This window comes from Lactuca sativa, chromosome 2 (genome assembly GCF_002870075.4).
Source record: "Lactuca sativa cultivar Salinas chromosome 2, Lsat_Salinas_v11, whole genome shotgun sequence".
NCBI lineage: Eukaryota > Viridiplantae > Streptophyta > Magnoliopsida > Asterales > Asteraceae > Lactuca > Lactuca sativa.
In genome coordinates, this window is record NC_056624.2 from 62,611,337 (window position 1) to 62,683,425 (window position 72,089).

The window sequence follows — 72,089 nt, forward strand, 5'->3', positions numbered from 1 at the left end:
ATGCCTATAATCACCTTGTTCCCATGCAGCGGAATGGGAACCAGGTCTACTAAGTAGCGCTCCTCAAACAGACGCAATACGCAATCCCGAAACACCATCGATGCTCGCACCGATCGATCATCAGCAATCTCTACCTCCAAAGGGCAATCCAACATGCCCGAAGACTCAGGAAACTTCTTGCTAAGCGCAAGGGACACAAATGATCGGGATGCACCCGAGTCGAATAACACCTGAATTGGGATACCGTTCACATGGAACGATCCTAAAACATAAATATATACCGAGCACATATCAATATCATAACATCATAAAATAAAAATAGAGGGAATGAATCATACCCGTCACCACATCGGGTGCGGCGCGTGCCTCCTCGGTAGTCAACTGAAATGCTCGGCTCCTCACCACCGGAGCCTCGGCCTTGCCCTGCCGGCCATCCGTGATCCGCAGGGTCGCTGGAGCTGGCGCCTTCACCGGCGCTGAAACTGTCAACTGGGGGCAATTGGCCTTCTTGTGGCCCCTCTGGTTGCAGTGGAAACACAGCAACTCTGATGTCTGAATAACTGCTGTCAGAGCAGTGCAATCCCTGCTAAAGTGCCCAGACTTGCCGCACTTGTAGCAGCCTAATTATCCCAACCTGCACGCCCCCTTGTGCGGCATGACGCATTTCCTACAGCGGCTCGGTCCTAACTGGCCTTTCGGCCTACCATCTGATCCCTTGGGCTTCTTCCCCGAAGCCCCTCTTGTCCGTCCCTCCTCTGACTTCCGTTTCCGGATGTGCTCCAAATCTATCTCCCTCTCCCTCGCCCTGGCAATCATAGAGTCCAAGGTAGGGCAAGCTGAAAAGCTAACATGCTCCCAGATGTTAGCTCGTAGCATATCATGATAACGGGTCCTCCTCATATCCTCATCACCAGCATACTGGGGCACCAACAAAGCCCTCTCCCGGAACTTGGCGGTTGTGATATCCCCAAAATCACGACCAGAAAAGACCGATTTTGTTTATGCTTTATAAAAAACAGAGTACTTCATTTTATAAAAAGGTTGCGGAATTTGTTCACAGAAAAACATGGTAAATACGTTATTAAAACATTTTCGAAGAAACGTATTTATTTCATTTTAAAATGTTTGGGATGTCATCGTGAATACTGAAACATAAGCATAAACAGAACTTACAATGATTTACACTAGTGATCTACATCTCTTTTAAATCTCTCAGTGTAATGTCACTTCACTTCGTCACCTGTGATATACATAAACTGAGTGGGTCAGGTTGGGAAACCTGGTGAGTACATAGGGTTTTCAACCCACAATAATATAATTATTATGTTCAATCAAACAATCAACCCAATTACCCATCCCCATTATCTTCTTTACTCTTTAAGGATTTAACCTAAGAGTCATCTATCCTGCATTCGTTTATTCCGAAGTCCCTTAATTCCAGGGTTATAGGACTGGCACTAAATCCACAGCTGCCAATGTTTGTACATAAAGCACTAATTCCATAGCTGCTATAGTCTATTCATCGGGTACTAAATCCATAGCTACCAGTCTTTATCTAATAAGTACTAAGTCCATAGCTACCAATGTTCAACAGGTACTAAGTCCATAGCTACCAATTCCTACAGGTACTAAATCCTTAGCTACCAGCGTCTAACTAATAGGTACTAAGTCCATAGATACCAATTCCCAACAGGTACTAAATCCATAGCTACCAACGTCTAAAAGGTACTAAGTCCATAGCTACCGATGTTTGTCCTATAGGCACTAAGTCTATAGCTGCCAATGTATACTCACGTCATCTTCTATCTCTCATCATTCATCTACCCATCTCATACCTAACATTTTTGTATATATAAAATACGTATACAGTTTAAGTCCTTTAAAACATGTATTAAACGTTCAACCAGCATAGACAGCAAGTATTCAGATAATGTGCTCACAGCACGTAGTTTATATAAAATACTTCATATCTATGTGTAAGATGAAATGGACTATGCACTCACCTGAAAGGTGGTGAGTCGGCACTTGGACAACACTTCGTTACTCTTAAAACAATTATCCCTTGACGAAACCTAGTATCATTACCACTAGAGTTTAGTCTAACGCTTGACGAGACTAATTTAATAGTCTAGCTATTATTACTATTATATAAGCGTTAAATAACACTCAATATAACACATAATAATAGCCCAAATAATTATTTTAAGGTCCTAACAATGTTACTATAATTAAATAAAATCTATATTAAATATACTATAGGCGTAGCTCACTTACAGTGGGTTTTTATTAAAAACCGGGCTTCGCTGGAGCAGCGTTTCCGAGCCGAAAGCTTTTCTTCTCGGAGCCGTCGGGCGCTCCGAGGCTTTCTTCTCGTGATAGGGAGGTTCCCTAGACTTGGGAGGGGTTTAGGGAGGTTAGAGAGAAGTTAGAGAGAGAAAGAAAGGCTTATGGTGTGAAGAAAATATGAGGAGTTCACCCTTGTATTTATAGGAAGTGTATAGTAAAGTAGTCTCCAAGCTTCGTCCGTAACTTTTGCATATGAGCTCCGTTTTTGTCTGTCTTTTTAATGTTGAGTTCCTATTAATGAGATCTTCAACTTTCATTTAGACCTCGTTAGCTAATTCTCATTCTATCTCGGATTTACAAAACTGTATCGAATTCGCCGCGCTCGAAAAGTAGAGACTAAGCTTCGTCCATAACTTTCGCATACGAGTTCCGTTTTTGTCTATCTTTTTACCGTTGAGTTCCTATTAATGAGATCTTCAACTCTCATTTAGACCTCGTTGGCTAATTCTCATTCTATCTCGGATTTACAAAACTGTATCGAATTTGCCGCGCTCGAAAAGTAGGGACTAAGCTTCGTCCATATCTTTCGCATACGATCTCTATTATCGACGTTCTTTATATCCACGCGTTGGTATTTACGAGTACTACAACTTTCATTTAGATCCCGTCGGCTAAAAATCGACCAATCTAAAATTCAGATTTCGGGATGTGCACTGCTATGCTAAATCTTAGAAAAATCATAACTTCCTCATACGAAGTCAGATTTGGGCGTTCTTTTTATCGATGTTCTTAGTTTAACATATTCTAAGACTTTCGTTTAGATCGCTAAGGCTAAATCTCGCTCTATCGTAAATTCACTATTTACGCTTCCCGGTATCGTGCCGGTTCCGTCGCGAAACTTCAACGGGTCATAACTTCTTCGTTATAACTCGGATTTCGGCGTTCTTTATATGTACGAAAACCTTGTAACATACTCTACAACTTGGTTAAGATTATTTATTCTAAATAATATTTTGTCGAAAAGTCGTTTTTGACCCCTATTGCCTCTAATTTGACTAGCCCGGATTTGCGGGCGTTACAGCGGTGATCTCCGCCACAGTCTCAGTCGTCTGCCTCATGTCTAAAAACTCCCTGGCCAGCTGCTGAAGCTCGACAGCCGGCGCAAACTCTGCCCTGAATCTAGTCACAAAATCTGACCAAGTCATGGCCTCGATAGCTGAGGCTCCCAACGAGTCTCCTACTGACTCCCACCAATCTCGAGCTCGGTCCCGCAAACACCCTGCTGCATACCTCACCTTCGACCCCTCGGGGCAGAAGCTAGTCAACTGTGCAGACTCGATTTCTGCAATCCATCGTCTGGCGGCAATGGGGTCTTTCACCCCGTGGAAATCCGGCGCACCACTGCCCCTGAAGTCCTTAAAGGATAGTGTGCGAGATCCCAACTGGCCAGATGCCATGTCGCTCCTGAACGCCCTGAGGTGATCCTCCATCAAATCGATGATCCCTTCCTTGATCGACCCGAAGATAATGGGAGTCGACTCAAGGATACCCCTGGTGATCTCTGACGCGATGAACTCACGTAGTCCCTCATCTACCTGCTCGGAACCTGATCCCGAACCTGACCCCTCTCCTGAACTGCCATCTATCGGCCTTGATCGAAGTACCACCATTCTGCAATACATCACAACAATCATTAGTGATACTGATACTTCCTGAGGGATCACAACTACTTACAAGTTCCCTGGTCTTATCTTGGCCTTCCTTGGTTTGGGTACGGATCCTCTGCTTTCGGTAGTACGGGCCCATACTACCTTCCACATCTATCCGTACCTTCTTCAAGGACTGCCTCGACTCCACCAGATCCCTTTCACTATGGTTGATCACTTCTATACTCATCCTAGGCTTGCCCTAGGGAAATCTCCGACTCTACTCTATCCAGTCCTCAGCTGCTGCAGGCCTCCTTGTAATGCCAGTTAGCCACTCCCCGAATACCATCACATGTGATGAGGCTCAGATAATCCTTCGAGTACCTGACTCGTCCCTACAACGGTTGGACTCAAACAAGAGCTACGCAGTAGGATCAAATCCGGCACTCTAAGATTATTCAACCCTGATCACATGTGACGTAACGTATTCGCCTAATGCCTATCACCTTATATGTTGATAACAAGTCAGCAATCACATTGATGAAAAATCATGTGTTTCATGGTTGAAGCAAACACATTGACATTCGTTATCACTTCATACGAGAATGTGTTGAACGTGGGCAAATTATAGTGGAATATGTCAACTCGAAGGATCAACGGGCGTACATCTTTACAAAGGCTTTAGCATACGTGAAACATGGTGAAATGAGAAACATGCTCGGAGTGACGAATCTCGATCCAAGTTCGGTTTAAGGGGGAGAATGTGAGTGTAAACCTGACTTGGTGTGAACCTGACATTAGTAGCTATACCTCCATCTATGTTATGTTGACAATAAGAACTCAAATGGCAACTTCGTATGTTCACATAATGAACACAATAAATGGTAGCAGTTGTAATTGTAGGCTTGTATAAGTATAAATAGAGGCTTTAACCTCAGTTGTAAGACAACAAAAAATAACAGAGTTTAGTGTGTAATACTTAGAGTGAGTATTATTACCTAGAGGGTTGTTTATCTTTCTTGTAATAGAGAGTGTTATTTCGTTTCTTTTGTTCCAGTTCAAAATAAAAGAGTTTTTCAACCCAAAAGGGAGAACATGATATTTTGTGTCGAGTATTATGATATGGTGCCTGAATGGTTTAACTACTTAGTTTTGATTCACAAGTGAAATTGTGGCAGTCCACACTGCTACTACTCCAGTCCAGAAATCTCCTACTGATTTGACCGTTGGAGCGTTTTCCCGGGACCTCCTCCTGGGAAACGGTTGACGGCCTTCTTTGTTGTGACTTTGTAGAGCCTTCCGACGACAGAAAGCAATCTGAGAGCCGGTGGTCGAAGCTAAGGTCTCATCATTTGCCATCGTTCGTTTGTGTGACAAATGTTACACTAAATCACATTCCGGTTCACCATTAGGACGACGGACGAAACCGTCGGTGAACCCTCAGGCCTCAGGGCAACAAAACAACATGATACGGCTAATGACGTTACTAGAGCCGGTTGTCACTCTTGTGACATTGGATGACTGTGTCATAACTACTAATAATGTACTACCATCTGGCCGTCAAACACCATCGTTAGCAACACACCAACCCCATAACCAATACCTGACATCCATCCTTAGCAGCACAACACCACCGATCTTCCACCCCATCGGCGGACAAAATAACCTCAGCCAAACCCCATTGTAACTGTTTTTCCAGGCAATTAACAACCCACAGCAAGCCGCACAAATGTTGTTGCCGATAACATCTCAAACCACCAGCGGAGCACCATCTTTGTTGCAAACACCAATGTTCCAACAAAGTAGCACACCCAGCAGGCCACAAACCATGCTCCAGATGCCACCCTATACAACATTTGTGGCAGGCACCATGCCGTTACCAATGATGCAACAATACCAACCACCTCCTATAACCCAACAACTCTCCATCCCATTCCACCCACAAAACTTCTACGGTCCAACTTCGTCAAACCTAGTGGCGTACAACAACATACTGGTCCAACCATATTTGGCGATGCAGCAACCCACTTGCTACTATACACAACAAACCCCGAACCAACATTTCCTCTCAAGAATCGTAACCTCGTTGTTCGTGAAAGAACTATTGGACTATGAGATACCCAAGACCGCAAAGCTACCCAATTTAAAAACCTACAACGACACCATAGACCTGGACAGCTACATTGACACATAAGAATGAACCATGACGTCCCTCAAACTCGATGAACGTTTTTGGTGTACATATTTCCCTAAAATACTCAATGAAAACATTGGAACATGGTTCAAGACATTCCGACTAGGAAGCATTTACAACTTCATCCAACTAAAATACCTCTTCTTAACCAACTTCATGTAGCTGCGCAAATACAAAGGAGATACACACTCCATAATCGGGTGTAAACAAAGGGAAAAGGAGACAGTTAAGGAGTACTTTACATGGAGTACTTTGAATCTCATATCTTATTTTACTCTCTTCTTACTCTCTCATCTTCAAGTATCTTCAGAACTTATCTGGTCGTAATCTCTCTTTGGAGCAAGTCATCTTTGACTTCGTCACTAAGTTTGATCACACTCACTAACTTGGATTGATTGCAATCCTCGTTAAGAATCAACTTAAGTGTATACTTGATATAATACTTGTTGTCATTAATATTTCCTTATATTTCCGCATCTAACTATCTAACCTTAACTTATTATTGTTGAGCTTTATGATCCTTTGAGTTAAATTTTTTTCCGCAATATTACTTGTATTAACGTTTGTTTAAGTGTTTATCAAGTTTTCCTCTCAACAAATGGTATCAGAGCCAAAGTGGTTGCTTTTTAAACAAAAATTCTGATTTTAAAAGGTCTACTATACCACTGAAGCTCATTTCTTAAAAAAAACAAAAAAACTTTTCAAAATAAGGAAATATGGCACAGTCATTATCTCTCAATGTTTCCAACAGTGTTGGTGGCTCGAATAGATCCCCAATACTAGTGGCAAACGAGTATCATCACTGGTCTCAAAGAATGGAAACAAGGCATCAACATAACGTTTTTTGTTAGTTCATAAACAAACAGCCCTAAAGCTTATAAATAAATAAAAAACATAAAATTCTTGTTTTTCATTTGTATGTCGAAATATACATAAAGTTCTTACAATTTTCATGTCAAACACAATTTTAATTCCATGAGGCATATTACAGAAAAAGAAAACAGATCTGATTTATAAATTCCTTTTTTCCTTTGTTCTTTGTAGATTTCCTCTCTTGATCAACCAAGCTAAAATCTAATAAACTGAAATGTAAAAGTAAGAAATATAAAAATAAGAGATCGGTGAAATTTAAAACATAATCTGAATTGTAAAAACCACAAATATAAAAATCTGAAAGTTCGAAAAGATTTATTGATTTACCACTAAAAAAATCACTTGAATAAAAACAAAGAATAAGGAGAATCCAATAGTAAACAAAAATGAATCTTTTGAGCAACACGATTATGTAACAAAAACTGTGAAACACAAACTCAAAGATATAAAATCTCTCATAACGTGCAACAAAATCTAGAAAAAAAAAGAGCAGTAAAGTTAAGGACTTGAAAAAAAACTGATATGCAATTCTAGAAATCAGAACATTACCCTCTGATTTTTCAGCACTTCAAAAAAATCAATATATCTGAAATTTCTAAACCTCAATGCTGAATTGATGGTCACACACCGAGTCATAAAGAATTAAAGAAAAAACATTGATTTACTTATTTCATATCAGAAACGAAATAAAAAACATAACTTTATTTATTTGTACCTACAAAATTCATAAAATGATTTCCTCACTTCCTTGTTCTTCTGTATTTCAAAATTGGTTTCCTTATTCCTCTGATTTTTGAAACTGATTAAAGTGTCTACCTTCTAAAATTAAAAAAAAAACAGAAATTAGAAATAAAAAAACTAATTTTCAAAAAGAAGGACGAAGGGAAGAACGAAGCTTCTATGAAATTTGATTAGAGTGTCTACCTTCACTGGTGTTTTCCTAATTCCTCAAACCTGCCTGAAATTTGAAGCTTCTAAAACATGAATCTGATTTTCGAGAAGAAAGAAGAAGTGAAGAAAGATTGTAATACTTCTAAAAACTCAAATCGAATGATATTTCTTATTGCCTCAATGCATCTAATAGATTGTAAAATAATATCTAAAATTGTTGCTTCAACCTTCAAAATTTCGAGAAAAAGAAGAAACAAGTTGCTAGTAAGATTGTTGATTGCCCCTTAATTCCACTGATATAAGGCAACAATAATATTGTTGTTGTGCCTGTCAATGATTGGGGAGTGATTTAATTTGTGCCCCGTGTGTTATCAATGAAAAAGAAGGAATCGAAGGGTTTTTTCTTTTCCCGAAAATTTTGATTTTCCCGCTCCTTCTTTGTGTTGCCTGTTGCGTCGTTGTTATTTACCAAGAAAGAATAACCTAATTTGTTTTTGGGCCCTTAATTGAACATATTATACTTTAATACTTTAATTGCTAAAAAAATTGGGCCCTACGATTTTGTGGGCCCTGTTCATGGGAACCTTTTGAATTTCCGTTTGATGTGACACAACATGAACAAGATAAAAGAACGTTGTTATTGGTTCTAAATATGATCTTGTGAACCAAACAAATTACATAATAAAAACATTTTGCATGCCTTTAGCTTTGATGTTAATTATGAATGCATAATTACACTTGAGATACATTATTCATTGAATGAAATATCTCACCAACACTACACCACACAATATAGTGATAAATAATGAATTCTATGGGGAGATTAAAGTTGCCCTGAATTCATTCCAAAGATTACTCATTTTGCTTGACATCAACCAACATGATCTTTGTCTGCCTCATCGAGTTCTCTCTCTCTCTCTCTCTCTCTCTCTCTTGTTAGTGATGAAGGAGGTTTTTGATTGACAGAGACCCGATAGCAAGAAGAGGAGATAAAAGTTTATGAGTTTTTTTTTTTTTTTTTTTTTTTTTAAAGGTGGGGTGGTTTTTTCTATTTTTTATAAAAAAATTAAATAACTTCCTAATATTCATATAAAATAATAACACATGAAATCTTCCCTAATAAATAAATATCTTTTCACCACATGTCACATTCTCATTTATTTTGTCACATGTAATTTTGTGGTTATTTTAAATTAATTTTTATTCCACATGTCATTTTATATATATATTTTAATTATTTTATTAAATTCTAGATAATATTTAAATGCAATGATAAATGCATATCAATTTCATTGATTAACTTTCATTCTAATTTCAAAATTACTAAATTAAAGATTCATTAATTTTCTTTATTTATTTATCTAAATTATTTGTTTAAATTAAAAAAAAAACACTTTAATTTTTATAACTCAATATTTTCTCACTTTTTTTTATAAATTCAAACTTATCAAATGTTTAGAATTTTGTGTTTAGTTTTCTTTCAAATAAAGTCATGTAATACATACGTCTTAAACTTACTTTGTAATGTAATAAATGTCATGGTTAATGACAGCTTTAAAATTGATTTCTTTCTATGTAATTTCGTAAATATATAATTTCTCGTATACTATTATTTATCATATTTCTCATAACAGTGTTCATTATCACGACATATATAACCTATCAACCTCGTCGGCTGCAACATCTAAAGAATGTCAGCAAAGACATTTGCCTTTGTTATTCTTCTTCATCGCATTCTGTTAGTGTGTAATAATAAGCATAACGTATAGTAATAAGCATGCAACATAACTATTGAAAAGCAAAAAATCAAGAACATGTTATGAGTGCATACGATAAAGAATGTTACCAATTTGTATTTCCGTTCAACATTATTGAGGAAACAAACGAAACTAAAATTCCAAAACCAAAAAATCAGGAACATTGGAATTATTTTTAAAGATATCGGAAAAAGTAGTTTGTAATTTGATTTGATGGTTGGAACTATTTTAAAACATTCCATAGTCCCTTTTAAAACTATTTCAACTTTGGTTTTTTCTTTGTGTCAGTTTGATTTGCTTTGATGGTTGAAACCATTTGACATTATTTTATTGGGCTTGAATTACCTTTATGGAGTTATTAGGATTATTTTGGTGAAAATTGCATTTCATTTTTTTATTCGGTTTGTAAGTTTTTTCATATATTTATCACTTATATAACTACGTTTATTTATTAAAATGTCAACACCATGATAAGTACTACATTATTCAGAAATCCAAAAATTTTACCATTATAATAATTACTTTTCTTATGCTTTTGTAGAATGCTCCTATCAATGAATCCAACAAATTTTACCCTTGAATTTATACATCTTTTACATAAAAATGCAAAAAAAAAATCAAAAAAAATCAAATAAGAAATCAACTTTATAACACATGATTTCTTTATAGCTCATATTAGCTTTCTATTTATTCCAATATAATAAATTTTATGATTTTGCTGTATTTTATATGTGTGTTTTAATATAATACACAAATTGCAACAAATTTGTTTATTTTGCTCATCTCACAAAAACTATTTTATAGTCTTTATACTAAGTCATAATTCTGCATTCTATCTTTTTCTCTTTTATTTTGCATTTCATAGATAACATAATTATTTAAGATTTATGTAAATCTCAAATTACTCCAATTGTATAATCGACTTACCACATTTCCCCATCCATTTCTAAAAACACCCACAAATATTTTTACATGTTCGACATTTCATTACTATTGTAAAGTTTTTATTATGTTGCATTGCAAATTCAATTGTTCAATGGAATTACCCTATTTACCCATGCCGATGTTGTTTTTATTTGTGACTTTGTGTTATGTTGCATCATAATTCATATTTCGTTTTTATACCATAATAGCATCATATTTCTGTTTTTATCTCTTAATAGCATCACAGTTTCATTTGTGTCAAATAATGTATTATGTGATACAAATGAAAGTATGATGCTCTTAAGGGATAAAAATGAAAATATTCATTTATTGTAATAACCCCGTGTAGTACACGTGTCTCACACCTAGTCTACTAATAATTATGCTTAATCTTTTAACTTGATTTTGATAATTGTCTTGATGTCGTGAATAGAAGGATAAGTAAAAAAAAGTAAGATAATATTTGATTTCTCCTTTTTTATTATTAGAATATGTAAATGGGTAAAAAGAAAAAGAAACAAAATATTAAAAAGGGTAAGATGATATTTTCCAATGGACTAGGGACCATAAATGCAACAAATACAAACCACAAGGTTATAAATTAGGGAAAACGATCGGGACTAAATGTTTAATTTACTCCTTAGTTTAGTATACTGAAGACAAGATTCGCATACAAAAGCATCCCTGGCACAAAGTCACAAACCCCAAACCATTCGCTCGGTTCATTCGTTGTTTGCCTTTGTTTTCGAAAGAGACTCTGTTTCCTTTATCACGCATCTAACCCTAGTTCTGTTGATTTTTTTGGCAAATCGGAGTTCATTTGATTGGGAAACGTCACTTAGTTTGGTTTAGTTAATTTGATTAACTTTTTATGTTTCATGAAATACATTCTGTATCGTTAATCAATTTGAATTTCGTTTGTTGTGTTGAGCGTCCATGTTACTTGAATTGTTTTGATTCTGTGATCATTTGGTTTTTAAGCTTTTTTGATCAATATGGGTCATGATTGTTGGATAGTTGATGTTTTAGCTTCATGTGGTTCTAATTACAGAAGGCATCGACATAACATTTATTGTTGGTTCATAAACGAACATTTTTACAATGAGGCTGATATACCTTTTCTTTGTTATGAGCATTCATATCTTGTAGAACAGCTAATCAGATTGTATATATTGTTCATTCCTCTGCTTGTTTTTATTCTTATTTGACAAAATTGCAAAAATGGTCCCTGTGGTATATAATTTTTCAGGGTTTTTAGTCCAAATCACGACTTTTTTAGATTGGTGTTCGTTTTGAGGTATTTTGGTTGTGGTTTTAGTCCCTTGCTAAACTAAAATGACTTATGCCCTCCTGATATTTTTTTAATCTTTTTTCTATTTATTTAATGTTTTATTAAATTACAATATAGGGACTTCTCTCTCTCTCTCTCTCTCTCTCTCTCTCTCTCTCTCTCTCTCTCTCTCTCTCTCTCTCTCTCTCTCTCTCTCTCTCTCTCTCTCTCTCTCTCTCTCTCTCTCTCTCTCTCTCTCTCTCTCTCTCTCTCTCTCTCTCTCTCTCTCTCTCTCTCTCTCTCTCTCTCTCTCTCTCTCTCTCTCTCTCTCTCTCTCTCTCTCTCTCTCTCTCTCTCTCTCTCTCTCTCTCTCTCTCTCTCTCTCTCCATGGATTACAACCAAAAACACATACAACTTTGTTCTTTATCTTCTTCCCCCTTTCACCATATTTTCTCCTTCCAAACACCTAAATTCTCCCGTCAAAATGCTCAATTCCTACATGTAGAAAACACAATCAAGATTCGCCTCCAATAGTCTCCATTCCCTTATATCTTCATCATCACCGTTCACCACCACCATCCTTTTTTACTCTGTTTATCATTTTGGGAACATCATCATCACCATCACTAATAATCCTCCCCAATTTGCAAATCCATAACTGCTTAGCTTTCTTCGACATCGGCTTAGCTCACCTGAAAGAATCCTCTCTATTTAACCTCCCAGATCTTGAAACATCCTCGTTTTGGAGAATCGATCATTGTTTTCAACAGATTAGGAAGGGAAAGAAAATAACACAAATAGGAAGCACCTCCAGTGGTGGCTGGGAAATTGTGAGGAGAGGAAGAGCCGGCAGGAAGTCATTGCCGACGACTGTGGCATCGAAGGGAAAGGGTCTCCGGTCTTTGACTGATTATGAAGAAAAACGCAGGTAGAAATTGGGGGAGGATCATCTGATCGTGAAAGGAGAAGCATGAATTTAATAAAAAAAAAAGAGTTGGCCTGGTGGTGGCTTATCAGCTCACTAGGAGGCGAGCCGACATCGAATGGATACTCTGGAAACTTCTTTCTTTTTTGACCTGATCAAGAACAACTCACATAGGAGGAGGAAAGACTTCAGTCCTCTGTAGATCGGAGAAGGATGTTGAATGGAAGCAACACCAAATTGGGGGTCTTTGGATCGTTATTCTGATCGACAAGAAAAATAGAGGAAGGAGAAAGGTTGTTTTACTCTTTGATGGCAGCAGCAAAATTCAAGAGAGAGAGAGAAAGAGGGCCCCTTATTTTTATTATATATATATAAATACTTATAGGAAAAAAAGAAAAATGGAAAATAAATATAATAAGAGCAATTTAGTCTTTTCAATTTACCGAATGACCAAAATCACAAGCAAACTACCTCAATAGGACCACCACTCCAAAAAAGTCGTGGTTTTGACTAAAACCCCAAAAAATTGCATAACACAGGGACCATTTTTGCAATTTTGTCTTCTTTTTTCTGTTTACCAGTGTTCTATAATTACGTGGAAATTTTCATTTACCAACAATGTCTGTTTTGTCTATTGCAAGTGTAGGAGTGGATACAACAAGGAGACTTAGTAGAAACCATAATCATGATTTATGATGAGTCATCTAGCAGTATGACTGTCAAAGCTGATGATGTGGGACGTTGGTCATATCTCAACCATGATCTGCTTTCGTTAGTTATGATGAAACTGGGAGTTGTTGATTTTGTTGCATTCAGTGGAGTTTGCAAGTCATGGAGATCAGTAGCACTCGGTAATTGGAAAAGATTTATGGTTTCCAAACCACCAATGCTGATTAATATCTCTAATAGTTTTGAAAATAAGGATTGGCAATGTTGCCTAGAGGACTATGAAGGAAGAAAGTTCAAAACCACACTAACGCATCCTGCTGGAATGTGTTTTCTTGGATTAAGTTGTGGTTACTTGATATTGTTCAAAATAAAAACCAAGGACTTTTGGCTTGTGAATCTTATCACCAGACATGAGCTTCATTTCCCTTCTGCCCCTTGGGTGTGTTCTGGTGAACCAGTCAGCCCGTTTATCCTTATATTTTCACATTCAATGTCTAAATTTGTGTTTGTTATGTTAGTCAAGAAGCAAATATGATTTTCTATAGCGGATGAGGGAGCATGGAATCGTGTCTCAACTTTCAAATTTAAGTTTTATAAGGATTTACTTGTTTTTAAGGGGAAGATATATACTTTAAACTCTAATAATTATCATTTATGTGAACTCACACTCAATCCTATTGAGCCCAAAGTGACGTTACTCAAAACCAAGCATCTTGTGTTAGATAAGTATCTATTTTTACCGCGGCTTGGAAGTTGTCGTGAAAACCTTTATATGACGGATTGCTCAATATGTAATGATGTGATCAATGTTTATAAACTAGACTTTGGTGAAATGGAATGGGTGCCTTTTCAAGATACGAGACAGGAACATGGCTTCTTTTATAGCTTCTTCTATGAACAGGTTGCTGCTGTAAAACCAGAGTTCTAGGCTGACCCTTGGTCACACTAAGCGAGATATGGTGTTGATAATGAAGGTGAACATGGCATATATTTTCCTGCAAACGAGGGGTGGTATTTCCCACATGAATGTTTGAATGTCAATCTCTTAGATGACTCATCTTGACTTTTTACCACTCTTATGATCTTTTTGCATATGTTGGTGAATTTGGTTTTTCCAATTCATATCTTTTATGTGATATGGTGTCTTTTTCTTTGAAATGTGTGACTAATGCATCTTGTTTAACTCATATCGTGTTTTGGTTTTATCTTTTAGCCTTTTTATGATTAAGATGATGGTGCCTTTTTATGGATGAGGTCTTATAGTCCTGTTTTCTGCTACCTGCTGAAAATCCTAGAGATTATTAACTTACCATGGTGAATGCCATCAATACCATGTCCCTTCTCTAGAATTCCATTTTTGTCATTGTGGTTCAGTTATAAGCTTATTAGAGTCCGAAGTAGGCTGAATAACTATATTTTGCAACAAGAAAGTTTCCTTGTATGACAAGCTTCCTGACAATAATTTTAGTTTCATCTGATCATTTTGGTGTTTCTTTGTGTTCTTAGTTGGGGGCTTTAAGTGCTTTTAGACTTCTGGCCTAATTTTGCTTTGTATATATGTTCTTTTTTATGCATGGGAGTTAGTTTGTGTGTTAAAATGTCATATTTATTTTTTTAGTTTTCCAAGAAGCATCTATGCTTTGGTATCTCATCTTAAATGTATGTGGTCCTTCAACTCAAATCTTTCTTCCAGTGTTTGTTCATTTTTTGAATTTTGGTCACAAACATATAACTGTGTCTTGATATCAAAGAGTGTCTGCTTACGTGTGTAACTATCGTTAATAGTGTTTAAAGGTGCTGACTTGTTACACCCCAAAACTGGAATTGCGGAAACGTTCGGAGGTGGAGGACGTCATGTTTAGTATCACAAGACATGCATCATAGTAAGTAAAGTAATGAACAACCATTATATTAGAAAGAAAGTGTTTACAAAGTATGTGTTCACAAAACATAGAGTACATAAACAAATAATAAAATAAGACTTGAAGCTATACTGCTCCATCTTCTGAATTCCCAGTGCGAGTACTTGTCTACCAGTTCCCTGATAATACAAGTTATTTTGAAAGATTTGATCAGCAATTAAGCTGGTGAGTTCATAAGATTTTAGTGATGTATATAAGTTGTATAACGCTTAGTAAGTTGTAGTAAATTGTTTTGTTTAGAAAAGTTCGCCTGTTCCTCCAGAAAATCATATATTTCCTGCTTTGATGAAAGATAAGTAAAAATGACTCTACAATCCTTTCTATGAGTACTAAATGGATACAAGTTATATTAAACTCAGAGTAAACAAACAATTGATTATGTATATCTGCCCTAAGTCCACAACCAAACAAGGAACAGGAAATGAGGCCACTACAAGAAAAAAGGCCTTTTACGACGCTCATTGCGCGTCGTAAAAGGCTCAGACGACGCGCAAATGCGTGTCAAGGAAGGCCCTGTCATAAAGAGAGACGACGCGCATTTACGACGCTCATTTACGACGCGCGTTTACGACACGCAATGCGTATCAAGGAAGGCCCTGTCATAAAGGAAGATGACACGCATTAGCGTGTCGTAACCTTACGACGCGCGTGTTAATGACATGCAATGCGTATCAAGAAAGCCCCTGTCAAGAAAGGCCATGTCATAAATGAAGATGACACACATTTTTGCGTATCGTAAATTTAAATGTTTAAAAAAAATAAATTTATATATTTATTAATTTTTAAATTAAATTTGCATTTAATTTCTCATAATAGAAATAAAATACCATATACAAAAAATACAATCCATTGCATAATATAAAATAAAATTTCATACTCAAAAAATAAAATAAATTACACAAATTGTAATGTCATACAAAGAATCATTCAAATGTTAAACAAAAATAAAACATTGCTAACATGGGTTATACATTCCTATAAAACTAACAAATAATCATACAACTCTTTTTCTTACTGGAAAGGAATGTCAAACATGATTACAAGTCTCCCTTAATCTTGATTACTCACCTGCTTAAGTAAAATGTTGTTGTTGAGAAGGTTACCTAGCAACAGAGAAAAACACAACACCTCTCCCACAATCACAACATCATTTACAGAGAAAGGTTGTCAATTACTTTCATTAAGACTTTCATTCAATCACAAAAATATTAAATAAAAGGGTGAAACAGTAACTTACTTGTGATAAGTTGATCTCCCTTAGAGCAAACACAGCTAAAGCATTGAACACAGAGAAAGGTTGTCAATTGCTGATCTTTTCAATTTTAGTCCCAACTCATTTTACTTGGAACGAAGAGTAAAAACGTTACAAAAACCTCAAATAACGATCAAATTTGCAAGAGAATTTTGTAGGACCCAAATTGAACAAAATCAGCCATACTCGAGGACCAAAAATGTAATTTTTGCAAAAATAAGTGAGAGAAAGCACCTCAATTTCCTTCACTTCAAATTCTTGGGTGTGTGACAAACAAGAGTTACCATAAGTTTCTGAGGCCAAACTTGACCCATTCAATCTGGGGAAAAAAAATATGCAAATTGCCAAATTACCATATTATCCCTCGAAAAGAAAAATAGGAATGATGCAAGTGCAACACTCTTACAAGTCACTATCGAGATACAATGCAAAATGATTTCCCCCACCAAGCGCTAAATACTCAGTTGAACAAAGAGTAAAATACCGATTCACCCCTAATAAATGCACAATTAACATAATAAATCCCAAATAAATATTAAAATTATAAAAGATTTTTTTTATATATTATCAAGAAAATGCAGTACCTGTGGGGCGATATATAACAGGACGCCCTGGTGTATTTGTAAACACAAATGTATCATTCGATCCCTGTATAGTATTTACTCATCATAGTGAAAAAGGGTAGAAAAGTCTTTTGTCAACATATAGAGAAACGAAGACAAGACATTACCAGTAGACTTAACCCAGGGCAAAGATTGCTTCTTCTATATAAGGTTGAAAGAGATATGCCATGCCTCCATGTACTAACATATAAAAAAGATAATGATATATCAAGATTCAAGAATAATGTGAAACTGAAAATATGATGAAGATGAAATTTTACCTGTATAGTAAGACCCATTTCTTTCCTTGACTGAGAACAGGGAGTGCAACATAAAGATCAGAACGTGTATTTTCTGTCATAAGTTGTGAAGGTTCTGACATTTTTGGAAGTTTATCAGAAGGAAAATCTGAGAACAAGAGCCTCAACAAGTGCTCCAGTTCCACCAACAGGGTATTCTAAACTACAACATGGTTTATACCATTCTGCAAACATATAAATCTGCAAATATGTGGATATATATACAGGCAAAAGATTAGACATTTAGAGAACTATAAAATATGAAGGAATAGAATGGATTCTGTTTGGTTGGAATGGAATGGATGAGGACATGTGGTAATGGAATAGCCCATTCCATTCCTTCCTCAATTCCATCATACCAAAAAGTAAAACTACCTTAAAAGAAACTTTTTAATGTATGATATGATTATGTACCATTTCTGCTGAAAGAACACCATCAGATTTCACTCCAGCAAGTAAGAAAGACAAAAGATCCACCCAATTTCTAATGAAAGGATCTTTGAGTCCCAATGAATCAACTATTTCTGAAAAAGGGCGTAAAAGCTTTGTGGCACCAAGAACACCTTGAGGTCCCATTTTTGCAAATGATTTTAGGAGTGGATATGCATATCTAACTCCAGCAGTAGAAACAACTCCCAAATCACCTCGAATAGATAAAGGTGGCAAAGCCATGGCAGCTGCGTATTGTACTGTGGGGTATTCCTTCTTGATTTTAGATTTCACTTGGATCCATGATCTTCCTGCATATATATACATGACCATAAATTATTATATGACTTTAAAGTTGAAAAATGATATCAACTTTAAAAAGGTTAAATGCAAGAAAACTTATTTACAGATTATATAGAAAAACTTATTTCTATCATTACTCATGATTTTGTTATTTTTCAAAACAAAATAATAACTTTCAAATCATACATCCAAACACCCCTATTAGCATTAAACCAATTCATAATCGTTTATCTACTAAAATAATTATAGTCAACATATTTATTCAAACAAGGAACCAAAAAGACCTTACCCTCGATAACAAGCCCATAGTAAAGCATAAAAATCAAGTTGTTCCATGGAGAAGATGTCACTTGTTCAAGCAACACCTACAAATATATAGATCAAATCGCGAATTAGGTGTCATATAATTCAGTTGTAAGATTGTAAATTTCCATTGTTATCCTTATTATCAAAGGTTCTTAGGATACCTTTTTGGCAACTGTTGTCATGTCTTTTTTGCCCTTGAACAACTTATCCAACAATAAGTGGTAGAAATGCCCAAATGGTCCAAGATATGCACACCCAAAAAGCTACAAACACTCCCGCATTAATATTCTATACTGATTCTTATATATATATATATATATATATATATATATATATATATATATATATATATATATATTTGACTGGTGCTTTTTCATTTGTTGCAGAGAGAATAAGTTATGTGACTTTCATATCCTGATATTTTATATGTGACACCCCGACCTTACGGATACTGTCATTTATTCTTAGTATTCTTTAATTCATTAGGAATGGTGAAAAGTTTAACAGCAGAACATGGTAACCTGCTATCTGGTAACACCAATGGTTCCTAAGTGCAAATCAAGAAAATAAGAGCAACAAATATCGCAGGTTTCTCTCCCTCCTTGAAATTGAGCACAAGTCTAAAACAAAAGAAATATGATGAAATTGAACACAGGGCCTAAATTCTTTGAGAAATTTTCAGAATTCAATGAAGAACCATACATGTTCAACAGAAAAATCATAAATCAAAACCTATATATTATCAAAAAATCGGACCTGATGAGAAGAGGAAAAAGGAAGAAGCGTACCTGATGAGAAGGGGAAGGAGACTTCAAAAAATTGGAACAGATGAGAAGAGGATCGTCGATGATTGGTTGTTGCGGGAGAAGAAAATTGGCGTTGAAGTAGGAGAAGAAACGATGGAGTCGCTGATTTCTTCCTTTGGTAGGGCAAGGGTATAAATGGAAACCCTTCTCCCTTTCTTCCTCCTTTCTCAGTCAGTCGATTTTTTCCATCTTACCCGATTAGATTAAGCTTTCCGAGTCAGATACACAAATTTAGTTCATCAAACGTCTTTATCTGACTGGGTCATCAAAAAAAGTCGTTGATGTCTGAGATTTGATATCTTGAACCAAGAAATCCCTAAATCTTTATGAGATAGGAGCGCCGACACCTCGATCGATTTTGTTGAGAAGCATCGAGCATAACACTAAATCTTTTGGGAGTCGCAGTCGCATGCCAGGAGAAGTGAATGTGATGTTGCAGTGGTCTGTTAGAGATAGACAGAAAGGAGGGACATGGATGGAGGAAAAGGGTGGCCTGGTGGTTCTAGGGTTTTTATACAAATGGTGGTGTTAGTAACCAACAATGGTGATTGACCATGGAGTTTCGAGACCTTGACTTTAATGGAGCTATTGTTCTACTTGATATGGAAATCACTCTAAATTTGTAGTTGTAATACAGCTCTTCTATTGATTGAGAGGCTAAGAAAGTACTTGAGGAACTGAAGATAGAGGGAAGTAGATGAAGGGTTTTTGAACTGAAACTGTAGTTCCAACAATAGTCATGGTTCCAAAAACTGTACCCCTTTGATCAATTTCATGGCCTGGTGACCAAAAAACCTTCGATTTCACTAAGAACCGGAACCCTAGTTCCAACAATAGTCGATTTTTGGTATTTGATTGAGAGAGAGAGAGAGAGAAGAACGATTGAAAGAAGGTAGAGGAGAGCTTGGCGGGGTTTTTAATTTTTTCAGAATTTCATTTCCCCCTTTCCCCCACTATTAAAGGATGGAACGCGCGTTCCATTAAAAAATATAAAGCGACATCCTTAGACGACGCGCATTTTATTATAGGTGCCCTCCGTGTTTTTTTTAGACACTAATTTAAGGGCGCGCAATAATGCGTGTCTTCTATCCTAATTTTTTTTGAAGAGATGACATTTTTCTAATGTCACTCTCCTTTGCGTAACATAGATCAATGAGCGTCGTATTTTGCGCGTCGTAAAAGGCCTTTTTTCTTGTAGTGGGCGGATGACACACATCCCATTGGTTGTTAGATCCTTGTTGTATATAACCCTGGTGTATTCCCTTGGTACTCACGGAGTTAACTGTAATAGTTCTTTTATAATTTATGAAAAGATTCTTTAGGAAAACCCTTATTTCTTATAATAAAATAGTATCCACAGTGGTTCCTTCTATAATCACTTACTTTATACTAGCTATATATAATCTAATATCGAACAGATAGTTAATTGTGTGAATCTGCCCTAAGCCCACAACCAAACTAAGGTATTATAGAGTTAACTATCTAAGGTCCTTTAAAATGGATTAAGCACTTTACTGGTAAGTTTCTAGTTTTGTATAACCTTTGATGTATAAACTAAGGTATTGTAGAGTTAACTACCTAAGGTCCTTTAAAATGATGGTTTAATAAAATGGATTAAGCTCTTTATTGGTAAGGTCTAGTTTTGTATATCAAAAGTTCTTATTTGAAAGGTATGTTTTGTACTAGAAAACCGTGCATTGAATTAGTATCGTATGACCTGACCCATACTTGGTACCCCTTATGATGACTTAATGTATACAGAACATATATATATATATATATATATATATATATATATATATATATATATATATATATATATATATATATATATATATATAACTAATATCAAATGGATAATAGGCTGGGTGAATCCGCTCTAAGCCCACAACCAAACAAGGAACAGGAAATGAAGTAGAAAGCACACATCCTATTACCTATCAGATATTATTAATATATATCTCTTGATGTATACATTAAGGAATTATAAGGTTAGCATTATGGTCCCTTTCTACCGAATGTACTAGACCCAACTGTTCTGTTTTTCGTTTGAAAAGATGTAAGTTTTTCCCTAGTTTATAATTATCTTGACTCGAAAATAGCTTGCATTAACTCTCAAGTGGAACTGTCACTTTATGAAAGAAATGGGAAAATATAAGTACTCAGTTGTCTTATGAATTAACATTATGACGTACTATTTACCTTAAAACATATTTGTTTTATTAAGGTCATAATGTGAAGGCCAGTTCCCATACTATACGCTCTCCCTATCAAAAGATTTTGGGAACCAAACGCGACATCAACAAACTAGTTGCTAGACCGTGTAATCCACATTAAAGTTATATGATCATGTATACCCAATATGCTATCACTTTTTGTTTAGAACAATGCTTTAGTGATTATTGGTATAGTTAGATCATGTAGTTGTTCCATGCTATATCATCTTAGTAAGTTCGTTCTGTTATAGTATCTTAGTATGTTCTTCCTGTTATCGTGTATTGTATCTTTCTCCCCATTTTCTTTATTGTGTGTTCTCTTATGTTATCGTGTATTGTATCTACCTCCCTGTTTCTCTTTATTGTGTGTTCTCTTATGTTTTCGTGTATTGTATCTACCTCTCTGTTTCTCTTTATAGTATGTCCTAGTATTTAGTATGAACTGAACCCCTAAACTATACTCCTTATAGTTTACTAGTGATTTACTTGAACTGTTACTGAAAAGACTCATTTTACTACTAAGTTATGCTTGTACTTTAAAAATGGAGTTTGGTTAAACTAAAAAGTAACATAACTTTAAAAGAGTTTTTGAAATGTTTCGATCACTTATTAAAGACATAAGCAACCTTTGAAAGATGTTTTAACAAACAATTACACAATTATCAATTGTTTTAACAAACAATTAAACAATTACACAATTATCAATTATCAATTGATTACGGGGTATGAACTCACCTGATGTGGGTGATTCAAGCGAATATGCGTGTAAGGATGAGAAGCTCCACGAATGAAGTCCCGAGACTTAACAAGTCCTAAATGACATATAATGTCGTATACTGACATAAATATAGTGTTTGGAAGCAACCTAATGCAAGGAAACACCTCACGGGACCAGGAAACACTTTCACCAAGTGTTAGAATCACATGTGATTAACTAAGGAGTGTTCATGGCCACCAATGGAGTTTACGGCCGTAAACTCATGGTAAAAGGTGCCTAAGAGGGTGTTTGAAGGCTTGGGAGACTTGAGGCACTATTGCACTTCACAAGGATGAGCATAACTAACGATTTGGAGGGGTGTTGAGGTGTTTACGGCCAAGGTGTAAACCCTATGATCGTAAACTCTCCAAATCGTCTCATTTTGGGCCTTAAAGGCAAGGAGTTTCAAGCGTTCAAATGTTCTATGGTTTGGCAAGGGTCTATAGGTGTTTAGGGCTCAAAACATCACCCTTTTAAGGGTTTATGGCCAGGGTGTAAACCCATGGCCGTAAACTCACTTTGATGTTGAGTTTTATGGTGATTCAAAGCCATAATCTAGTTTTTAACATGCACTACTAGATGATAGATGGAATACTCACACTTTGGAGTGCCTTTGAGGAGTTTTCGGCCACCAAGAACAAGTGTGTGTTCTTGGTGAAACTTGAAGATCTAGAAAATGGAATGATTTCATGGATGGAATCATGGAATGATACTAGATAATGATATGTATCAACAAATCAAGGAAGAACAATAACAACTTTTGAAGATCTAGAATGAAGATCGGGTTGATAGTTGAGAGAAAACTCAAGTGTTCTTGAGATGGAAGTGAAATAATGAAAGAAAATTGAAGGGATGGAGACTATATAGAGGAGTTTACGGCCAGCCTGGAGTTTACGACCGTAAACTCTTGTGCTTTGGCCGTGAACTCCCTTTTGGTGAGGCTATGCTTGATTTGTTGTTCCGTGACTTTAGCAGGTACTTCCTAACACTCATTCCTTAAGTGTACTAGGTTAAAACTCCTTAGAATGACCTTTAACAGGGCTAGAACTCATTAGAAATAAGTCTGACACTTAGTTGGGTTCAAGGCTAGAACTCATTAGAAATGAGTCTGACACTCAGTTGGGTTGACTGACTGAGCTATCAAAGCAAAAAAATTTCGAGTTGTCACATGACTTTTCCTTAAAGATTGAATTGATATGCTCTTTTAAAGAGTTTATGATTTGAAAATAGAAAAGTCTGTCGAGTTCCATTCATAAGTATGTGTACAAACTTGCTCATAGTTATGGTTGTTATCAAATTATCTGGACGTACGTTTGAAAATGAAGGGATATCTTGATTTAAACAACATATTGAACGTGAGGTAATTCCCTTGACACGTTTTGGTTATTAGAGTATAATAGTATATGCCATGATAAAGGATAACAAAAATAATGTATCTTGGTCAACCTTTCGTAACCTATATATTTTTGTGTACCAGTTAACCTTTATATCTCATACCTTAGCTTATTTTTGCAATTGTGTTGTCCATTTTTTCCAAAAATATATAGCATCTTTCAGTGGGTTTGAGGATTTAGTTGGAATGCTTGGAGGTGTCAAGTATAATCGGTAAATAGAAAGAATGTTTATCTCGACCATATTTGGGGTTGTTCCCAATTAATTTGTTGTGTTTTTGGGGCACCTCAACCACTCACCTGTGATTTTCTAAATTAACCATTTTAACATCAAGTTTCTATTTTGACCCCCAATTGCAAATTTTAATTTGGGAAAATGTCAAAGTTCTTGGTTTAATTGGAAAAGATAAAATATAAGTGGTTAAACCGGGAAATTTCCCAAAGTAAAATGATTTTTTTTGGGTAGTGTTCCACTATTTATTTGGCGAAAATATTTGATGTTTCAACCGAGTTTACCCATAAGCCTACTTTAAAGATGAAAATCCACATCTTTGATGCTTTTCCCTTATTGATCCTTAATAGTAGCGTCATTTTTATGTAGGCAAATTACTCCAAGTCTTCCAAAAAAAAACAAAAACTGGTTATGTTTTATATTCATTTGTTCTAATTTTGGGAAAGCAAATTCTTATCATATGAAACAAACAAGGAACATTACAGTTATAAGTAGGGTGTCTAATAAGACTAAGACTTTGTTTCCTTTTCTGTTCATTAAGTTATGTCTGAATAAAATGTTGTATCAAATAAATGATGATATGAAACTTACTCTTTGCAAGCATGCGGTAGAGCTTGATGCAGTTGCAAGCCGGTCACCCAGTCACTTCAAGATGATAATTTTTGATTAAAGTCTAAAATTTGAATGCTTTTGTTAAATTTAAGAAAGGTTATACATTGTGGATTTTGTGATTATTGAGTATTATAATATGATGCCTAAAAGGTTTGAAAATATGAAAGAAATGTTTATATTTGTGGGAAGAACATGATATTTTGTGTCAAGTATTATGATATTGGTGCCTGAATGGTTTAACTACTTAGTCTTGATTTCAAAGGTGATATTCTCTATATGAATAACTGAAAGTTTCATCTTTTTATGGTTTTCGAAATCATTTTATTCAAAATCATATTGCACTTTCAATACATTTATCTAAAACAATGATTTCTTTAAGATTTTGTGCCAAGTGTTTTTGTTGCTATGTCATTTTTAACATGCTGGTACGATCATTTTATATGTAATTTAGTTATACATGACAAATATCCTTTTGATATACACTCATAATCAAGAAGCTACCAAGTCAGTGACAACAATTTTTTTTCCTTTGACATCTGATGCTTTAAAGAAGGTATTGAATAACAAAGCTTCAATAGATTTTTTGTGTGGTTTCAGTGGTGTTAATCTATTACTATTATTATTATTTTGAAAGTTAGAGTATACAATCTCTTAGTAAATAAGATAAAAACTAAAATCATCTAGCTTTATTTATTTATTTATTTGTATACTTCAATTAACTTTAGAAAAAGTAGCAATGTACTTCAAAATAGGATGCTATATATAATAAACAACTCAATCTATATTGCTCCAATTGCATCTGTCTATAAAAAAAATGAACAACTTTATATGAATAATGTAACTATAATTGAATAGATTTGTCCATAGTGCAATATTATAATGGATTAATGGTAACAAATAAAAATAGGATGCTATAAAAGAAAGTAAAATTGATCTAGTGTTATTACATCGGCCAGTCCTGCCACGACCATTGGACGTGTATAACACTAGTTGTTCTTGTACTTGAGATTTTAAGTGTTTACTATAAGTCATATGATTATCCAAATGAATTATTTATGGAGAACCAGATACTCACGGGAGAAATAAATTTAAAAGAAAGTGTCCAGATAATTCAAATACTTATTCCCCTGTTGCCTCTACATTCCTTTTTGGTAGGTACCTTCAGACTCCTCTCCGTGAAGATAACATGAGATAGGTGTGTGTGGTTTGGTGGACCTTAAATTTTGATTTTGGTAACTGGTAAGATATTTTGTCAGTCTCTTAATACATACAATTAAATGAACCAGAAGAGTAAAATGGGAGTGATATGGTATGACTATCGATGAAATTGATTAATGTCAGAGACAAAAAAAAAATGGAAAAACAGTTTTTATGGCTTATAATAAAAAATATTAAAAAGGGAGATGATTTTTTTTGGACTATCGACCACAAGCACAAATGACAAACCAAGTCAAAGTCCAATACTAGGACCACAGTTGTGAATTTTGGAAAGCCATAGGGATCAAATATGTAATTTACTCCTTAGTTTAGTTTAATTAAACGAAGACAAAATTCTCAGACAAAAAGAGCCTAGCACACGAACTCCCAAAACATTCGTGCGGTATTGGGCTATTCGCTATTCCCTTTTGCCACGCATCTCACCCTGATCTTTTGATTCTCTTTCAAATCGGAGTTTATTTGATCGGGCGTCACTCAGGTTATTTTAGACGATTTGGTTATCTTTATGTGTTTCATGTAATGCATTTTGAACTGTTTACTAATTTGAGTTTCGTTTGTTGTGATAAGTATTCATGTTACCTGAAATGTTTTGATTGTGTGATTATTTGGTCTTTTAAGTTTTTTTGATTATATATGATATCTTATGATAGTTGGATAATTGATATAGTGTTTCTTTTAAGTGTTTCTTTTAATTGATATAGGGTTTGTTTGAATTTGGTATTGTTGCTTCGGATTACAAGAAGCATAAACATGCGAAAAAGCCTTAGGGTAAAGAAAGATATCGCTGTAGTCAGAACCTTGTTTTTGGTTCATAAAGGAACATTTTTACCATGTGGCTGAATAGCTGATCTACCCTTTCTTGTTAAGAGCATTTATCATTGTAGAACTGCTAATTAGATTGTATATGATGTAGTCTGTAATTATTTTGTGTCTGTCATTACTTGCGGATCCTGTTCATTTCCGTGCTTGTTTTCTCTTTTTCTGTTTACAAGCGTTATAAGACTACGTGCAGTTTGCATTTTACCAAGAATGTTTGTTTTGTCTTTTGCAAGCTTAGGAATGGATATGACAAGGAGAGTGACTAGAAACCAGAATGATGATGATGCATCTAACAGCAAGACCATCAAGACTGATGATGTGGGATTTTGGTCATACCTCAATCATGACATGCTTTTATTAGTTATGATGCAACTAGGGGTCATCGATTTTGTTGCTTTTAGTGGTGTCTGCAAGTCATGGAGATCAGTAGCATTTAGTAACAGGAAAAGGTTTATGGCATCCAAACCACCAATGCTGATGTGGATCCCTCCCCGTAGTATTAATAAGGATAGGAAATACTGCCTAGAGGACCATGAACGAAGAAAGTTCAAAACCACACTAACGCATTCTGCTGGAATGTACTGTTGTGGATTTACTTGTGGTTACTTGATCTTGTTCAGAATAAAAACCAAGGACTTCCGGCTTGTGCATCCAATCACGAGACATGAACTTTTTTTCCCTCCTGCCCCTTGGAAGTCTGATTATGTATCAGGCGTCACTTCTGTCTTTGTCTTTTCGCCTTCAATATCTAAATTTGTGTTTGTTGTGTTAGCCACGAAGCAAATATGGTTTTCTATAGAGGACGAGGGAGCATGGAATTGTGTTTCCTCCACTTTCGACTTCACCTCATATATGGATTTACATGTTTTTAACGGGAAGATATATACTTTAAACTATAAGAATTATCATTTATGTGAACTCACACTCAATCCTGAGCTCAGAGTGACAGTGACATTACTGGAAACCAACAATCATCTGGTTGATCTGAACTTATTTTCCCTGCAACTTGTAAGTTGTGGTGAAAACCTTTACATGATTTTCATGGAAGGATTATTCAGAGATGAGATCAATGTATATAAACTAGACTTTGGTGAAATGGAATGGGTGCCTTTTCAAGATACAGGAGAGGAACATGGTTTCTTTATCAGCCAAGCGGGTCATAGTGCTGCTGTTAAACCAGAGTTGTGGGCTGAACCTTGGTCACAGTACCCGAGATATGATGTTACGAATGGAGGTGGACATGGCAGGTTTTTTCCTGCAGATGAGGGGTGGTATTTCCCACATGATTGTTTGAATGTTAATCTCTTAGATGAGTCATCATGACATGTTATCACTCTTATTATTTATTTTTTTTGCATTTGTTGAGAACCATCGATGGTGAATTTGGATTTTGCGATTTACGTTTTTGTTTTAATCCTCGTCCTTTGCTTTGAAATGTGTGGCTAATGCTTATGGTTTAATTTATATCCAATTTTCGGTTTTATCTCTTTGCCTTTTTATGATTGAGATTATGGTACCTTTTTATGGGTGCGGTATTATAATCATTTCCTTTGATATCTGCTAAAATTCTCTTCACTTTTAGAACCCCTCAGATTACTAATGCACCATGATAGTTTTGTCATTATTTTGCATTTAATGTTCCATTAAACAATTTCATTAAATGCTTAGATGGTTAAGTAATAATGATAGTGTATTTTGGTAAAAATGTTATTAAGAAAAAATTGCAAAATAGTCCATGTAGTTTTGACAAAAAATATCACTTTGGTCCAAAAAATTTTGGACTAGCATCATTGGTCCAAAATAAGTTTTTTGTTATGGTTTGGTCCCAGTTTTTTTTTGAAAATATTTAAAATGACTGATTTCCCATTCACATTTTCTTTTTTCATTTTTTTTATTTACTTTAACATTTTTCTAATTAAAAAAATGAGAAAAAGAAACCATCTGATCCGTATCCTACCTACTCAACCCATATCTTTTAACACATACACCTTCTTCCCTTTTATCTCTGTCGCCTTCACTGCCTTCACTGTTGAACGATCGTCAAAGCAATCGCCTTCACTTCCCTACCCTTACCTATTAATCACCACCGAAGTTTTGCGAAGACAATGAGTTTGCAGAGGCAGTGGCGAAATGTCACCAGATAATGCTAGGGTTCCGCCATGTTTGTCAAGTTACGACACTAGATAATGCTAGGGTTTTCAAGTTATAATAATGGTTGACAATTGCCATCTTCGGTATGTGTTATTTGTCGGATTCAAATCTATATCGTCAAACCTCCTTTGTCACTAACTTCCTGGTTACAAAATCTAGAACAATATTTCTTCATCTTTCTAAATCCATCGAGAAGGTGTTCCCCTGACAACATATGACGTAGAGATGGTGGTGCTCTAGCGGAAATGGCAGTTCCAACAAGATAGTGGTGGTCCGATAGGTACTGATGGTACCACAGGTGGCACCGTGCCAGGAATCAACGTGGACAATTTAGTAAAGAGTGAGGGGGTTGGGTGGGTTATTAGGAGGGGGTAGATATAATTTTTTTTTTGTTTTTTTTTTCAATTAGAAAAGTTGAAAAGTAAATAAAAGAAATCAAAAAAATAAAATATTACGGGCATAATTGTCATTTTATTTTATTTACAAAAAATTGGACTAGAACTGCAACAATAGTTACTTTTTAGACTAGTGGTGCTAATCCAAAACTTTTTGTACATAACTACACAAGGACTACATTTGCATTTATGTTGTTTATTAATGATAAAATCTTGTGGTTTCTTTTAACATGAAAATTATAGGATTTCTTGCATTTAACTCAACAATTTTTCTTTTAGCTCCTTAATTCTCACAACTAGGAATTCTAAGGTTTTTGTAAACATTAACAAGAGTAACATTTGTGACTAAAACTTGAAAGTATGCATGATGTTTATTCAATAACAACAAAATTCCATCAAACACTTCAAATGGTCAACAAAAGAATGGAAAGCCTAAAAATACTGGTTTAAGTCCATTATGGACTAGGATTTCCTTATTGGGCCTAATGGACCAATAAGCTTCCAAGTTGACTATTTTGGGCTTAAGACCCTTAAATGGGCCCTAATTGGACCCACTTTCATAAAACTTAACATTTTGGGCCATGATGAATCCAAAATGAATTGGTTTACCTTAATGGGCCTTTTTGGGCCATAACAAATCCAATAAGCCCTAATGGGCCATAAAACTTATTCTTTTATGCAAATTGGGCCGTAAACTACCCTAAAGTCCCAACGGGCCGAAAACTTCTTTATGGACCTAATAATTTCGAACCAATATAAGAAGTGGGCCAAATCAAATTACGTCCTTCCTCCTAGCCTAAATATCGGCCCAAGTATACAAAAAATGGGAAAAGAAGTATTATGGGGAGAGTTGACTTTGGGAGGTGCCACCTCCATATTACCCTTCATATCCCCATGCATAGACCAACATACATCCATAATGGTCATTTCACTTCTCTCTCCCCTCTCTTCTTATCTTCGGCCTAGAGGAACACACACACATTACACAAATTCTCTCCATTACTCTCAAAGATCATCTTCCTTCTTCCTTCAAAGAAATCTCGAAAATTTAACTTGGATTCAAGGATCTTCATTAAGTGTTGTCAATCTTTGGTAAGTGCTATCAAACACAAACATCTTCTTCCATTACAACATATAGAACTCTTTCTTACAAAGCTTTATTCCATGAACACCTTAGAAGCTTCTTAAGTTTGAAATCAACTCAAGGAGGCTTGATAGGACCAAAAATCTTCTTCATATCTTCTTCAAAACCGAAACAACTAAGCAAGGTGAGTTCATACCCCCCTTGTTTTTGGTTTTTACTTGTTTTTGGAGGGAGAATACAAGTATTAAGTGATGATCTATGTGTGTTTGCATACTATATGTGATTTCTTTAGTTTTTGGCTGTGATAATATGTAGTATTTGTTATATTTCGAGATCTATAGCAAAAATGGTGAAAGAATCATAAACAAAAACGTAGTAAACAACATACATCATAGATCTAAGGGTCCTTGAGTTTGAAAAGTGAAAAACAAAACCAAAGAACCTTAAAAGTGTCATTTTTGCAAAAATAACAAAGATTGGGTGTAAATTGTAAATTGTCGGTTTTATGAGGGTTATAAGTTTTTTATTTGTATAAAACCTGATTTTTATGAAAATAATACTTTTCAAATGGTCAAAAACATAAATTTTAGCTTAATGGGCTTAAAATTGGGCCTAACGAGTTTTGGGCCCAAGGTTGCGAAAAAAATGAGGTTTTGAGGGGCTGAATTGGAAAAATCAACAAACTATGGGTCTAAAATGCAAATAAACTTTTTCAGTGGTTAAAAATGAGTCTATTACCAAATTTGGACTAAAAATGCAAAGTTTTTGATTTTCGGGTCAAAATTGTATAAGTTACGAAAATTCGGCTAAAAATGTCAACTTTTAACAAATAAAGGCTGGAAATGACAAATGCAAATAGCTTTGGACTAAAATTACTATTCAAATAAAGTTTGGGTGGAAAGTGTCAAGAAAAAAATGGTTTAAGGACCAAAAATGTAAATCTTCATAAAAAGTGACTAAAAAGTGCCATTTTTATAGAAAAATGGGCCACAATAGTAAATCTAAATGTTTTTGGGCCAAATAAGCAATTATAAATGTTTGGGTTAAAAATATAGACTTTATAACGCATGATTATATATATATATATATATATATATATATATATATATATATATATATATATATATATATATATATATATATATATATATATATATATATATAGAAAAGTGAATATACCCTTAAGGATATATAAGCTTAGGTACCCAAACATACCATACTACGTTGTTTTGTATCATATAATACATTCTAATTGTCTAATGTTTTTATAATTTAAATTCTAACTTGATTTACTTCCATTATTTTTATAAATTACACATTTATCTTCCTCTTACATAATTTTCATTTTCACCTACAATGTATATAGTCTAGTAAGTGTTCGGCAGAATGATGCAATGTAAAAGAAAGATAATAGTGAAATTTCAAAATTTTGAAAGTAAATCAAGTTAGGGGTTGAAGTTTAAAAACATTATAATGAATATATCAAATAAAACGACGTATTATGGAGTGTTTGGGTACCTAAGGTTATATACCCTTAAGGGTATATTCACTTTTCCCATATATATATATATATATATATATATATATATATATATATATATATATATATATATAACTAAAGCTTCGTTATAATTCGAACGTTAAGTTATTTTTTTAAACATAGTGAAATAAACATTTAGTAGACAAGAAAATACCAACAATACGAACATAAACTCGATAAAGCATAAACGATTCAATGGTTGGGCTCAAATACCTTCTATTCATGTTATTGGGCCTTTGTGGCCCAATATCATGATTATTGGGTCCCACATATATACACATGTTTATTGGGTCTCAGGTGACCCAATTTCATGCCTAATGGACCCTCAATGGCCTTTTCATGCTATTGGGTCGTAGTGGCCCATTTGCATTGCTAGTAAGGTCCAATTCAATCATATGAGTGATGGGCTAACGTGTCCGTCAGATACTCGACAGCCTATAATAACATACATGATTAGTGGGCCCTCGTAGTCCTCTTGTCTTCGTCTATTAGGCTTACCTTCTATTCGAGTAAACATAAATCAGGTTGTTAAACAAGGTTATTCAATTTCATTTGGATTTAGTGAATAATAACGGACGACACAAATAAGTGTCGGTCGTATTTTGTAGTTATAATCAAAGTCTCCTAGATGGAGAGCGAGAGTTTGTGTATAGATCTATACGGGGGTGACTCCCCTACACCTAAGTTGTTCGCTACAGTTAGACTCGGCCAGTCTAGGGTGACAAAATCTTAATTTAATACCGGCATTTGCAAGAATGCCAAGACAGACGAACTAGTCATTATGATGCATGGATATAACGACTCACATAGAGATCCAATACCATCTAAGTAATCATGGGAAATCATATTCATTCGTTGTGACGATATAATAATACAAAACGATCATACTATTTTATCGGAAAACATCGGGTTTTCCGGGGAAACAACATTATTCACTCGTACTTTCAATAACTATAATACAAGAAATTATTATGAGAAACATATCATTTTACACGTTCTGAAATCATTCACGAATATACCTATGGATCATCACACCTATTGCATAAACAATTGTCGTTTCAGAAAATATCGGATTTTCTGGGTTTTACAACTGATACAAACTAAATTTATATCAAACATACTTATGAACTCACCAACATTATATATGTTGACGTTTTCAAAAAAAATTTGTATTCTCAGGTAACAGATAAGCTGAACAAAGTTACCAAGTGTGTTAGGACGTTTTGTTTTGTGACTCTCAAACAATTTATGATATGGATATGTAATATTTAAACAATCTACTTGATGTGAACAATGACAATTGTACTATCTAATTGTAACGCCCCGATTCTGGTATGTTATTTAGTATTATTATTTCTTCAAGTTTCAAGAGGGACTCGACAAGTCAGTAGCCCGACTCGTCGAGTAGAAACGGGATTTCGAGCACGTTTAAGTTGGCGACTCAGCGAGTCCATATCCTGGACTTGGCGAGTCCATCAGTCTGAATGAAACCCTAAATCCCTGGGTTTTGCACCCCATTTAAGCCATGTTATGAGCCCCAACCTCGTCCCCTTCACCCTCAAAGCATCATTTAGCAAACCCTAACCTTTCCTTGAGCATTTATTGTGTGAATCTTGAAGTTTTGGAAGAGAAGAAGGAAGCTAGATCCAAGGGAGTAGAAGGAGATCCAAGATCTTGCATCTATTGCAGAGTTATTGAGGTAAAAATCGGATTCCCTCTGTTTCTATGTTTGATTCTCCATTAGTGAATCACATTTAGACCATTTAATCCATTCCTTAGCTTATTTATGGTAGAGAGATCACATTGGGGTGATTGGCCTTCGGGTCTAGCCATGTTTCAGTCCCTAAGTCGTGGATCTAACACCTTTATGGAGCCATTTTGCTTGAAAGCCCTAGATCTACTCCTTTAAGTGTCTTTTTAGCCTTTAAATCCCTTTTCATGCATATGTACACGTAAAGTTGGAAACTTTACGTGGTAACTAAGCTTTATGAACCCAGATCTATAAGTTGGATGCCTTAGATTTGAGCAGAATCATCAGACTAGTGTTGCATGCAACCGACTCGGCGAGTTGTTCTTCAGACTTGGCGAGTCGAGTCGCGAGTCCCCGATTTCTTCCCCTTTTATGTTTCATGCCGAGTGGAATCAGTGAGTTATAGGTAGACTCAGTGAGTCGGAGATCAGACTCATTCATGAAGGGACTCGGCGAGTTAATGCCTTGACTCGGTGAGTCCAAGGCAATCTTCATACCTTAAGAACAGACTCGACGAGTTTATGAGCCGATCCAGCTTGTGATGCTGCAGAGTGATATCTACTAGTTTGTGAGCCGGTCCAACTGTAAACCGTTGTATGACATGATTGCTAGGGCGAGAGAGAGAGAGAGATAGAGAGAGAGAGAGAGAGAGAGAGAGATTGACCTTGAGATGGAGAGGAAGAGGAAGCCGGAGGCGGCTTCGGGTACAGGGGGTTCGGGCAAAAAGCCCAAGGTTTCAGATCACAGATCCAAGAGTCAGCAGAGCCATAGTCGATGTGGCAAGTGTGGGAGATTGCAAGACGGGGTGTGCAAGGCAAGGAGTTCCGGCTGCTACAAGTGCGGTCGGACTGGGCACATGAGCAAAGATTATACAACCACTACCATCGCCATTGCGGCATCAGATCTGATTTGCTTTCAGTACAATCAGAGGGGACATAAAAAGTCCCAGTGTCCGAGTTTAGCAGTTGCAGAGAAGGTGTCAGCACCTGCCACTGCTACTTTGAGGATTACAGATGGTCGTCAGGGCCGAGTTGAGATGCTGGTGGCGAAGAGTAGGGCTTTTCAGCTGATAGCAGAGGAGGCGCGAGCGACTCCTGACGTGGTGACGGGTACGTATTTCTCCCTTATCTCTGCATTTATTATTGATTGTTTCTTATGGTTATATGTTTTGTATAGGGTCGTTCTCAGTGAACGACATTTCAGCTACAATATTGTTTGATTCGGGGGCTACCTGATCATTCGTCTCTCTTACGCTTAGCAAAAGGTTTAGCAGAGCTCCAGGGGAGCTAGATTGTCCACTTGAGGTTGAGATAGCAGCTGATAGGACCGTTAGGGTTGCGAGGGTACACATAGGATGTTCTCTACAGTTATTCGATGAGTAGTTTCCGGTGGACTTGGTCCCTATTCCCCTGCGAGGGAATAAGGTTATAGTAGGCATGGATTGGCTGAACCCCAATGGGGCGGTGATAGATTGTGAGCTGCAGTTAGTGAGGGTTCGTACTCCCAGTGGGGGAGAGTCAGCGATTCAGGGCGAGAGGCCACAATGCGGACCAATTCTGTATTCAGCGTAAGCTAAGGAATAGAGCTTAAAAAGGCGAATTATGTCGGACAATCGTTCACCTTATCATTCAAAACCTTCAGCGCATCATTTCGAGGAATTGAAAAAGACAGAAAGAGGAAAAAGGGGTAATAAGGTAATTAAGCGGTTGCCTTTTTTTTTTGAAACGGTAATTAAGCGGTTGCCTAAGAGAGAAAATGGAGTATGAGAAGTATAAATTAACTAATAAAAGACCCCGAGCATTATTATGACTATAAAAAAGCACCTCCAGCGTCCAAATCTCCTTAAGACCTTAAAACTAAATTAGCCGTTCTAGAATATAATTAGCCGTACTTGAATGTAATTAGCCGTATTTGAATATACTTTTAATCCGTTTCCAAATTTTCAAGTACGGGATACCTTTTACCCGTATTATATATCCCTGTATTATATTAACGTTTTTCTAGTAGTGACATTCGTGCGGTATTCGCTATTCCCTTTTGCCACGCATCTCACCCTTATCTTTTGATTCTCTTTCAAATCGGAGTTTATTCGATCGGGCGTCACCCAGGTTAGTTTAGACGATTTGGTTATCTTTATGTGTTTCATGAAATGCATTTTGAACTGTTTACTAATTTGAGTTTTGTTTGTTGTGATAAGTATTCATGTTACCTGATATGTTTTAATTGTGTGATTATGTGGTCTTTTAAGTTTTTTTGATTATATATGATGTCTTATGATAGTTGGATAATTGATATAGTGTTTCTTTTAAGTGATATAGGGTTTGTTTGAATTTGGTATTGTTGCTTCGGATTACAAGAAGCATAAACACTAGAAAAAGCCTTAGGGTAAAGAAAGATATCGCTGTAGTCAGAACCTTCTTTTTGGTTCATAAAGGAACATTTTTACCATGTGGCTGAATAGCTGATCTACCCTTTCTTGTTAAGAACATTTATCATTGTAGAACTGCTAATTAGATTGTATATGATGTAGTCTGTAATTATTTTGTGTTTGTTATTACCTGTGGATCCTGTTCATTTTATTTGTGTTTGTTATCACTTGCGGATCCTGTTCATTTTTGTGCTTGTTTTCTCTTTTTCTGTTTACAAGCGTTGTAAGACTACGTGCAGTTTGCATGTTACCAAGATTTTTTTCTTTTTCTTTAATTTGTCTTTTGCTAATGTAGAAATGGATATGAGAAGGAGAGTGACTAGAAACCAGAATGATGAAGATGCGTCTAAAAGCAAGACTATCAAGACTGATGATGTGGGATTTTGGTCATACCTCAATCATGACATGCTTTTATTATTTATGATGCAACTGGGGGTCATCGATTTTGTTGCTTTTATTGGTGTCTGCAAGTCATGGAGATCAGTAGCACTCAGTAACAGTAACAGGAAAAGTTTTATGGCATCCAAACCACCAATGCTGATGTGGATCCCTCCCCGTAGTATTAATAAGGATAGGAAATCCTGCCTAGAGGACCATGAAAGAAGAAAGTTCAAAACCACACTAACGCATTCTGCTGGAATGTACTGTTGTGGATTTACTTGTGGTTACTTGATCTTGTTCAGGATAAAAACCAAGGACTTCTAGCTTGTGAATCCAATCACTAGACATGAACTTTTTTTCCCTCCTGCCCCTTGGGTGTCTGCTTATGTATCAGGTGTCACTTCTGTCCTTGTATATTCACCTTCAATATCTAAATTGGTGTTTGTTATGTTAGCCAAGAAGCAAATATGGTTTTCTATAGAGGATGAGGGAACATGGAATTGTGTTTCCTCCACTTTCGACTTCAACTCTTATATGGATTTACTTGTTTTTAAGGGGAAGATATATACTTTAAACTATAAGAATGATCATGCATGTGAACTCAAACTTAATCCTGAGCTCAGAGTGACAGTAACATTACTGGAAACCAACAATCATCTGGTTGATCTGAACTTATTTTCCTCGCAATTTGTAAGTTGTGGTGAAAACCTTTACATGATTTTGATGGAAGGATTATTCAGAGATGTGATCAATGTTTATAAACTAGACTTTGGTGAAATGGAATGGGTGCCTTTTCAAGATGCAGGAAACGAACATGGTTTCTTTATCAGCCAAGCAGGTCATAGTGCTGCTGTTAAACCAGAGTTGTGGGCTGAACCTTGGTCACAGTACCCGAGATATGATGTTACGAATGGAGGTGGACATGGCAGGTTTTTTCCTGCAGATGAGTGGTGGTATTTCCCACATGATTGTTTGAATGTTAATCTCTTAGATGAGTCATCATGACATGTTATCACTCTTATTTATTTTTATTTTTTGCATTTGTGAGAACCATGGATGGGGAATTTGGATTTTGTGATTTACGTTTTTGTTTTAATCCTCGTCCTTTGCTTTGAAATGTGTGGCCAATGCTTATGGTTTAATTTATATCCAATTTTTGGTTTTATCTCTTTGCCTTTTTATGATTGAGATGATGGTGCCTTTTTATGGGTGTGGTATTATAATCATTTCCTTTGATATCCGCCAAAATTCTCGTCATTTTTAGAACCCCTTGGATTACTAATGCACCATGGTCAATGCCAACCATGGCTTGTCACTAGAATTTCTTCCTTTTTATTGTAGTTCAGACAAAACGTATACGAGAATTTGAAGTTAAGCGTAAAAGTAGATATTGTTTTTGTGCTTACATCCAATTTCGTTTGGTATTGAACTTTTGGATTGTGTCGTACCTAAATCGAATTAGTAAACTAGATTGTTGATTGATTTCTTTTCAAAAATCAGAATCCAAATAAAAAAAAACAAACAAATAACAATTTTCTTACATATGCATTTACTGAGAGATACTCTCTTCGTCCCAAAATTATTGTCCACAGACAAAAACACACAGATTAATAAAACATTAGTTACCACTAACTTTATACCATAAAAATGATAGTTTTGTTCTTACTTTGCATTTAATGTTCCATTAAATGCTTAGTTGGTTAAATAATAATGAGAGAGTATTTTGGTAAAAATGTTATTAAGGCAAAATTGCAAAAATAGTCCATATAGTTTTGTCAAAAATTGTCACTTTGGTCCAAAAAATTTTGGACTAGCATCATTGGTCCAAAATAATTTTTCTGTTGTGGTTTTGGTCTGAGTTTTTTTTTTAAATATTTAAAACGACAGATTTTCCCTTCACATTTTCTTTTTCCATTTTTTATTTACTTTAACGTTTTTATAATTAAAAAAAAGACAAAAAGAAACCATGTGATCTGTATCCCACCTACTAAACCCATATCTTTTAACACATATACCTTTTTCCCTTTTATCTTTGTCGTCGTCACTGCCTTCACTGTTGGACGATCATCAGAGCAATCGTCTTCACTTCCCTACCATTACCTGCTGATTACCACCAGAGTTTTGCGAAGACAATGAGTTTGCAGAGGTAGTGGCGACACGTCGCCAGATAATGGTAGGGGTCCGCTATGTTTGTCAACTTATGACGCTAGATAATGCTAAGGTTTTTGAGTTATAATACAGGTTGACAGTTGCCATCTTTGGTATGTGTCATTCGTCGAATTCAAATCTGTAACACCATAAATTTTCACACAAAATTTTCATTTTTAAAATCACATAACTATCATCAACACATCTCACAAATCTCAATATATATCAATTATCAAAAACACGTGTTCATAATTATTTGAATAAAATCCAGGATCCTCGAAACACAACTCTATCTCATGTGTACAATCAAGTCGGCGCGACGGCGCCTACCTGTGATCCTAAAAAAATACCTGAAACACATATCACATTACACGGTAAGCACGAAGCTTAGTGAGTTCCCCAAAATACCACACACATCACATAAGCCTCTAATAGCTATACCCAAATAAGACCCTCTGGTCAATGTGTCTTAGTGACACCCTCCGGTCCTACAACTCGGGTTGACCCTCCGGTCCTAACTCAGTGGGAACCCTCCGGTCCCACAACTCGGATTGGACCCTTTGGTCATATCTCCACAATGCACAAAATAATATACAACATAAATCACAAGACAGACTGCGTGATATCGCATATCTTAGTATAAGCACATAAGACCAACATATACACAGAATACTATAACAGCATAAGTCACAAAGACAGAATGCATGATATCACATATCACATTGTAAACAAATAAGACCCTCCGGTTTATCATGTACTAAGACTCTCCGGTCTACAATGTACTAAGACCCACCGGTCTACAATGTACTAAGTCACTACGGTCTATAATGTACTATGACCCTCCGATCATAAATCACCACACGGATAAGTATAGTGAGAAGACTCACCTCGGCTAGCGAACATATCCTATAAATGCTGCTGTTGAGCTCGGACCTCTAATACTGAGCCAAACCCACAATTAACCCCAATAGGATTTAAGACCAAACCTTCACATATTAAGTCTAAACATGGTCCACCAACTTATCCCATAAATAACCTAAGCCCATTGGGCCCACCAAGGCCTAATACCAAATGGGTCCTCAAAGGTTCGCTAATGGCCCGATTTTCCAATTTGGGCCCAAACCATCATATGGGCCTTACCCTAGAGCCCATCTAAATATTCTAGACCACATGATTGATCTTGGATGGCCCATCAAGATCCCAAACACCAAAGCCCAATAGAAAGGTTGAAGCAAAATTAGGGTTTTCACATAAAATGACGATTAGAGTTAAGTGTTTCTCACTTAACCCATTAAGTCCATCACTCCACTAGGCCATTCACACAATGAAGTCAAACATAATTCATAGTATCAATCTAACAGTCCAACCGCGGGTCCTAGTAAAATCCAAACTAACAAACCCAAAATTAGGGTTTTCTAGCCCAATCGCAAAGCAGCCTAGTCCAAGATTAAGTGTTTAGGCCCATTAGGGTTCCACTAGATCGGGCACCACCCACCATCACCCCGGGCGGTGGTGGTCGGTGGCGGCAACCACCATTTCCAATGGTAGTGGTTACTTTTCCGACCATAACATCGCTCAAACAACATCAATCGACATTACACACACACACCCACCCACACGGTGGCATGCAGTGGTAGGGAGCGACAACCACCACCTCACGGTGGTGGTGGATTATCTTGGTCCCCAGTCGAGCAAACACACACACGCTCGTAAACATGAGTTGAACACCGATGTACACTCAACTCAACCACTTTAGGTGGCAGGTGACGACCGAAAGCACAAGAACGGTGTCCCAAGGCCACCAACGACCCCAAACAACATCGCATACACAACAATAACAAAAACAGGAGGAGGTGGTGGCGTGTTGACTTACCGAAAACTTCCCATTCGCACATGCCCAACACACCAACAAATCAAGGCTTCAAAATTCGGTCCCGGTGGTTTCTTCGACCACCACAGCATTTCCGGTATTATGGTGACGTTCTCCGTGGCTCCTCCGGCTTCCTTCACGTCTCCGGCAGTAGGTGTCGCAATGGCGACGACCGATGGTGAGGCTGCAGTAGTAGGGTGGTGCTCGGTCACAGCAGGGGCGGCGACTGAAGAACACTTCCAAGGTGGTGGCGGTTGGTTAGTCCTTAGGGTTAGGGTTTGTTTAATGGCACTATATCACACGGGAATGGAAGGCACGATACTAAAACCCGCTCCACACAACCTTGATAGCGAAATGGCAGAATCGGTCCCTCCTATTCAAAATCTCTTCATTTTAAATCCAAAATTTACCTTTTAGCCCTTACTTCTATAATTCTTTTCATAATAAATCCAAAACTAACCATTCAGCCCCTGAGCCTCACAAATCTTTTCAACTTAAGTCTCAATAATTTACCAACTTCTAAAATTATATCAATTGGCTACCCAACACCAACACCCCGCTAAATATTATTTACTTTATGATTATTATTCATATTAACCATTATCTATTTATTTATTTAATATATGGGATGTTACAACTCTCCCTCACTTAAATTAGATTTCGTCCTCGAAATCTTTCCTAGTCATCCCTTACACACCCAACAACTTGAACGGCATGGCCACAAGCTCGAGCATAACCCCAGCCGTTCAATCCAATAAAGTTATCTCAACCAACCACATGTACATGCAACAACTAAGTTCTCTCTACTCCCAGCTATATTACAACCGATTTGTAGTCTCACATCATTTCCGACCTCTGTTGTCTAACCCTCACTAACTTCATGCGTGCTGTGGTCCTTCTCAAATCAAACGAACCGACCCTCCCAGGTCTAGAACATCATATGCAAACCATAACCACTCAAAATGAAATCCATCAGGAACCTAAAATCTCAACTCATCTATCCTTTATACAAACAGGGCCAAAGTCAACTCATGACCCGTGATCCACGAATCTACACATACATTACTTCTCTAATTCCTTCCGACTTGTGACAACCTGTCCCTAATTTGAGTTATAATGGATCATGAGCATCATGTAGAGCTCAGTATCGCCCCTAGCCCGACCACCAGGTTCCTAAAAACTCAGTCGCCAAGGCTACCTAAACCTAAGAAGTCCTCTGCGTCATGCTCTGACTAGTGAACACCACTGCTCCCCACAATGTTATAGCACTCTTTTACTGACTAATGAGTGCTACGGCTCCCCGCAGACTTGCGACACTCTCACACCGAATCGTGAATGCCACGGCCCCCACAGGCTTACGCCACTCACTTACTGACTCGTGAATGCTACGGCTCCGCGCAGGCTTACATCACTCACTCGCTTGCCATGGTCGGGCTCTCCCTATGGTTTTCCCTGATATTACATAGTGACTACTGCCACCTGGATCCTTCCATTCTCTTACCACCCCACAATCTCATCATTAAGCCATCACCATATTGCATTCACTAAATTTATGCTCCTCGATCCATCATGGATAGGTGCACCCACCCACCCAGACTAAGCATCACTACTCCTGACGAAAATTGTCGCAACAACGCACTTTCTCTCGATACAATTCGCATTCTTGGACAATCCCCGCCCGATGACAATTAGTTGATGGGTTCCCACTGGAACAATAGTTACTCGGTACTCCACTTTCCATCTCATAAACTCGAGTCTCAAAATAATCCAATCAACTTAGGGCATCATACTCGGATACCCCGATACACCATCACATAATCTCATGCTCGCTTGCATCAACCACTGATCTTCCACTCACAGTATCATACTCGGATACCGTAACACACCATCACATAATCTCATAATGTCTTGCTATGGCCATTGATCTTCCTTTTCGCACAACTCATAACCTCGAAATACTCCACTCACAAATTGAAACACGGAGGAATCGTCAATAACTAAGAACACGTTGACGACAATATGAAACCCCATCCTCTTACTGATCAAAACCCATGCAAAAGTGACTTATACCAACTCTGAAACTAATTGACAAATCAATTGTTGCTCCTCCCGGAGTATAGATAACAATGTATACATCGAACTAGCAAATCTAAACAATCGAAACTGGACCTTAATGAACTAACCACCTTGGATACACTCGTTCTTTCCCGAACACACACTATATACATCACCTAGCTCTATACCTCGCCTCATCCACTAATAAACCCAGGTCTCATATGCCTGTACCGTAAATCCCCATAACCCAAATCTTGTAACCATCATAACTTGAACAAATTGTTGATCATCTCAACAAAATACCCAGTTCTCCCCCATTTAGGGTTCGAACAATCACCCAATGTCATACCCAAACAACCACACTACAGACTAGCTCTCTAGATGTATCATTCCCGACTTAGGGGACGTACCACGTAGCACTCAATTACTTTCTAGAAAATGACAAAATAAATCCAAGTACCCCGTACCCCATATGAAAACCTCGGAATCCTTCCAATCTGGCTACCTCCAGTCACCCAGAACCTCATCCGGATGCATCTGCAATTATTTCGACGGTCCTAGGATAACACTTCCTCTTTTTCTGGAAATAATGGAATATCACACACTTCATTCTCTAAATCCTCAATCATCACCCCACTATAAGAATCGACATAGCACGGGAGACCTCACTCCCATAGTCGATTCGTTGAATAGCCATGAAAACCGTCATCTCGATATACTCCTCTCGTTTTCCTGAAATAGTTGTCAGTATATGACTTACCAAACTCAAACAAGGATTACTCGAGCCCTTGTTGCTCACAGTCCCCACTGATGACTCCCTCCCGACATAAGAATGTAACCCAATGCTCTCATACAACAAAAATACTATTGATACTAATATCGCAACTACCTCGTGCCCTATGGGGTCATCCTGTAATATTTGACATCAGAAGGTCACTCACCCATCCTCTCAAAATGGAAAGCATGAACAATGTAATCCTCAATATAAAACTTTGACATCATAGGCCAGCACCCAACCACTCAACTCAGACTACAATCCTCCACGATGCATCATCTCCGCCCCTATTTGAGTCTTGTGACTTCAACTGGCACCTTACCAGTCAAAACCCTCGAGATCCAAACTCAAATCTTCCCACCCAGGGCATACTCCATTTATGCTTAACCGGCTTGACCTTCTGGCCCCAGAATTTCCCATATTCACTCCCAGTCCGAATAATCACAACCGGTTAACTGATAAAGGCGAAAACACATTCTGCTACGAATCATGTTACCCAAACCATGTTGTTTCTCCTCATCCTACTACTTAGAACCTCCAGAATTCTCCCTGTTTCGAGTATGGGTCCTCTGCTTTTAGTAGTATGGGCCCATACTACCTGCCACATCTACCCATACTTTCCACACGGATCGTCCTAGATTTTCAAAGTAGCTGCTTAGCTGTCTTGATCACCCTTTCGATTACACATGTTCGCTCTCAGGTTAATACTTACCTCTAAACAGCGTACTCCTCGAACTAGAATTACTCCTTAGGTTCTCACACTTCTCTGCCATCAGCAGCTGAATTACTCCTCGTGATGCCAACCAGCTACCTCCTAAATATCATCGTATTCACCTAATAGCTAACTCCCATCATTCGAGAGTTCCACAAAGCAGAAAGCAAGGTGCATTTGGGCATCGACTAACCAACACGTGAAACCACTCTATTATACCACTCCACTCGCTCTTTTCATAAATCAAAAGACATCACCGAACTCAGGCAATCCTACCTCTCGTGAATCTCCAACTACTCTCTTAGTAGATTCCTCAAATGCTCGTCTAGGTATCTCTCCTAGATTACTCCTTACCTCAAGACTTTATCTAAAAGATTCTAGCTAGGTACTTCCACTCAGCACATACAGAGCAAATAGCAGATAATACCAATCAATATCATCCCCTAGGCTAAGGCTGATGGGTTTTGGTCATAAGACATCCTATGTGCTCATACAAACCCTAAAGCTCGGATCTAGGTTTCTCTATTGTACATACTTTGAATCCAAGACTTTGAACCCTAATTCTAGCATATGGAAATCAGAATTCACATGTAAATAGGTTTAAGAACATACCTTGATTGTTATATAGCAATAACAATCTAATTCCTCCTTGAATTGACCTTGGAAAGCAAAGAGTCACAAGTGTCACTCCTCTAATGGCTTACAAACACCATAAGCAAGTGGAGAAGGTATAAGGAGAGAGAAGGGAGGTTAGAATTCGTATCTAGGACTTCTTGGGAAGGGATACACGAATTTATGGCCTTGGGGTTGTTTATATAGGTGTAGAGATAGGGTTTCAGTCATTATCCTTATCTAGTTGATTATCCATTAAGCAACCAATAAGATAATCCTTGAATCCTTATCATACTCGAATTCTAAGGCTTTCCAACCTTAAATTCGTTCACCATACATATAAGATAATCCTTACCTTATTTTGTAACTATCACATAATTACAAATCAGCCCCTCTAGTTTAATTAATTACATTTGATCACAAAACTAATTCTTAATTAATTATCAACCAATATTAATTAAAAAAATATGATTTCTCCTTTAATATATTATTCTTATAACATATTAATAAATCATATTATTCTCTCTCTCTTTATTAATTTCTCCAATCAAGTTGCTTTGGTGAAGGCAACCCAAAAGGACCATGCACCATCAGGTCAAGTACATACCAAAATAGTTATGGACTTAGACACTAATCCAACAGTCTCCCACTTGGATAAGTCTAACAACTATTCTGCGTACGACTTCGGATCCCGATCTGCAATCGTAGCTTTCCAAAGCCGCTGTCAACTCTGATCATATCAAATACGCGTGTCCTTAGATAAGGGATCATATATTCCTCCATTCTAGATATCATATGAGATATGATTTCAAATCATTCTCTTTGTACTACTTCTCGATTTCTGATTTATGACGACAGACTAACTGAACAAATCAAATTAGCCCTAGCCCGGCCGAGCATTTACGTTTGTCATCACTAAACCATCGAGGGGCCCAAAGATATCGCTTTTATCCTACTTTGGATAAAAGGAACGGATAAACTTTGATACAATGCTTGCTTGCACTCACTCACCGAATCACACACAACAATATGTTTTATAACACCAAGTTACTGGTGCGTTTACATATTATCAATGTGCAACCGATTTGCAAGATACAACTCACACATCTCGGTTTCAAGAATATAAGATGTTATCGTCTCACCAATCACTCGTGATACAATCCATAGAGTGATCCAAGTGAGCGTGGGTCTAATCCAATGCTCAAATCTCATTCATAAGCACTCATGAACGTTGCAGCAAACATTTGCTTATGTCTAATACTTTTCTAGACATTCCACACACCAATTCACAACAGTCTTCATTCATATCTACTTCCAACATATGAACGACTGTGGCCCGTTCGAATAATTCGATTATTCTTAATAAACTCAATTATTCTGGAAGTCAAAACATGCAAATGTGAAACACAAGAATAATACTAATCCCATATGGCCTCAAACCTCTGAGTATAAATAAAACGCCTTTTATTTATCACCATATTGATTACTCATTATTTGTCGTTTCGGTTAATCAACTTCTTACTTGAATTCCAACACTTGTCTCATGCTCCTAGCATGAACACAATGTTTACCTATGGTTCTTACTTTGTGAAATAGATCTCATTTCCAATCCTTCTCATTTCACAACTCCAAATCCGTTTTTCATAAGTCAAAGAATATCAAATTCTTGCTACTTATAGAATATGCTAGATTCTAATATTCTATGCAACTTATCCTTTCGTAATGTCACTGCACCAAGGTCACAAAGACTATTGCCAATGATATTACAAAGTCCTCTATCGGAGATTGTCACAAGACAATTCCATAGATGTGATGTCTCTCACTCAAAGTACTTTCTTTGAACATCCTTTTGCATAGAAGTTTTTAATCTAGTCATAGATTTCTCAATATTCAATTCCCAATATGGACACACTTCCATATGTCCCATATGACAACCCATTCTTAATAGAATCTTATCTATTCATAATGATGTCGATATGGTCCATCCAATATGGAAACATTTCCATATTTTCCAATAGTATACTTCCAACTACTCACAAGCAACCAATCCTCGTCGAACTTGGATTGTCCTTTGATAGTTGTTTAATTATTTTAGTCAAAACCAATTCTAGTCCCTTTTCCCTCTAAATGCGCTCGACATTTGGAAAATTTTAGAATGGTCAAACATTAAAGCATTTGCAATCGATCCTATACCCGAAGCGTATGGGACACGACGCATAATGTTTTATTTGCTATGTTCTCAAAATTCGAATTGTGAAGAGGGATGCCGTAATCATAATCGAAATTTTAAGAACACACTTTGTACCTTTAACTAATTTTATTAACATTTCTCAACCTAATCCTTTAGATTTGAAATGAAGCATAATATTCTCTCCCTTAATTATAGCAAAACAACCTTTCAACTCTTACAACTTTGCAAAGCATGACTCTTGTTTTCTATAATTAATATTGCTAACCTTGCAATACTTTCCTTAATAATCATACAATCATAACATTTATGCTCCCACTATCATGATGATTATTATAAAACATAACACTTATGCTCCCACTAGCTTCGACATGTATTCATAAACATCTTAACTTTCAGAAAACAATGCTTATTGAATTTCTTAAGTTCATGTTTCTAATACTTAGTGCTTTGATAATCTTTTATCAAGGATTTTTTTTGAAGTTATACACATTTGCATTCGATAGTTCATATGTGTGTCTAAACAATTAAGACTAATTGCCAAACCTCACAATTCAAATTATGGAAAGGGATGCCGTAACCATAACTGAATTCGAGAATGCAATTTTACAATCACTATCTTCTTAAAATCTTTCTTAGTGAAAGCATTTCCTCACAATCATTTTCATGAAGGAGAAAATCTTATGACACTTAGATTTTAAACGGTGTAAATGTTCTTATCCATGTGAATTTGTCAAAACCAACGTTTACGACAAATTCAAACTCATATGGATCGAACTTTCTTAATCTTGATTTCTTGCCTCATGGTAGCACAGCTGCCCACCACGTCTTCCAAGTAGTTAAGTAGCTCACCCTTTCCTATCAATGTACCTTTCATTGATTAAGGTGCTTTGCCTTTTATGCGTTCAAAATGAGTACTCATAGAACTCACATGCATAATTAACTCGATTGGATTGGCACAGAATCAAAATAATGTCAACACGATAGGTTGTAAACCTCAACTCGTGTGCTAGTGACGATTGATAAGGTTTATTTGATTTGTTCTTGAAACCTTTCAAGACCATTAAGACTCCCACTGACTCCTTGACATATAAGATTCTCTTGTCGAAAACCATTTCTTGACAAACAAATATTCAAGAGTTAGTGTAGCTTTTATCAAAACTCTTCATAAATTGGTCCTAGTTGGTCTTTGTCACAACTTACCACATTTAATGAATGTTTTAAACCTTCTTAATACTTTTCACTCATTGTCACAATCTTAACTTTAAGACTTGTTTTGGAACGAAGTATGATTGACTTATTGATTTAACCATTTCTTCAATTCTTGATTCCTCTTCTTAGACATACAATTGTACTAAGACTCACTTAGAGGATCAATTGAGATATGGTTCTTAATCATTAAGACATATCATAAAGCATAAAAGCTACTCTCCCTTCTTCTTAGAATGGAGAAACTTTTATCTTTCTGCCTACTTGATTCTTCTTATTCATTCTGCTATTGATCTAAACCCTTTAATCAATTCAGAATTACACTTAATCTTGTAAGTATAATCATATTTACTAAACCTTTAGTAAATCATGACGAATATCATTGTTACTCTTATGGTGGTCATGATCAACACGCTACTTTGTGTACTTGATCTCCTAGTCCTTCACTTGACACTTTGTCAACGAATTGGTCTAATTTCCAAATATGAATTTCTCATTCATCATGCAACCAAGTTGCATGATTCCAAATTTCTGTCCGATTGAAACTTTGGGCGATGAGAAACTCTCCCTATTTGGTAAATTCTCGACTTTTCGATAAACACCATAAATAAGAATCATATCCATTTGTTGTAGAAATATGCAAACACCAATTTTCATAACGATTTCATTGCAAACAAATAAATAAATAAGTAAGTCAAACGAAAATTTATTTTATAAAAGCAGCGGAAAACATTTGTCCTTGCAAAATCCATTGAAAACTATGTATTTCAAAAGGAAAATTTCTAACAACTCTATCATAACTATCTAAGCTCAAAATCTAATCTTCAAGTCCATGCGATCAAGATCCATTCCTTGTGATTAGATTCATCTTGCTCTTTTCACCAAGCTTCCATTCTTTTCACCGATCCTGCAAAACATTCAAATGCAATCTTATCACATTATGTATTAAGAATCAATGAATAGGAGCTTAACGGAGTTAGATAGTGGATTTTTACCTAAAGTGCAGTCATACCTTTGACTCTCCCATCTCTTAGATCTCTTAGGTAATTAGGGCAACTTCGTCTCCAATGCCCCTTCTCTTGGCAATAAAGCAAATTGACTCTTTTGGAACAACACATGGAACTACTTCAGACATCGCCTTTCTCTTATGATCAAACTTTTCGATCATTGCATGTCTTCCATTGCCATTGTCTATATCCATAGAGGTCTTGAAGGCAGATTCACCAATTAACTTTGCTTTTCTATTGCGCCAAACCATTGCTGATTCGGCAGCAATAAGCATAGAGGTGAGATCTATAAGGGTCACGTCATGGTTCATCATATAGTACTCTCTTACGAACTAACTATACGAGTTAGGAAGTGACTGAAGAACCCAATCAACAGCCATTTCCTCACAGACAACGACTTTCCTTCTTTATGTTTACTTGCCAAACGGGCTTGAGTGATATTGAACCTTTTAATTTTACAATCTTGTGGGTTAGGGAGAATAATTGGAGGAGGAGGAGGAAGTGAAGCATGATTTCTTGATCCTCGATCGAATCGTGGAATATCATCTTCATGTGGAATGCTTGTTCCACGGGATTTGGGAATACCATAGTTGTCGAACTTTGACATCTACAAAACGGGAGAAAACGAATTCAAGTTAGTTGATTGATTGAGTCCTTGGTAAATCACCCAAATGAAATTCCAAGGCTAGGACCCAACACAATACGCTACAACCTAGAAAATGGATGCCGTAATCTAGTTGCAGAATATTTGAAGGTAAGTGAATGACGATTCACTAATTTCCACCATGAAAAACGAAAAGGAAATTTAAGTTTTAAATCTATGAAAACTCCTAGATCCTTTGAGATACATTGAACTTTCAATGGCATGTTTATATCTCGATATGCCCCTCTTGTTTGTGACTGGGATGCCGAGGATCACAAAGCGGGTGTGAATAACCATGCAAACTACATGGTGCCCTCACATGTTACAATCACCTATTCGATGTGCCGGTAAGCCACACACGCTCCACCGAACTATGACAAACATTGAGTCACCCTTTGCTACCTTTGCTCAGACCCATTTAGTGTGCCGGTTAACCACACACGCTCCACTAACGTCTTTGCAAGGGCACAAAGTGTAATTTCATGGAATTGCATCAATTCACTTTTGCCTAAGTAACTAATATTGGGAATTTTATGAAAACATTTAGTTACTTTATATTTCATTATACTTATAATGGAAGGTTTCGTCCTATCCTACCCGTTCGGCTAACGACCCTCCACTAGTCAAGAGTGCGGTGGGTAAGAGTGGATACCCATTCAATCGCCATTTTATAGGCAATTTCCTTAAACACCCCTTATAGACTAGCTTCGTGAATGAGGCCTACTAACGGTAAGACTGACTTTTAGTTATACATATATATAATGTTAGACTTTTTAATGTTATATATAGTATAAGGTGTATTTTAACACTTTTAAAATACTAGGTGGTTAACTATAACAATTATACTTTTAATTAAGTGGTTAACCTAAACTTTTATGGATTTATTAAATCTCTTTTAATTATACACCTTAATTAATTAATAAAACCATAAGGGTGTGATGTGAACTTTTTCAAAACTATACTAGTTTTAGAATTTAACATTCCTAATTAAACTTTTAATCAACTTCAAAATTCCAAAACTTGAGGGCAAGTTTTGAAACATTTCAACACATTAGAGTTTAGAATTTAAATATGCATCAAAATTAAACTATTTAATCAAAATTTAAATTCCAAAACTTGAGGGCAAGTTTTGAAACCTTTTTCAAAACATTAGGGTTTCAACTATTTAAATTTCAAAACAACAAAACTTTTGGGGTTCAAATTTAAACTATAAAACCTAAAGGGCCAAATATGAAACTTTTCACAACAACAAGGATCAAATAACAAATAATTCAAATTAACATTTAATCACATAATTATCCATATTTGATGATTTCTTGCAAAACAATTTATCAATTTACCCAAAGTAATTAATCAATTATCTTATAAGGAAACAATTATCTTATTAATTGATAAATATCTTCAATTAGATTAAAAATATAGTCAAATATATCATATAATCGGATTAATATTAATCTAACATGATAAGGTAATTATCCCAATGCAAAAACAGCAAGAAATCCCGAGATAAGCACTGTCTGACGCACCGACTCGCCGAGTCACCCTCTGGAACTCGCCGAGTAGGGCTGACTCGCCGAGTCCAAGAGTGACTCGCCGAGTCAGGTCGAACAGTGAGGCCAAAACACGATTTTCAGTTACATCAAGCATCAATACAATAGAAACCAATCATGGCTCTGATACCACTGATGGGTTTTGGTCATAAGACATCCTATGTGCTCATACAAACCCTAAAGCTCGGATCTAGGTTTCTCTATTGTACATACTTTGAATCCAAGACTTTGAACCCTAATTCTAGCATATGGAAATCAGAATTCACATGTAAATAGGTTTAAGAACATACCTTGATTGTTATATAGCAATAACAATCTAATTCCTCCTTGAATTGACCTTGGAAAGCAAAGAGTCACAAGTGTCACTCCTCTAATGGCTTACAAACACCATAAGCAAGTGGAGAAGGTATAAGGAGAGAGAAGGGAGGTTAGAATTCGTATCTAGGACTTCTTGGGAAGGGATACACGAATTCATGGCCTTGGGGTTGTTTATATAGGTGTAGAGATAGGGTTTCAGTCATTATCCTTATCTAGTTGATTATCCATTAAGCAACCAATAAGATAATCCTTGAATCCTTATCATACTCGAATTCTAAGGCTTTCCAACCTTAAATTCGTTCACCATACATATAAGATAATCCTTACCTTATTTTGTAACTATCACATAATTACAAATCAGCCCCTCTAGTTTAATTAATTACATTTGATCACAAAACTAATTCTTAATTAATTATCAACCAATATTAATTAAACAAATATGATTTCTCCTTTAATATATTATTCTTATAACATATTAATAAATCATATTATTCTCTCTCTCTTTATTAATTTCTCCAATCAAGTTGCTTTGGTGAAGGCAACCCAAAAGGACCATGCACCATCGGGTCAAGTACATACCAAAATAGTTATGGACTTAGACACTAATCCAACAAAGGCATCATAAATCAGGCAACTCTAGCCCTAATTTATGTATTACCTAGCCTCTCCTCTAGCATGCAACTCTAATGTCCCATAAATATCTCATAATATAAACAAATGGTAGTATTTTTTGGAAATCACCATTTGGGCTCTCGCTGATTCTACACACTGCTCCATCTCATTTTCCCTTTAAAACCCTTACTCATTTCAGGAGGAGCATGGCAGACACTTGCAAGATGTGTTAGAAGTATTGAAGAAGGAGAAGATGTATGCAAAGTTCTCCAAATGTGATTTTTGGATCCGAGAAGTCTAATTCTTGGGTCATGTGGTTAACCAAGAGGGAATAATGGTTGACCCAGCAAAGATGGAAGATGTGATGAAGTGGGAATGACCGAAAAGTCCCATGAAGATCCGAAGCTTTCTAGGATTAGATGGATATTATCGAAGGTTTATCCAAGGCTTTTATTCGATAGCTGCTCCATTGACAGCTTTGACCCAAAAAGGAGCTACACATACATAGAGTGAGAAGCACAAAGAAGCATTCGTGAAGCTAAAGAAGAAGTTATGTGAAGCAGCGATTCTTTCTCTACCCGATGGAGTTGAAGACTTCGCGATCTATAGTGACGCATCTGGAGTCAGGTTGGGTTGTGTTCTGACCCAAGGAGAAAAGGTGATAACATATGCCTCTTGACATTTGAAGGGGCACAAAAAGAACTACCCACTCACGATTTGGAGTTGGCAACAATAGATTTTTCTCTAAAGATATGGAGGCATAACCTCTATGGCACGAAGTGCAAACTTTTCACCGATCATAAGAGTCTCCAGTATCTCTTTAGTAAGAAGGAGTTAACATGAGGCAACGACACTGGCTAGAGTTACTCAAGGACTACGACTATGAGATACTTTACCACCCAGTAAAGCAAACGTTGTCGCTAATGCTCTCAGTCGGAAAGTAAACCTTGAAAGGAAAAGGCCAAGAGCTTTGAGAATTGAAGTTGTCTCGACGATTATGGAAAGCATCAAGAAAGCTCAAGAGGAAGCTTCCAAGAAGAATGACAGAAAAGAAGAACGTTTGGGCAAAATGTTGGAGTTCGGTACAAACAGTCAAGGACTGAAGATATTCCAAGATTGGATTTGGGTACCTAAGATAGAAGGAATAAGAGATCTTCTGATGGACGAAGCGCGCAAGACCATGTACTTAATTCATCCCGTAAGACTAAAATGTATATGAACCTAAAACCCTACTACTGGTGGCCGACGATGAAGCTTGATGTTGCGAAGTATGTGGTCAAGTGTGTAACATGTGCAAGAGTTAAGGTACAACATCAGAAACCGTATGGGACTTTAGAACCTTTACCGGTACCCATGGGTAAATGGGAAGACAACACCATGGATTTTGTGACTAAACTGTCGCGAACGAAGAGTGGTCACGACATGATTTGCGTGGTCGTCGATCGTTTCACAAAGAGTGCACACTTCATAGCAGCCAACGAAAGGTGGTCTATGGATAAGCTCGCAAATGCTTACATGAAGGAAGTGGTAAGACTTCATGGTGTTCCTCTAACGATTGTGCTGGATTGTGATAGTCGTTTCACTCATAGTTTTGGAGAAGTCTACAAGTGGAATTGGATACGAAGTTGTTTTTGAGTATAGCTTACCATCCGTAGAACAATGGTCAGAGCGAAAGAACGACTTAAACACTCGAAGAAATGTTGAGAGCATGTACCATGGATTTCCAAGGTAACTGGGATTAGCACTTACCTTTGGTAGAGTTTTCCTACAATAACAGTTTCCACTCCACCATCAAGATGGCACCTTATCAAGCATTGTATGGACAGAAGTGTAGTACACCGTCTTATTGGCTTAAGGCCGGAGAGAAGCAGTTTATGAGTGCTGAGATAGTCCCTGAGACTGCTGAGAAGATGAAGGTGATTAGGTAAAGAATGTTAGCAGGTTAGGATCGTCAAAAGAGCTATGCTGACAAGAAAAGATGACCGATGACCTTCGAAGTTGGGGATTCCGTTTTGCTGAAAGTCTCACCATGGAAAGGACTTATAAGATTCGAGAAACAAGGAATGCTGAGTCCAAGGTTTATTGTACCTGTCAAAGTTCTTCAGAAGATTGAGAATCAAGCTTACAAACTCGAATTACTCAAGATACTAGATGGTATTCATAACAACATCCATGTGTGTTATTTGAGGAAGTTCAATGGGGAAGTTCCCGACATAATTCCAATCTTAGAGTTAAGGATGGATGAGAATAAGAGGCTAATCGAAGAGACTGAGGCAATCATTTACCATAAGACTAAGAAGTTACGATGCAAGATGGTCAACGCAGTGCTAGCCCGATGGAAACATTCGAATGGGCCGAGTCTCACATAGGAAATAGAGAGTGACTTGATGAGTCGTTATAATGCTTTTTAACCACTCACGGTATGGGGAATCCGGTTTGGAGGGCCGCTTGGGTTGCTGGATTCAGAAGTGCTATATGCCAAAATGATCCTGTCCTCCGGTGTTTCATGTCTGGCCCCTGTCTGTACATAGTGGGCGAAGAGTATTGTTTAACGCTTATATAATAGTAATAATAGTTAGACTATTAGTTAGTCTCGTTGAATATAAGGCTAAACTCTAGTCATAATCATACTAGGTTTTGTCTGAGGGAAATTGTTTTAAATGCAGCAAAGTGCTGTCCGAGTACCGAGTAACCACCTTTACAGGTGAGTGCATAGTTACTTTCATCTTACACATAGATATGAAGTATTATATATATATATATATATATATATATATATATATATATATATATATATATATATATTACGTGCTATGTGTGATTATTATCTGAATACTTGCTGTCTATGTTGGATGAATGATTTTATACACATTTTAAATGATTTAAACTGTATATTTATTTTATATCTACAAAAATGTTGGGGTAAAACATGGGTAGATGTAATAGACGATGTGTGATAAAATGATGAGAGGCCTTGATGTTGTTGGTGATCTAGTCATCTAGCGGAGTATAGATGACAACCACGGACTCTTCTAGACAGTCCAGTGGAACGCTAGCAGACTCGCAAACTGTAGATGTTTGTGAACGATGTCACTACTAGAAAACAGACCTTTAATGACGCGCAAACAATGACACGTGCTGATAGAGGACACATATTTCTGCTTGGCTTAAAAAATAATGTCAGTTTTGCAAAATTTGAAGGATAAAAGACACGTATTTGTGGGCGCCCTAAAATTAGTGTCCAACAAAAAGAAATTAAAAACACGGAGGACACCTATCCTAAAAAGCGTGTCGTGTTACCCTGTCGCTTTATAATTTTAGTCTAAGCACGCGTTTTCGTTTTTAATAGCCGGGGGAAATGAAATCGAAAAAATTAAAAACCCCGCCTGTTGCGTCTCCTCCTTCCACAGGAACGCTCACCTCGATCAAACTCACCACGATATCTCTCTCTCTCTCTCTATCTCTCCTCCATGATAAAGACCACCACTATAGTGTATATGGAATGTAATAAATCGGGAGGAAAGGGCAATTTCTTGGTTGAAAAGCTCTGCAAAGTGATTCCTCTCAATCTTCATCCTCTCCATACTGTGTCTCCCCATTCTTGCTTCTAATGAATCAAATATCGCCGAATAATAATGTAAAGATTCAAGAAGTCACCCGAGAAAAAATGGCCCATTGTGGTTCGCATCTTGCTCCGCCATCGTTAGCAGCGTCGACCCGGTTTATTACATTCCATATAAATTTCCTTTCCTTCGATCCTAACCCTAGTTCGTTCCCCCCCCCCCCCCCTTTTTCCTTCACAAACACACATGGATTATGAGTTCCTTATCTGTTCCTACGGGGTTCACGAAGCATAGTTTATACATCTAGGGTTTCTGAATTTCAAGTATTATGCACACAAATCTCAGAAGAAATATGGTCAACCAACTCAAATATGGTCTAATTGCTTCATCGTTGTACATCGTGGCTTCTTCATCGAGAGAAGTATTGGCTCCTTCGTCGTCACTAATCAGCTGTTGATATATGGTAAGCTTAGAGACCCAACTGCTCAATGACAAACACATGAACATTGTTCTGCTTCTTTTTTCATCTCTTTTTAATTTTATTTAATTTGATTTAGAACTCTTGAATCTATCCCCATTATTCGCCCAATTACTGCTAGTTGTCAAAGACATGTTTAACTGCCTTAGTCATCAACGAACAGGGGATGCCCAAATGACTAAATCATGGCCTGTAAATGAAATGAAAACTGGTAATCTTGATAAGCTAGAAGTTTTCCAATCTGTTACACACATACACACACACACTTATTTCTATTTATTTCCTTCTTTTTTTTCTTTTCTTTTGATTTCACGTACAGGGGTTGTAGTAAACATAATCTTTTTTTCTTTTTCTTTTCGTCCATTTCTATGTGATTTAAGGTTCTGTTACAATTGCTTTGTGCTCTATATGATATCATGGCCTCATATAGGAGTGTGTGGAGGCTTAAAATCAGGGTAGTGGAGTATTTACCTGTTGTCCAACTCACCAACTCATCTATTCATGAGGCTTTATCAGGAGCAACTATCCATAACAAAAGCTTGGTACTGTTTTGTTTTTCTATTTCAATTTCTATTTATCTTATTTTCCCTCTTAAATAATCTCTTTTATCTTGTATTTATTTATCTATTGATACCATGTTGTAAAGTGTTGAAGCAGATTAGCTAGACTATTAATCCAGATGTTCCTTTTGATGATGTTGTTGCAGGGTGTTTATGGGATAATCTGCAACTTAGTGTTGCACATTATATAAACAGTGATGTCCTTCATCTCAGCAGAATGGAAAACAAATTACTGGTCTTGTTCAGCGCCAAAAAGGCAAGCAAGGAGATGCAAGATAGGGTAAGGGCATCAGACTTCTTCCTTCATGTATCAGAACTCGTACTTTAGAAAGGTTTATTATCTTTTCTTTCACTATTGATTATATTTGTAAATATTATATTATATTTATATTTTTCTGATTTCATTGTTGTTTATAGGTCTGAAACTGAAAGCTCACAAGCTGTTGATAAAGTCGATCATCAAGTAAGAAGAGCTCCCAGTTTTAGTGGTCCTTGAAACCTTCCAAACCGAGCTTCAGGAAATAGTTTGTCAGCTCCAATTAAACCATCTGGAGGTATTTTTTTTAATTCATTACAACATCAATGAAAGCCCTCTTTGTTTTTTTCTTTTTCTTTTAATATATATATTTTTAACTTGCACAGGATACAGGGATTCTTTGGATGATAAGTCAAAAGCAAATTTAGTACAAATAAAAGGACGATTTTCTGTGACATCAGAATACCTGGATCTTGTAAAGGATATTCCATTATGTACAGTTCCTCAAAATATTACCCGAGTTGTTCATTCAACCGATTGAAAAACTGATCAATATGAGCAAAGTTTTGCCAGATGAATTGATCCCAGTCATTGACATATCCGATTCTAAAGACCCTGAGGTAATAAAGTCAGTATGTGATGCAGCCGAGAAATTGGGATTTTTTCAAATAGTTAACCATGGTGTACCACTTAGCATAATTGAGGGTGTTAAAGACGCAACACATAAGTTTTTCGGGTTGTCAAGCGAAGAGAAAAAGAAACACTTGTCCTAGAATACTCCTTCAAAAAATGTTAGATACCTTACAAGTTTCAGTCTCGAAGTTGACAAAGCTTATGAGTGGAAAGATCACCTAAGTTGTTTCTATGTTTCTGATGAAGAAACCTTGGAACTCTGGCCATCTGTTTGCAAGTAAGTCATAGCATGCGTAAGTCTTAACAATTTGCTCAATCTAGTAAACAAGAAACTCATTATTTTCCTTTTCTGAAATGCCGTTAAGACTAATCTTGTTACTTCTGTAGGCATGAAGCTCTTAAATACTTGAAGACATGTGATTTAGGAATCAAGACGCTAATAAAAATCCTAATCACAGGATTGGGCATACCAAACCTCAACCATGCACATGATGAGTCTTGAACTTACTTCCTTCATGTGATCCCAATGTTTATTTATAGAATTGTTTCCATTTAGTTTCCTAATAATTATACTACACATAACACATGCATGCTTGAACTTTTAAGAAGGTGAATATTGAAATACCCTTTTCAGGGCATGAGTCCAACAGATGCAGATGAAGGTTAGGAACGAATAACAGCCGTTAAGACCACTGTCGGTCCTTCACCATAACAGTCGTTAAGACCACTCATTTTTCATGTACACAATGGTATTTTGGCCCTCAAGTTACTTATTAATATTAAAATTTTGGCTTCCATAGACTTTCTTCCATATAGAAAATACAATATTACTAATTCATTTCCTTTCTCTTCTTTAACCTAATATATGGCGTTAGACAGCAACTTAACTATGAGTTTGTGTACAGACAAAAAGTACAAGAACTGCTAGATTTCTTAATAGCATTATATGTTGTTCTCTTCCAATATGGTTCCAAAATATGTAACATTACTGACAGATATAGAGCACAGGGTTTATATTCAAGTTCCTTCCCATGATGGCATTTGAGATGCAGAATGTCTTTGTATGTGTTTGTTGTCTAGCCTGAATCAGATCCACTTCACTTAAATACATTTTATAATATCTGTGAATTGTGATGTCTGATGTCTAGTGTTGTTCAAACTTCAAATCACATTAATTTTATTCTATGTTATGGTGTATGAATATCATTTGAAAAGAAACAAACTGTGTTTTCAGCTACTGGAGAAAGCATTAGAAAGGAGTGGAAATGATTTAGATTCTACCATCAAGAGTCTCAATGAACTCTGTCTTGGATATGTGGATGGGATATCAGGTTTACCCATGCAATCAAATGCAGTAACAGAAAAAGGTAATTCTTTTCATTTCCATTGCCAAATAAACAGAGTTTTGGAAATTATGTGTCTTTATTGTTATGAACTTTCTTTTTTGTTATATTTAATAAACAAGATTCATTTATTAATTAAAATTTAAAACCACAGATTCTTCTACTGAGAGTGAATGTTGCTTCTTTGGAGAACAACTCATCAGCTAAAAATGACAACATCCCTAAAAGTGGTGCAGAATGGGTGGAAATGTTTCCAGTAAGAAACAAAGTTGTATGTTTATTTGTTAGTTTTATAGGAATGTCTAACCCATGTTAGCAATGTATTATTTTTGTTTAACATTTGAATGATTCTTTGTATGACATTATAATTTGTGCAATTTATTTTATTTTTTGAGTATGAAATTTTATTTTATATTATGCAACGGATTGTATTTTTTGTATATGGTATTTTATTTATATTATGAGAAATTAAATGCAAATTTAATTTAAAAATTAATAAATATATAAATTTATTTTTTTTAAACATTTAAATTTACGATACACAAAAATGTGTGTCATCTTCATTTATGACATGGCCTTTCTTGACAAGGGTTTTAATGATACGCATTGCGTGTCGTAAATGCGCGTCGTCTCGTCTCTCGTTATTACATGGCCTTTATTGACGTGCATTTGCGTGTCATCTGAGCGTTTTACGACACGCATTGCGCGTCGTAAAAGGCTGTTTTTCTAGTAGTATGTGTTCACTGGTGTCCTCCATCCCCCTCATGGTTTCCTTTAGGACATTTATGGCTGAGGAACCCCCTTGGTAGTAGTATCCATCCCGATGATGATTCTTAGTCTATGTCCCTTATGATAGGTGTTTAGGGACATAATGTGAGGATAACGGGAATGGGTAATCGGGTTATTGTTGGTTGTTGAAAATAATATACTTATTTATTATGGGTTGAAAAGCCTATGTGCTCACCAGGCTCCGAAGCCTGACCCACTCAGTTTCATGTATTACACGTAGTGGCAGTCGATCATAGATGTGATGTTTTGGTATTAGAGATTACGGATATAGGCCTATAAATATGAAATAATGTATAAGGCTTATATTGTACTGTTTAGGCTTTTGATATATATCGAACATGACATCCTTAGGTTTTTAATGAAATACATTTCTTCGGAAATGCTTTGATAAGTCTTTATCATATTTTGTTTTTGGGAACAAATTCGGCAACACTTTTCTTTAAATTATTACTCTTATTTTTAAACAAAGCATAAACAAAAATCGGTCTTTCTGGCCGTGAAAATGGGGATGTCACAGTTGGTATCAAAGCATTAGTTTAAGCGAACTAGGAATTTGTAGGATTTCTAGAATTAAACTTAGAATGCTAAGCAATGATTATGAGGTTTGAACACTAGCTTATTTAGGAAGTATGCCTTATGTGCTAAATGCTTTACGCCTTATATGCTGCTATTTGTTCGGATCTATGGTATGTTGCTAACCGGATCTGGAAACCTTATGTGTTTAGGATTCTAAACATACGACTACGATATTAGAATTAACATGTAAACATTTCGGAGTGATAAGGATGATTTAAACGTCAATCCTAAATAAAGATCTAAATTCACCTTATTCGGTGTATAGATCAAAGATGGCAAGAACCCGCAGTAGAGTTGGGAATGCAAATGGGAACATAAATCAACCCCCAGTTGTTGTAGTAGAATTTGCACCTAAGCCAATCACAATGGCTGGAGTGCAAGTCATGATTCGAGCTATGTTAGTTGAACAAATGGAAGAAATGAGGCAGATGTCGCAAGAAAACAGGGACGAACCTACCGTGCCCATTGAGCAACCAGAGCTGATCCCCGAGCAATCGGAGGAATGAAAATACAGTTGTACCTTGTGAGTCAAGCTAGAACCCAAGGGGCAAAGAATGACCCGGAGAGGGGAAACGACAAGGACGGGCGAATATACAAGAATTTATTGGGTGCAAAACCATCATGTCTCTTAGGAAGCTCAAAGCTTGTTGAGATTATGGACTGGATCTCTGAAAGGGAGATGGTATTTGAGAGCTGCGACTGTAGCGAGAAACAGAATACCGTCTTCGTAGTAAGGCAACTGAAGACCAGAGTCTTGAGTTGGTGGAAGCTATTGGCAGATACGATGCCGCAAGGAGAAGCCCTGAAGATGTCATGGGAAGAGTTCTTGGAACAACTGAAGGTGCAATACTTTTCAGAGATAGATCTGATTGACCTAAACAATCAGTTCCAAAACCTTAAGAATGGAAGAATAAGCATTGATGACTACGCTACTTGTAACGCCCGCATTTCCAGGCTAGGCATAAATGATGATGTAATAGTCTAGGTTAACCTTTGTAACCCATTTCGAAATAATAGAAGTGTACTATTTGAGTATTATATGTTTTTTACTTAATTGTGTGTCTTAATTAAATTAAAAATAAAAATAAGCGTGAAAATGAAATGTTAGATCAACTCAATATTGATACATGAAGACGTAGTGGTCATGACGAGGTTTCCAAATATATAAAGAATGCCGAAATCTGAGTTATAACAAAGAAGTTATGACATGTCGAAGTTTCGCGACAGAACCGACACAACGTTGAATGACGTAAAACACGAATTTACGATGGAGCGAGATTTGGCCTTAGCGATCTAAACGAGAGTCGTAGAGTTCGTTAAACCGAGAGCATGCATAAAAAGAACGTCCAAATCTGATTCGTATGAGGAAGTTATGATTTTTCCAAGTTTCGACTTAGCGGTATGTAGCCTGAATACTCAATTTGAGATCGAATGGTTTTTAGCCGAAACAATCTAAACGAGAATTGAAGATCTCATAAATGGTAGTGCAACGGTAAAAAGATAAACGAAAATGGACGTCCGATGATGAAGTCATGAATTTATAACGGAGTTTTCCTGTCCCGGCATACTAAAAATAATATAATAAAAATAAAGTCAAAATTAGCCAACGGAGTCAAAACGAGAGTTGTAGAGCATAATCTCACCTACGCTTGGATATAAATAATGTTGAAAACGTAACTCGTATGTGAAAGATATGAATTTTTGAAGTTCGGGGCGTGAACCCGAAGGCTGTGTCAAAGCTCATGAGGTGAGCATTAGTGGCTCACGAGGTGAACAGATGATGGACGTATTCCAGGGCAAGTGGCCATGATGAACGCAATGACGTATCGAGCTCACGAGGGGAGCATATGTAGCTCACGAGGTGAGCATATGTGGCTCACGAGGTGAACCTAGCATTTTTGCCTTATAAATAGAATTCAAGGGGCAGTCGAGTTTGATTGCTCATCTCTTACTCTCCCACTCCCGATACTCTCTCTAAGCCCTATTTTAACCCCCTGAAGCCCCGGTATCATCCCGAGACCCAAAGCGAGTCTCGAAGCACCGAAGATCCCGAGAAGAAAAAAGTTTTTGAGCCGAAGCTCTGCTTGCGAGAAGCCCGGTGTGTGAAGCTCTTCCAGTTTCACCAAAGAATACTACCCTTAGAGCCGTGGTGCTATCCGATCATCTTCTGATCAAGTGAGTGTGTAGTTACTTTTTTCTAACGCATAATTATGAAGTATTTTATATGAAATACGTGTTATGTGTATATTTTGTTGTTATATGTGTGAATGTATATTCACTTTCATCTATCTCAATGATATGATTTATTCTCTATGGACATACGTGTTATGTGTATGTGTCTCATCTATTGTTTGGAATATGTATCTATGACAACCCGAAATTTATTCCGTCACGGTAAACCCTTATTCCGCTAATAAAACTCACTTTATTAAATTGTTTCGTTAACCTTTTGGATTAGTTTAATTAAATTGGGACTTTTATTATGACTTCATGAGTGCCCAAGCGATTTAGAAACACGTGAAACAGCCTCAATATCCCCTTGAAAAATTTTAGTTTTAGTTACAATCAAGTCAAGTTACGACCATTTAATCGGGTACGACCAAAAGCCCTGTTCAATGTCAGTATCGGGTAGATTTACACCGAGCCACAAACTCAAACCCCTATATAAGGGTGAGTGAACCTCCATTTGAAACTTTTCCACCCTCATAACACCCTCTCTCTACAAAGCCGATTTTGATCCAAAAACGCCCATTTCGAGCTCCATAATCGTAAGTAATCTATCCTACCATGTTGTTTAGGTCATTTAACATGCAAATTCGTGTTTAAATCATCCAATAGCCTCAAAGTCATGTGTTTATGGCCCAAGAACACTCTTGGACCACAAACATCCATACGTGGGGTTTTAAAGCCTTAAACCCCTTCCAAATCACTCCTAGGGCTTAGATATGACTTGTGCACTTACATATATGAGCTTAGAACACCAAAACCTTATCATATGGAGAGTAAACATGAGTTTACGGCCCAAGAACACTCTTGGACCGTAAACCCCTCTTCATAGGCCGTGAACACCTTTTAAGGTGTTAAAGTTGCCCTTAAACACCACCTATGGCTTGGGTAAATGTCTAGAATCAACCACTATTGAAGTAGGGGAATTAAACATCAAAGAAACTATGGACTTAGGAGTTTACGGCCGTAAACCCCCCAAGGATTGGTCCATGGGCCGTAAACTCCCTTAAAGAGGTCAAATGATACCCTAACTTCCCCATATGGCTTGGAATAATGCATAAAACCTTGTATTCTTTCATTTAATACCTTAAACCATGAAATAAAGGACCAAGTGGGAGTTTACGGCCATAAACTCTATGTTTACAGCCGTGAACTCCCTTAAATGGTTCATTTGCAGCCTTAACCCCTTCCTATGCCCTAGAATTGAACCTAGCCGAATCCCACAAGTGAAATAAGACCTTTGAGCATCCAAGAACACACCACCCATGAGTTTACGGCCGTAAACTCATGGGGATCTAGTCTTAGGGCCGAAATCTCCATAAAGAGTTTACTCTTGAAGAGTAAACTCCCTAACTAGGCCATACACCCCCTTATTGCAACCCAATAGCCTCCTAGCACTTGACCAAAGTGTTTTTCCGCACATTAGGATGATTATACATGTTTGATTAGTGTTATAATCACTAATTATGTGTAAACATATGTCTTCATATGTTATTAGGTCATTAAGTGTGTTCAAGTCTTTACTTGACACCGGGCACCCAACCGGCACCTCCGTCCGATCCACTTACAGCAAGTGAGTTCATACCCCTGAATTAACCTTTCAAATGATTTTAATTGCTTTTATAGGGGGAATACAAGTTGAACTATACAGTTATTAGATTAATCACATGTGATTAATAACTATATAGCAAATGGATTTTTACATGTTAAACCGCTTCAGCTAATAACAGGTTTTTTTTTTCCAAATCTCGCTTTCAAATCTTGTTAAAGTATGAATTTCTCTTTTAGATTATCGTAAGTATTCGAAAGGTTTTCCGAAGGTTTTTCAAAGGTTTTCCAAAGGTTTTATTCACTTAAACTATTTTATCGAATCATTTTCAAAAGTTTGTTTATTAAACTGATACCGTGTCATAAATTATTGTTTATAAAGTTTTCCAAAAGTTTCACCCAAGTTTCTGTTATGCTTTTATTTTGATAAATGCATGCCCGTACGTGTATAGTTATATAAGTAATGTTTAAAGGACTTAAGAAGGCTAATTTACTTTGATTCCTTTTCCTTGTTTGGATGTGGCTTCAGGGTGTCGGTTATCCATCCGAAGGTCGTTTAAACACTAGTTATATATCATGTATACATGGATGGACATAAAAGCTCTCTCTCTCTCTCTCTCTCTCTCCCACTCTCATCCAATTTATCACCTTGAGTAGTACAGGCATATTTCTATTATTCATGTTTATGGAACCCTAGTAATTATTATAGGAATAGTTAGGAGACTCTCTCTCTCTCTCTCTCTATCTCTCTCACTATCTCTCTCTATCTCTCTCTCTCTCTTTGAATTTAGAATGTGACACACTATTTCCCTCTACCACATTGCATTGCGCCAACGCCGTGTAACCAGAGTCTCCGGGAAGGAGAGAGAACATCATGTGTATAGATCTATACGGGACTGACACTCCCACACCCAGACTACTAGCTACAGTCTGCGCCGATAAGGCCCATGGGTGACATAATGCCACTACCTCTACGCGTGACCTGGAAGGTCATCGGATACTCTATCATCGACCAGCATGGTTACATGCAAGTTCACATTCACCCTTTTGTTTTAGACTTTGCTAGCTGTGTCGTTCATTCGATACTGTCTGGAGTCTGTATTTCCTTGTTTTAGACTTTGCTAGCTGTGTCGTTCATTCGACAATGTCTGGAGTCTGAGTTTCGTTTTGTTAGAATGAGCCAGGCGTATCCTTCATTCGATACTCTCCTGGAGTCTATGATTTCTTTTGCCTTAGTCAGTAGTATTACTGTTGAGGCATATGTTATTTTTCCCCTAGTATTTTTTTTACTAGTGATATTCTCATATTTTCTATAAAGTCAATACCGTATTTTGGTAATAATAGTATTTTGGGAAAATTACTCCTTAAAACATAAGTCTGCCGGGTCTTGGTAGAAGACTGCTTTTATTTAGAAAATATAGGATTTTCTGGAAAGGACGCTAATACACCGTAGATTCTAAAGTACTATCTTTCATAAAGTTATTTTGAATAAAAATGCGTATTTGTACAAATGACACTAAATACTTATGAACTCACCAGCATTATAAAAATGCGGATACTCGCTTTCAAAATAACTTGTATTCTCAGGACATCGATTGACAGGTACATCCCGGGAGCTTGTGTGAAGTCAGCCTAGAACCAAGCGGCATCTATACTATGTTCTGTATTTACTTTTGATGTTTCTATGTAATGTAACTTATGTAAAATTATTACTAGTAATGCAATGGTTGTTGTACTTTGATTACTATACTGCATATATTGTGATACTTGACATGACGTCATCCACCCCAGAACGTTTCTGCCGTTCCGGTTTTGGGGTGTGACAGATTGGTATCAGAGCATTGTTTATACTGAGCTCAGTATATAACTTCATAAAAGATATGCAGCCTATAAATACATTGGGATAAAACACTCTGACCAAGAATTATACTTTAAAATATAACCATATTTGACCAAAGTATAAGAACATCCAGAATCTAAAACACTCGAACAAAAGTATCACAAGAAGAACAAATAAAAGTCTTTGGATGTTGACTATTACCGTCAAACCTGGGTAGTTATGTAGTCGTAAGCTGGAATAAATGTAACCTGATCAACTACATTTATTCGAGATGCGACCAACGTGTGCTTGGGAGTGATGGTGGTGTTGCAACGAATCTGAAACTTACAAACTAGGAATGCTAGAGCCAAACATAAAGTTAAAATACTATGGGAGTATTTTGGAATACTAAAAGACTCACATTAATCCCAGAATCATATTCAGAAGTAAGAATCAAACAAGTAATTAAAATACCATAGGGGTATTTTAGGATCCATAGATAACCTTGTGTGAAGAACTAAAAAGATCCTCATTGATATACCTATGATTACAGAGGGTATACTTCCAAGGTTATATAAGATAAGGATTCCATAGACTAAGAATGTGTGGTTTCGCTCTACTTCCTTTTCCTTGTTTGGATGTGGATATAGAGTAGTATCACATATTCGAAGGCCTATCGAATCTAAGCTATATATAATTTGTGTACCCTCTGTAATTGTAGCAGGACTCGACGTGAATCACTCGATGAAATGTTAATAATCTTTTAGGATTCTTTAGACATTTCCATTCTCGCACGAACCCTGTAGAAAACCTTATCCACTTCAGTGTTCGACATAAGAGTTGATTCAGACCCAGAAGAGGATCATTGAGAAGATTTCCAGTTCGGAAATGAATGAACTAGGACGAGACTATTGAAACCACCAAGTGCCTATACCTTTTAGGGACACCGGTGGGAAATCCACCTGAACTTCCGAGATTTCCAGTCATCCATCATGAAGCGATGACACTCAGGGGCAGGATCAGAAGTAAGATAGCGCTGACAATCAGAGTAAGAATTAGAAGTAAGCCAGAGTAGAAGTTCAGTAAGTCTTCATGAGAAGAGAACCCTAGGTAACTACCCGAAGAAAACCAACGCCGATCCCAGACAAGGATAAGAGGTAGATAGAGGGAGCCAATGCATGGAACCTGAGAAGTGTCTCGTATTTGCCACGCTAATACACCCATAAAATAATACCATTTAGTAAGTTAGCGATTACACTACTCACACTGTGTGTTAGGTAAATTGCCTTTTTCCCGTCGCATGTAATACAATTAGATTGGATTTCAAAATCTCGGTTGAGAATGTTAGGCAAAAGTCTTCATGAGCCTTTCTTCCCACAGTCTTCGTTCCGAACTCCCCTCAAATCTTTCCAAGTTGGAGAGTGAACTTTTCCAGCATAAAGATAACATAGTAGGAACGACTCCCATCTTATGACTTTCCGATACTCTTACTCCTACCTTGAATACCCGGACTACATCATAGGGATGTAGGTCGACACTCAGATAACCAATATTCGAGGCGCGGGAAAATTTATGCCTATTATAGTAAGGATAGATACGTCCAGGGTTAACCATCGTCTCTCATCAGCTTGTGTTCCTTTCCGTGTAGGAAAAACATGCCTCCGAAGAAATGTAACCAATTTGCTGGCAAGAAACCAACTCTCCTATTCGATGAAGCTACGTTCCAAGCTGCAGTCTCGGCAGCCGTAGCAGCTATCATGGCTCAACTGAATGCTAACAATGCCAATGTTAGCAAGAGCCCCATCTGGAATCCCGATCCTAGCAATCGACAGCAGAAACCAACGCCTACGTGCCCAGCCACCGAAGAACCCCAACCAAAGCCACTGAAGAGAAAGCTCAAGAACGAGGAATGAAGTACCTCGGCTCAAGGACCTTCCGAAGGGCAACGAGCTGAGACAGTCAATATCCCTGCCAACCCTTCCAACCCGACACCTAGAAGACCATACCTAGGAAGCCTCCCCCGTTGCAGCAAGTGCAGCTACCATCATCATGGTACCCGTCGAGAGCTCCTTTGTGTTAGGTGCAACATGAAGGGACATACCGCTCGTGTCTGCAGAACCCCGGTTGAGTTCATTGCATCGACCACCAATGTTGGGACCAGTCCAATATGCCACCTATGTGGTGAAATTGGGCACTTCAAGCGGTACTGCCCAACTGAAAGAAATGACAAGAGCGCAGGAGGAGTCTAACCCTAATAACTAGGAGAAACATCAATGAACCCGGTAAAATTTTGGTACGTCTCTCAATCTCCGATAACTAACTGAAAACATTAAAAGGCTAATTCTAAAAGTAAATACTCTTCTGTTAAAGTGAATGTCACAACACTGTTGTAAGAATTTTCATCAGGTAAAGCTATAATGGCTCGGTATATACGTTAAGGCCATGTATAATTAAGATGGATAGACCTCGAGTGAGTGAAGCTGCCTCATTTCCTGTTTCTCGTTTGGTTGTGGATTTAGGGCGGAGTCGCTCAGTCAACAGTCCTTCCCACCTTAATTATACATGACTAGTGTATGTTAAGCAATTATAGAAAGACCTCGTGAGAATCCATCCATGAAAAGTACATTATTCTGAAACCTCAGGACCCTCTATAGTTCCGCGTTGACTCTATCAGTCCAAGTATCCGCAACAGTGATACACGGGACAAAACCCGAGACGCCAAGAACTTGGGTACCAGTTCAGCACATGGCCTTATCGACCCTCATTCTATATCATGTCGATGTATGCCAACTTTGACGCCTCAATCAATCATGGTTTGACTTAGTGCATCCATGTGTAAATTCCTAGTGTTGTGTGAAAAGAACTTTCACCATAGCCATTTTGGCAGATAAAGGTCCTTCCGAACTTAATAATAAAACCTAACGCAATCCGTCAGTCGTCTCCCTTATCTAAAACCTACCGAAATACCCCTGAGTAGGGTATCGCGCGTTGTTAACCAACCCTTCCTTAGACAAATAGAACCCAAAGCGAAAGAAACTACAGGTATTTCAGAAGACGTTAACCACCCGAAGCTTACTCCGTAGATCCCCCAGAAAGACCCTTAGCACCTCTCCATCAGGTTCGTGAATCAAGAGGAAAGAACTCAGGGGACTGACTACTATAACTAAGTATATGCATAATGGTGGTATATAATTGATAAAAATATTTAAGATGCGTGCGTCCTCCCTACTCCCTGTTCCTCGTTGGGTTGTGGGTATGGGGTGGAGTCGCACAACTGAACATCCTGTTGACCTCAATTATATATGACTTGTATACACCAAGTATTAGTGGTTAAGCCAAGTGTGAGCTCTACCACGAACCTCATAGTAAAACCCTTCATCCTATCCCATAGAATAGGAACTAGATTCAAGAGAACCACGGGGGTTGAATTACTATAATGAGCACAATTCTGAAATTTGTTGTCATCCCAGTTAAGCCAACATAGTAGCTAACACCTTTAGCTAGTAAAGAAATCTGAGTCGTAAGAGTCAAGGACATTGACTACGACCATCCATTCACGCTTAATCCCACGAATTAAGCATCTCAGCGGATATCCCGAAAACCTGGAAGCTGCGATAAGTTAAACTCTGAGAAGAGGGGATGAGGAGATTAGAAGTTCTGAGTGACGAAACCCTATACTTCTAGACTTAACCAAAATCAAGAAAACTCATAACCACCGGAAGAGTAGTTGCAGAAGATGCTCGCACTACTCAGGTACTTCGTCCACCCCGTTACTGACGAGTAGTTCCTAGGACACTCCACCTCCCCACGTGAAAGAAGTCACCGTTGCCCTGTAGACGATAGACTGCATTCTCCGAAGTGAATCCTAGAATGCCAAGAACCACAGGAGTACCCTCCGCAGCCAAGAATACTTGAACAAAGCGCGAAAGTAGGTTGTGTTAAGCCTTATAACCCAGATCCCGAAGAGATTATAGACTTGACACCAGTTTAGGTGTTAGTCGATGGGTTATACAAGAGCACGTGCTTTCTACAACTGAAATAAACCGACACCTTAGACATTAGGGCATGTCTTAGAGATTCATTGGGCTACTAGGTGTTCCAAGAATACTATCTCACACAGAAATAGTAGAACCACCTCCCGAGATAGTCCAACCCTTCAGAAAATCTCTAAGGTCTGAGTTAGCCCTGAGCAGAGATTGCTATTCATGAAACAGCAAAGCAAGTAAGAGAATGATTCTTTCCTATTAGGAATCATATTATGAAATCATCAACTAGACAATGATGAGAAGTTAAAAAACCTTTCTAAACAATCGTCTAGTCGAAACCCTATCTCATCGACCCTGAGAGTTTCCATTAGAAACATCTCAAGAATCAGAAATGCAGGTTCATTTTTCATAAGATTGAGATAGTCACCCTGCAGCAAATAGATACCCGTAGACATCCAATTCATTCGATGATCCAGGAAACCTCTGAAGGCTAGTCAGCAGGAAACACGAATCCAAGGATAACTTGAGCCCTCTAAGAACCAACCCAAAGGACTACACCCACAGTATGAAAGGACGTTGGAACTTCAGAATGGCGGTCACGCCAGTGATGATCTCGCCATAGAAGTACACTATGTTCTAAGTGCTGAAAAGCTCTACCTTTCCGAGAGCTTAGAGACATCTGAGGTTCTTTACAAAAATAGGGTCAACCCTAGTCAGACCATGACTACTTTCGGAAATTCCATAAGCTTCGCCCCAAATCAATCCACATCTTAGACTTGAAAAGTGTTTGCCCAACGTAACTCTCTGAAATCCACTCGTCTTGATAGAAATCATTGGGGGCTCTAACTTCGTATAGGAACCTGTAGGAATCGCGAGCCGAGCAACCAAGTGAACGAAACGGAATCCACATCCCGTAAGTGAAGGTTGTTAGAACGTCAAGCAGAGGCCAGAGTTCACTTGGGAGCGCAAAGACCAACCGAATAGGAAGTACCCTGATATGTGCATAATTAGTTAATTATTTAGTATATATTTTTATTCATTTTTAACTAGTTATGTGAATAATATGGACAAAAGGTACTTAATATTGTTTAAATTTTATTTTCAGTCCAAAAGATATGCTTGGGAGTAAAAGGGAGCAAGGGAAAACAATTAAAGACCAAAGAGTGAAGATTGAGGAACAAAATGATACCTACTCGGCGAGTACACGCGACTACTCGGCGAGTCCAACTGAATATTCCAGAAGATCACTACGTTTCCTGATCTTAGACGGATAACAACGCGACTACTCGGCGAGTTGGGTCTGGTACTCGCTGAGTACCCCCTGTTTTGAGATATCTATAAAAATCGAACCTTTATCCGAGGAGAACAGACCTTTGGCGATTTTTGAAGATCCTTCTGCGATTAAGAGCACCAGAAGACGTTGAGGAACCCTAATTTTCAACCTTTTGAAGAATTGAAGCAACTAGGTTAATCATTCCACTTAAGCTTAGGATTTGATGATGTCTAATCTAGTTGAATTTGTTTCTATGTTTATTTTTACTGCAACTATGAACTAATTTCGTTTTTGTTTCTGTTTGGGGAATACCAAGGAACTCCTATGGTTTAAATCCTTAACTTTGATTAATTGTTTATTGGTGATTCATTAAATTAAGTTTGTTAAAGAACCTTATGCATTAATCATTACTATTTTCTGTTAATTGGAAGACAATTAGGCTGCATGAACATCTCTTAGTTGTTAACCTCATATGTCTATGTGAATACTAAACCATATGCTTAGAAGTAATGATTATGAAACTAAGATTAATAAGACAATAGGAAGATTAATGTGTGAGCTTGCTTGAGAAACCATCAACAAGAGGTTAATTGAATTAATAACTTAATTGACCATTACAAATCTTATTTAATCCAAATCATTAATCTAGGGAATTAATTAGTTTAAACACTTGATAACCGCTTAAATTAGTTAATTGTCTAAGGGTTAGGAGTAATGAACATGAACCTAACCATTTTAATTGGTAACCAATAGCAATTAATCTATCATAAATACAAATAACCATAGGAGTGAATTGGTTGAACCTAAATAGAAACATCTTTATCAAACTTGGTGAATAGTTGTTGCTTTAGTTATTTAGTTAATTTAGTGTGCCTAAGTTTCTAGTCTTGCAAAACTAGAAGAAAACCCTTTTACTTTTATTAGTTGTTTAGTTAAAATTAGTTATTAGTTTAATTTTCCGTTCCCTGAGTTCGACACCTTACTTACTAATCTATACCACTAAAAGACAGG

General features: G+C 36.9%; 2 protein-coding genes and 1 long non-coding RNA gene across 3 annotated transcripts; 1 reads left to right on the top strand and 2 right to left on the bottom strand.

The window, feature by feature from the left end:
* Positions 1-16,800: 16,800 nt before the first annotated feature.
* LOC128132164 (uncharacterized) lies at positions 16,801-17,261 on the bottom strand. Its single transcript, XR_008230178.1, has 3 exons — positions 17,195-17,261; positions 17,017-17,104; positions 16,801-16,929 (listed from the first exon to the last, which is right to left on the bottom strand). It is a non-coding gene; the product is annotated as an uncharacterized LOC128132164 (long non-coding RNA).
* Positions 17,262-17,330: 69 nt separating this feature from the next.
* On the bottom strand, positions 17,331-18,835 carry LOC128132163 (uncharacterized). The gene is made up of 4 exons (XM_052768319.1): positions 18,711-18,835; positions 18,533-18,608; positions 17,494-18,251; positions 17,331-17,413 (listed from the first exon to the last, which is right to left on the bottom strand). The coding sequence occupies exons 1-3, from the start codon at positions 18,729-18,731 to the stop codon at positions 17,902-17,904; spliced, it is 447 nt and encodes a 148-aa protein (XP_052624279.1). The 5' UTR covers positions 18,732-18,835; the 3' UTR covers positions 17,331-17,413; positions 17,494-17,901.
* Positions 18,836-26,124: 7,289 nt separating this feature from the next.
* LOC111897458 (uncharacterized) lies at positions 26,125-28,035 on the top strand. Its single transcript, XM_023893421.3, has 2 exons — positions 26,125-26,259; positions 26,839-28,035. The coding sequence occupies exon 2, from the start codon at positions 26,841-26,843 to the stop codon at positions 27,921-27,923; it is 1,083 nt and encodes a 360-aa protein (XP_023749189.1). The 5' UTR covers positions 26,125-26,259; positions 26,839-26,840; the 3' UTR covers positions 27,924-28,035.
* Positions 28,036-72,089: the final 44,054 nt, after the last annotated feature.

Coding starts and splice junctions, on each gene's coding strand:
- LOC128132163 (XM_052768319.1), bottom strand. CDS start 18,731: ATGACAACAGTTGCCAAAAAG. Junction 18,609..18,710: donor TGACAACAGTTGCCAAAAAG/GTATCCTAAGAA, acceptor ATATATTTGTAG/GTGTTGCTTGAACAAGTGAC. Junction 18,252..18,532: donor CTATGGGCTTGTTATCGAGG/GTAAGGTCTTTT, acceptor ATATATATGCAG/GAAGATCATGGATCCAAGTG.
- LOC111897458 (XM_023893421.3), top strand. CDS start 26,841: ATGGATATGACAAGGAGAGTGACTAGAAACCAGAATGATGATGATGCA.